Here is a 72,089-nt window from a genome sequence, read left to right as displayed (position 1 = left end):
ATGAAGGATTTTAAAACATCAACATTGAATCAAACATCAAATCATCCACAATCAGACATCAAATTATTAGTAATTAGGCATCATATCAACCTCAAGTCAGCAAAACACCATCAATCAGACATTCAGTCCTCAAAATTTGACCTAAAATCAGAAAATTAGATAGTCTTTGAACTAATATGTTTCACATTATTAGCTCAAAGAGGGGCATTTGTAGACACTTAAAAATTGGCAAAGACCTAAAACAACGCAAATTTCAATCAAATGATACAAATCAAGGATAAAATCAATGGAAAACAACAGACTTTCAAATCAATCATTACATCAAGTCATTAATCAATCAAATTGCCTATCAAATCAAAAATGACTTACATCAACTCTAAAAAGAGGAAAAACAATTCACAAAATCATAAAATGAAATTAAAAAAAGAAAAGGGAAAAGACAAAAGTTGAAAATAAATGGAACATTTATTAAATCAATAAAGCCATTTATCCTCACAAAAGTGAAAATCCTCATTTTTTACATTTAAAAAAAAATGAAAATCTTCTTTTATCCTTACAAACTAAGTCTGTTGGACTCTTCTATTAAAAATAGATTGATACAAGTACGAATATGTGTTTCAATCATTATTTTTTCACTAATGTCAAACCTGCTACTTGTTGGTAAGATAATTGCTTAGATGATTTGAGTATTATCATTTGTTTGATTGATGAAAAGGATTTGATCAAATGAGGTAACAATAGCACCTAGAGAAAAGGTTGAGTTATGATATAGAAAAGGAGTACAGGGAACAATTAAGACAATGATATTATAGTGCATTGATAATCTACTTAAGGTTGCAAAGGATGGATACACTAATTAAGTTTAGAAGAACAAGTTAAATGAAGTATGTCTTCCAAGCTTAACAATCTGCATAGCAAGTGTCCAGCAAAGTTAGTGTAAGCCAAGTAGAAAATCAATTAGAGCCGAGCAAAGTCAATTTCAGTGTAAGCTGGGTGAAAAAGTATAAGCCAAGTAAAGTTTAGTTGATGTCGAGCACCAATAAACTTTAGGTTCATGCCAAGTGTTTTGATAGTAGATGTCGAGCAACATGGTATGTGTCGAGCATTAGAAGCAAGTTAATTTCAAGTGTCATCATAATGAAAAAGATAATGAATTCAATGAATCTAAGCTAACAATTTTGATTTATTTGATTGTGTGAACTGTGTGGAAGATAAGCTTAGATAAGCTAGTGGCGCAAAATTCAAAATGAATTGTTTTGAGGCAAATTCAAAGAGGATTGAAGGAGAAGTTACTAGAAGAGAATGAAATGAAATGATGGGTAGATTCATTGAATCCTACCTAATCCAACCTAACCCTCAAATGGATGGAGGATGAAAGGAAAAAAATCTTAATTTTCTATTTATAGAGATGGTTGGTCAGAAGAAAAGATTTTCATATGAGAGAACAAAAGGAAGATAAAGAGTCTAGGGTATTGCTTCATTCAGTGACCTAAGAGAAGAAATTGCATTGGCAAGAAAAGCAAGAAGGCTTATGGGTATAGATGCTTGAAGGGTGAACAAGTTGTCAGAGCTGAAGTGTGTGATGCTAAGATGAATGGAGGACTAAAACATAGATTTTTAATTTGTGTGTTGTAAGTTGTCATCAGATCAAGCCTTACTATTAATTTATAATCATTGCACCATTCTAGGGTAAATCTTTTGGATTAAGGTTGACATAACAGTAATTTGTAAATATTTTAACTAGGTGACATTCCAAGTGAATGATCTATAGTTCTCTAACAAGGCCCACTCATAACAGAGTGATTGAAATCATTTAACCAAGTCACATTTAATAGTGTGCAATGTAATCTTTAACAAGGTTGGCCTTTCATAGGGCATAACTTTAGAAGAGTGAGAATGAGTAGCATGTTCCTGGTGGTTTTTTCCAAATTGGATTTCCACATTAAATCATGGTGTCAAATGTGTTATTGAATCTATTATGTTTTGTGTTTACATTTTTACAAAGTTGATTTGACAATAACCTACAAGTTTAACTGACCTATGATCTAATGGATGCATGCATGATGAAAATGATTTATGGATATGGGTTCACTAAGTTGCAAAAAAATTTAATTGTACATCTAGACCTTGGGTAACTGATTTACACTCCCCCCCCCCCCAGTTATTCTAATGAATTCCAACAATTGGTATCAGAGCCATATGCTTAAGAGGACTAGTTAGGAGGTACTAAAAGCAAGAAGATCAAGATGTCAAAAAGAGAGGTACCCAAGCTTAATAGAGATAACTTTCATGCATGAAAAAGTTTGATAAAGCTACACCTAGGAGGTTTTGGAGATCATGCACAATCTACCATCACCATAGAGCATATTGATCTTACTGGAGCCCTAATTATTGAAGATCTAAAAAAGAAGAAAGAACACAATCAGACAATGTTGGAGATTGCCTCTACCCTAGGTCATATCGAGTTTGATGATATCAAGGGTTATGATAGTGCAAAGAAAATATGGGATGCTCTTCACACTACCTATGGAGGAGACACAAATGTTCTAAGAGTCAAATCTGAAAAATCTTAGAGGTCAGTTCGATGATATGAGAATACAAAAAGTTGAGAATATTGCTCAATATTGCTCTAGGATAAAAGATGTTAATACAATAAGAGGAGCTAATGGTAAAATAAATGATGAGATTGGACTAAGAAAAGTTTTGAGAATGTTGTTGCCCATTTATGCTATTAGAATTTTTGCAATACAAGAACTAAGATGTGTATCAGGTTCTAATCCTACTCTTGAAGGTATGGTAGGTAAGTTCACTACTTTTGAGCTATCAAATTTTGATAATTCCAAACATGACAATGATGAATCTTCTTTCAAAGCCAAGCTGTCATTGAAGGAACCTAATAAGAAGAAGAAGAAAAAAAAGGTAAAATATGTGTCTAGTGACAGTGAAATAGATGAGGAGGATGTAGAACAACTTGAAGCACTACTAGCAAGGAGATTTCATAGAGTTAAAGGCAAATTCAAAGGTAAATTACCTATCATGTGTTTCAATTGCAATGAGGTTGATCATATTGCTACTAGATGTCCAAAAAAGAAGAATTACAGAGGTGGAGACAAGTACAAAAGTAGAAGAGATGGAGAAAGCAAAGACTACAAAGACAAAGGCAAGAAGTCTTGCTATAGATCTGATGATCATGATGATGAAGTGGTGTATGTTGCAATGAAGGATGAATCTGATGAGGATGAGGCAACTACACTAGTGTCTTGTGTGAACAAAAATGACAGATGGATCATTGACAGTGGGTGTTCATATCACATGACTAGAGATAAAAGTAAGTTTATTATCTTGAATTATTATGATGGAAATAGTGTAAGGTTTGGTAATGATGCACCATATTGATAAAAGGAAAAGGTTCTATCAAACTCACAGAAAAGATGTTATGTGACAATGATTATTATGTTGAAGGACTTAACTACAATTTGTTGAGTGTGTCACAATTGAATAATTCAGGTTGTAAGGTTGAGTTTGAGAACAAGATTGTTAAGATATATGATATTGATGGAAAAATAATTGAAAAATGTGATCAAACTAGAGGTCATCTATTCTACCTTGATATAGAGAATGCTACTTGTTTAGCTATAGAATTTGATGATGTGTGGCTATAGCACAAGAGGTTATGTCATGTTAATTTTATAACTTGGTTAGTATAAGTAACATGAGAAGAGTCAAAAGTTTGCCTAAGTTAAATAAACCTGAAAATATAATTTGCAAAAAATGTCAATTAGGAAAAATGACAAACTCAAGTTTTAAGAGTAAGACTCATACCCCTCAAGGAATATTAGAGATTGTTCATATTGACTTGTGTGGACCAATTGATGTGCAAACCTACAAAAGAGATAAATACATTATGGTATGTTCATGATTATTCTAGAATGATGACGGTTATGTTACTAAAATATAAATCTGATGCTTTCCAAATGTTCAATTGGTACTTAGCAAGAGTTGAGAAGGAAATAGGTAAAAGTCTAAAATGTTTGAGATCTGATAGAGGATGACAATGTACATCAAATGAGTTTGAGTTATTTTGTAATGACACAGGAATCAAAAGACAGACATCTGCTCCTAGAACCCCTCCACAAAATGGAATCACTAAAAGGAGCAATATGTCTGTAATGGACTGTGCTAGGACACTCATGATGGAGAAAAATGTTGCTTTGAAATACTAGAAAGAAGTTGTAAGTATAGTTGTCTATATCTTGAACTGTGTGCAAGTTAAGAAAGGTACACATTTAACAACTTTTGAACTATGGTATGGATACTCACCCAACATAAAATACTTTAAAGTATTTGGAAGTGAGTGTTATATTCTCAAGGATTTCAGGAATGGTAAATTAGATGCAAAAAGTGAAGAAGGTATATTCCTTGGCTATTCCACAAGAAGTAAAGCTTATAAGTGTTTAAATACTAACACTAATAAAGTTGTGGAAAGTGTCAAATGTGAAATTTGATGAATATACAGAAGTACATGAGGATGAACCTATGAAGGACCCACAAGAATGCAAATCATTTATATACTTTTATGAATGTATGCATGTGGATGAAGATGTTGTATATCAAGTTGCAAATAACAACAAGTTTTAGTGATTTTTGAGTCACATACTATGAATGTCAAGTTGCATTCAGGAACTAAGCTACATTTAGGTACTGATTTAAAAAATGAAGTTGAGGCACATTCTGATTCTGAGATTACTGTATATGAAAGAGATGTTGAACTACTTGACAAAGATGTACATAGTGATTCAGAAGTTAAGAGACCAAATGAGAAAAACATAGCAGAATCAAGATTGTCTAAGTATATAAAGAGACATCACCCTACTGCACAAATCATTGGAGACAAAGATGCTAAACCAATGACAAGGAACAAGTTGAGAAATGATACATGTTTGTTGAGCATGCAAAAACTTAAAATAGTGAAGTATGCATTAGAAGATATAGACTGGAGTAAAGCCATGAAAGAAGAGATTGAACAACTTGAGAAAAATAAGACATGGACTCTAGTTCCTAGACCAGAAGATAAAAATGTGATTGGCAACAAGTGGGTATATAGAAACAAGTTAGATGAAAATGGTGAAGTCACAAGTAACAAGGCAAGATTATTTTGTAAAGGATATGCATGAGACCAAGGGATAGACTATGGAGAAACATTCGCTCCTGTTGCAAGATTGGAAGGAGCAAGAACTCTGCTTTCTTACTCTGCATACAAAGGTTTCAAAGTTTATCAAATGGATGTTATGTCTACATTTTTGAATGGTATATTGGAGGAAAAGGTTTATATAGAATAGCTAGAATGATTTTTTGATGCTAACAACAACAATATGGTATGTAGACTACACAAAGCTTTATATAGTTTGAAGCAAGCATCAAGGGCATGGTATGAAAGGCTTCATAATTATCTTGTGAAGATGGGATTTGAGAAGACTAGTGATAAAAACAATCTATACTTGAAGACAGATAAAGTCAAAGGTATTTTATTATCTGAAATTTTTGTTGATGATATCATATTTTGAGGTCAAAATACTTTATGTAAGGCTTTTGCAAATGAAATGAAGAAAGAATTTAAGATGTCTTTGTTTGGAGAGACCAAATTCTTTGTGGGTTTTTAAGTACATCAGATGAAGTATGGTGTATACATCACTCAATCAAAATATGTAAAGAAAATATTGAAAACTTCTGAATTGGAGGATTCCAAGCTAGTAAGCACACCTATGGTGATAGGACACAAATTGTTAAAAAATAATGATTTAGCTGAGGTGAATTAAACATTGTACAGGTATATGATTGGAAAATTATAATATATAGTACAATGTAAACATAATATTGCATTATCTATTGGGATGGTTGCAAGATTCTCTGCTAATCCCAGGGAGAATCATTTGATAGTTGTTAAGAGAGTAATGAAATATCTGAAAGGAATAGAAGACTATGGTCTATACTATAAGAAAAATGAGAAATTTGAATTGAGAGCCAACACTGATGTAAATTGGGCTAGAAATATTGATGATAGAAAGAGCACTAATGGAAGAGCATTTTTCTTAAGCAAAAGGCTGCTTACATAGACTAGCAAAATACAAAACTGCATCTCTCAATCTATTGCTAAAGCTAAATATGTCATTGTTGCAATAAATTGTACAAACATTGTATGGATCAAACAGCTACTCAAAGGTATGAAGGAGGAAATCATTGAACTTGTGATACTTTATTGTGATAATATAAGTGTTATAATTATATTAATGAATCGTGTGATGCATACAAAGACTAAGCACATTGCAATCAAGTATCATTACTTGAGAGAGTTAATTCGAGATAAAGAGGTGAAGATGCAATATGTTGACACAAAAGATAAAATAGCTAATATCTTCACAAGATCATTGCCTAAGGATGCTCATGAGTATCTAAGAGGTAAACTAGGGGTGATACCCCTATCAAAGGCTATCTAAGAAGCATGAGAAGTGCTCTGTATCAAACAAGTTTATTAACATATGTTACACATTGATGTAGTGGATCCTACTTTAGGAGCTGCCTAAAGTAATCAAAGAGCTAGAGTTAAAAATTAGTCACAAGCTAGGTGACTGAAGGAGAAACTGAAAATGTTCATATCTTCGTATTAAGATAACAAGTCTTTGGCATTGTTGTCAAGAGGGAGAAACCCTGATCCTCCTAATCCTACTGAGCGAGAAATCTTGACTGCTAAGGGAGATATGAGATATTGTTGTCCAAGAGGGAGATGAAAGTAAACACATAAGAAACATGAATACCTAGTAAAAGGGAGTTAATGTCAAAGGAGATATAAGAAATGATCCAAAGGGAGTCATAAGGATGATTTGATTGATTGTCTATTGATCATAACAAAATTTTGTGACCTATTCAGAAGATGAAAAGTTGTTGATAGAGGGAGAGATTTCAATACAAAGAACTATTTTTTTTTTCGTATTTTGTTTGTTACACTGATTAAGTTTGGTCAGTTTGGTTTGCCATCAATGCCAAAGAGGGAGATTGTTGAAAACATATTGATACAAATATGAATATGTGTTTCAATCATTGTTTTGTCACTGATGTCAAACCTAGGACTTGTCGATAAGACAATTACTTAGATGATTTGAGTATTATCATTTGTTTGATTGATGAAGAGGATTTGATCAAATGAGGTAACAATAGCACCTAGAGGAACAAATGAGTTATGATATAAAAAAGGAGTATAAGGATCAGTTAAGATAGTGATATTATAGTGCATTGATAATCTACTTAAGGTTGTAAAAGATGGATACACTAATTAAGTTTAGAAGAACAAGTTAAATGAAGTATGTTTGTCAAGCATAACAATCTGCATAGTAGGTGCCGAGCAAAGTTAGTGTAAACCAAGTAGAAAATCAGTTGGAGCCGAGTAAAGTCAATTTCAGTGTAAGAAAAGTAAAATTTAGTTGATGCCGAGCACCAGTAAACTTTAGTTTGTGCCGAGTGTTTTTATAGTGGATGTCGAGCAACACAATATATGTTGAGCATCATAAGCAAGTTAATCCTAAGTGTCAGTATTATGAGAAAGATCATGAATTCAATGAATCTGAGCCAACAGGTTTGATTTCTTGGATTGTGTGAACCATGTGGAAGATAAGTTGGTGGCACAGAATTCAAGATGAACTATTTTGAAGAAAATTCAAAGAGGATTGAAGGAGAAGTTACTAGAAGGGAATGAAATGAAATGATGGGTAGTTTCATTAAATCCTACCTAATCCAACTTAACCCTAAAATGGATAAAGGAGGATAAACGGAAAAAGATCTTAATTTTCTATTTATAGAGATGGCTAGTTAGAAACAAAGGTTGTCATGTGCGAAAACCTAAGGAAGACAAGGAATCTAGGGTATTGCTTCATTCAGTGACCTAAGAGAAGAGACTACATTGGCAAGCAAAGCAAGAAGGCTTAAGGGTATGGATACTTAAAGTGTGAACAAGCTGTCAGAGTTGAAGTGTATGAAAGCCAAGTAGAATGGAGGATTGAAATAGAGATTTGTAATCTACAAGTGTGTTGTAAGTTATTATCTGATCAAGTCTTACTATTACTTTCTAATCAATGTACTAGTCTAGGATAAATCCTTTGGATTAAGATTGACCTAACAGTCATTTGTAAATCTTTTAACCGGGAAACATTCCAAGTGAATGATCTAAAATCCTCTAACAAGGCTCACTCCTAACAGGGTGATTGAAATCCTTCAACCAGGTCATATCTAATAGTGTGCATTGTAACTTCTAAGGAGGTTGGTTTTTCACAGGGCATCACTTTAGAAGAGTGAGAATGAGTAGCATGTTACTAGTGATTTTTCCCAAATTAGGTTTCCTCATTAAATCATGGTGTCAAATGTGTTATTAAATCTATTATATTTCATGTTTACATTGTTGTTAAGTTGATTTGACAGTAACCTACAAGTTTAAGTAATTGTATGATCAAATGGATGCATCCTTGATGAAAATGATTTATGGATATGTGTTCACTAAGTTGTGAAAAGTTTTAATTGTACATCTAGACCTTGGATAACTGATTCACCATCCTATTGGTGCCTTATGAAATATTTATAATTTCACCATTACCCTCCAATCAAAAGTGAAATCTTGATTTTTGCCCCAACCTCTTCTAATATCCTATCAATAGGAGGGAAATTCAAGAGCAAATGAACCCATGTTTTAGGCATTTTCATTATAGGCACATTTAAAGTTATCATCTTTTAGCATTGTTATTATAGCGACTTCATGTCATTTTGATAGCATTTTAGCATTCTTTTCATATTATTTAATATTATTTAGCACATGTTGAGTCTATTACATTCTCATATGATAACATTCTAAGGTTATTATACTCGTATAATCTGCATTCTCACATAGATTTTGCATACATCTTTGTAGATTTGTATTCATAGCATACTCGCGTTCTAGAACCCTCACTAAGATGCTAGTTTGAGAGCAATCTTAGGGTTGTAGTTAGGCAATTATGGGATGTTCGTAGAGTCTCTATTTGACAATGATTTCTTGGATCTAGATTAGTTTGTTGTCATTCTATTTGCACTCTTTTTCAAGGTCTCATGAATACGTGATCCACCATGTACAGTTACAATCTTGCAGGAATTATTGTCAAGATAATTTGAGGTAGAGGAAATGCATATAATGCTACAATGAATATGTTGAGGTACATTGCAACAAGACTTGAAGTTGTTGAGACAACCCAAAGAAGGGTTGTACTTGAGGACGTTAGTGACAATGAAGAAGTGGCTCCTAATCTGAATCTAGAGCCTAAAATGGAACGAGATGAGGAAAGGCTAAGGAATTCTACAAATTTGATATCAGATCTGGACATGTGGATGATGAAGTTGAGAAAGTGGCTAGATACCTAAATGGTTTAAGGACAACAATTCAAGATGAGATTAGTTATATTATTGGATAGTGTGGAAGAAGCATATTAGTATGCCTTAAGGGTGATGACAAGTTGACAAAGAAACATGATCAAAGACAGAGGAAGAGGTGGTATGTTTTAACAAGGTAGAGGTAGAACCTATGGAGAAAGTAGCAGATCTGACAATGCAATGTAAGATACGCTTAAAACAGAATGGAAAGTGGAACCTGCTAGTAAAAGAAGTAATTACAATAGAGGTAGCTATACTGGTTACTCAAGGAATAATAATAATAGTGATCAAAATGAAGAGATATGTTAGTATAAGGGCACTTGTTTTAAGTTTAGTGAAGAAGGACATGGAGCCTTTAAATGTATTGATTCTTTCAAAAAGATTGGAAGTAGAAGTAGAAACACTTTGGCTTGTGAAGAAATGGGTAAATCACCTAATGAACCTAAGCATGGTGAAAACCTGATGTTGAGAACAATCCTATGGAATGAGGAAACTAATGAAGAACCTATTCTAAGAAAGATCTTACTCAAGCCTAGATGTAAGGTTGTTGGAAAATGTTGCAAGGTGATCATTGATAGTAGAAGTTCAAATAATTTGGCATCAGAAGAGTTGGTTAACAAATTGCAGTTACATAGATTGAGACATCATAAGCCTTGTCATTTTTTTTGGATCTATAAGGAGCATGAGTTACTACTAAGTAAACAATGTCTTGTTGAATTCAAGATTGAAAATTAGTATGATGAAGTTTTATGTGATATTATGCCTATGAATTGTTGTCATATTATGTTGGGTAGACCTTGGCAGTATGATAGAAAATGTGTGCATGACAGTAGATTGAATCAATATATTATTTGGATTAATGGGAAGAAATGAGTATTGTTGCCTTTGGTAGAGAAATCTGATGAGAATCATTGTACCACAGTAAGAGTATATTTTTTGGAAGGAAATCAGTTTGCTAAGGATGTAAAGGAGCATGATGTTTGTTTTGGCTTGATTCCTAGAAAGACTTAACAACAAGATGAACTTGGGCATGCACCTAAGATTGGATTTTTGTTGGCTGAATTTCAAGATATTATTTTTGATAATGTACCTGATAGTTTACCTCTTATAAGAAGTATTAAACATTGTATGGATTTAATATCAGGAGCTAGTCAGCCTAATAAAGCACCACATAGACTAATACCTGCTAAAAATAAAGAATTGAATACGCTTTATATGATGAGAATCCTGATAATGATTAGCCCATTTTTCGTCAAGATGTTCAAAAGGGATCATTACATGGAATTGTCAACCCACTGTTTGAAGAACACATGGAAGTTTCAGATTTAGTTGAGAATGAGTTTAATGAGGATACCTTTTCTTACTGCTATAAGAGGTCAGATTGTTCTTCTTCCGAGTATGACAGTGATTATGATGATGATGTTGCAACTCATAATATGGATGACAGGGTGTTTGATGAAGGTGTTATTGAAAATCAGCATGCACCTTGTAATGAATTGTATGATGAATATTCTAATTTGATGACTAATCCACTTGTTGATTTCAGAGAATCATTTGAAGATCTCAGATTAGTTTCAGATTATGATATTGATGACGTGTGAGCACAAGTTAGAGTGTTCATTTGAGTACCATCCGGTTATGCATAAGGATACACAATTTGAAGGTATGTGTGACCTTTTTCCCCATTTTGAATATTAAGCCTTCATATTCAAGACTGATAGCATGCATGAGTCATTAAATGAAGAGGATTTTCAGTTTTAGTCTGATATTTGTAAGCATGTTGATCAGAACATTCATAATGAGCGAGTTGTGGAAAATGAAGCAAGCATTTATATGCATTATGGAAGTAAGAATGAAGATTCAGTTTTACTAAGTGTTGAGTTTCAAGATGCTGATCTAATTGGTGAAACTGATATGAGTGATATTTCGAGTTTACCTCATGCAAGTTTAGATGAGAATCAGGTTTTTGACAGAGGTAAACAATTTTGTTGAAATTTGGTGGCACGGGGCCATCATTTGTACATAATAGTAGAGGTAGTTGTTTTTGCTTTCAATAAAGTTGTTTGAGAGGGAAGTTATGCTATCAGGTGTGTGGTATGCTTCTTCCAAAGATCTGAATCCTTGCCATGCCCGCAAGGGACATGCATCCCCAGAAAGAGCCACTGTTGGGACTAAAATTGCATGGTCAATTTTGAGTACCATTGAGAAATTGAGTCCTATAAATGCTTTTTGATGCGTATGTACCCGGCTGTACCTCTGAGCCTCATGAGGTGTTTAATGTTTCTAACACCTTTCATTCAAAGCGTCTACATGTTCCATGAAGTTAAACTGTCATTCCGAGCCATTTTGTGAAGTCCCATTTTGAGTAATTGTTAAATCTGCATTTTCCCCCGAGTGTCCAACAACGACAGGAAGCTGTGTTTGCGATTGAATATTTTGTACACATAAATGTGCCATGACCCGCCACTTTGGGAATATCTAGTGTCCATATCCAAGAACCTATGTTTCAGATTTCGAGTTATTTCGAATCTGTTTGACTAGGTTTTGAATCCCTCAAAGTTGGTCAATTACTGTTTTCATGCATTTGCACTTTGCACCTAATTCTAGGAGGCCCTGTTTGACGCATTATAATTTTGACCCAGTTCACCGAAATGCTAAAATTCCTTTTGCATTGTATTGTAGACATCAGAGACTTGTTATGTTTCAAGTTTCAGCTTATGAAGAATCCATTTGTTCAATTTTTGAATGCGATTCCAAGTGCAATTTCTATCTTTTACTGGTGTCAGTATTTGCAGATTGATTAGTACCCCTGTTTGTGGTGTTATAACTTGAAATCCGTGATAGGTCAAGTCAATTGGATTGTACCCTTGCATTTTCCTCTGAAAATATTCCAAGTACGTCAGTTTGCAAGTGATGATGAATCCATATACACACTTTTCTAGATCAATTCTATTTGCAAAAATCAATTTTCTGTCATTGTTTTAAATCTGCAAAATCCAAGTAGCCTACTTTGACTGATTGCCATTTGCATCATGTTATTTTTCATGAGCTCAAATCACAGATCCATATTCTCCTCATGACAAAGAACCAACACCCCAAGTTGCGTCTTCCCAAGTGTTCATTTGCCCAGTTTTCCAAGCCAATTCCAAACCCAGTTTATTGCTTTCTAACATGTTTACTTGCAAGTAATTCTGAGGAGGCAACTTTGCCAGCAAATATCTTTTGACTCTGAATTCATCATGAGACGAGATTCGACAGGGTGCAAGAGTGCGGAGCAGAGAATCAATGTGTCAATTTTCAGAACCGCGTCAGGTGATTGGGTCAATTTTTAAGGCCAGCCAAAAGACCTCCTAACGCAAAATTGACAATTTGCAAAAGAGTGACAAAATGACTCGTAAATGATTGTTCAGTGGTCACATTTGATTTTAATCAGTTTGAGATGCTCTAAAGATCAGTTTTGCATATCAGTTGTTCGAAAACGAAAAAAAAAATTAGCTGAGCCCACTTTGGGGCCCGACTAATTGCATCAAACTGAATAAAAATGTGAGGGTATGAGCATTTTAAACAAAGTTTCATGCTTCTTTTTCATGGTTATAGTACTGGCAGGAATAAGATGAAGAGAATCCAAGTTTTCATAATAGTGAGGGAATGTCCAGTTTGCAAAATCTTTTGATGCAATATTTTTATGCGGAAACTCCAAGAATAGTGTTAGCTAAATGTTTCTTTTAAAACTGTCAATTATATCAAATACACTAACAGAGCATAACAATGCACCAATGAATTCTTACTCATCCAATGTAAGAATCTATATTTACCCAAACACTTTGTTATTAATCTTTGTGGGGAATTTCAATATAATAGAAACGAGCTTAGAATTGAAGAGATAACAGGGAAGAAGTGCCAAGCAAATACAAAGTGCAGGGTTAATTGTTAGAAGAGGAGAATCCGCAGTTGAAATGAATAGGCGTTTGCATAAAGGAAGCAGGGGCAAGACACGTGAGCAACTAGAGGCATTTCCAGAGGATGTCCACACATTAAAGAGAGGAGGCAGATTTGAGTCTCACGCAAGCATATCTGGAGACTAGAAGAACTCACGCAAGAAAAACAGGGGAGGTGCCAGGATCAAAGGATACCCCGCTATGGCAGGGGAGATCATGCGAATGAAGAAGCTGCCAAGGGAGCAGACCACGGTTTTGTATGTTAAAGCACATTTCCCCTCAAGAAATTGTACAAAGCTAGCTGACATCCATGCAATAGCTATAAGTAATGAACAAAAAGAGCCCATGTAGCCATCGCAAAGGAATGCCCTAGCTCAAGGAAGAAAAGTTTCTAACATAATGTGCAGGGAAAATGGGGACAGCTTCAGCATTTGAAGCCGCTGGATACAAAGCTCGCTTCAAGGGAGAAAACTAACACGCAGCAGCAAGAAGGTGTTGTTTATGAGGAGTTGTTGGCATGAATTCTACAGCCCAGGGCTTGGAGACAGCAACCCACGCCATGTAAAACATGAAAGGAGAGCCCAAGTCAGCATGATTGGAGGGAGCAGCTATGAAACAACCTGCGGCAGGACAAGGAACACGCAAGAAGGAGGATTTGTAACTAGAGGCGCCCACGCAAAGAAACAAAGTCGCAGGGCAGAAAAGGTTTAAACTAATAATCCCACATTCACAAAATAGAATAGCTTTATTGTGTTTAAATTCAAAGGCTCACACATTATATAACGTCCAAAGGACAGAAGGCTTTTGCGAGTCGCAGACCTATGTGATAGACCCCATGGATGATGTCAACAATGATGTCATAAAATTTGAACAAACCTCCGAACAAGAAAGTGAATGAAGATGCTAACGTAGAAACGGAGGAAGGAGATGTTGCCACGTAGTTGATCGTGCAGCCATCGCTATGTCGCTAACCGAAGTTGCTCACCGATTAAGCATAGCAACATAGCGACTGCTGAGGTGGCGACAACACGTGGAGTCGAGTGATGCTTAGGTGGTAGTGAATGGGCGTGTAGGTGGTGACGACACATGGCAGCCGAGATAAGATATGGGTCCCGCTTGAGATCTTCAACCTATAGAAGATTGACACGTGGCACTTGCCCTAATTGTTTGAGTAATACAAAAGGAGTTCTCAATCTAAAAATATATTTTTCTGCTGCACGTTCATCCTCAAAATGAAAAGTCTTGATTTCAAAATTTTTATCTCTATAGTTGAAAACCATAGAATATTTTAAAATTTTCATTTTATTTTTTTAATTGTCAAACCTGTGGATAGAGGTCCAATCTTCAGAAGGCCATAACAGGAGCTATTTTTATTGAAAATAGGCATTCCAATATACCACCAGAACCGAGAAGATCTGAACTTTTCGAATCTGAGGTCAATTTTTGTGTAGGTGCTCACCAGTTCAGTCTGTAAGCCAATTTGTGATTCTCGGGGCATTCTCAGTAGAATGACCAAAATTCATCACTGATCATAAAAAATGGACATGATGCAGATACAAAGGCTTGGTGAAATGTAAAAGTAAAGAAAATTAATTTTAATCAATTTTTTTATATTCTCGAGGCCATTTCAACTGTTTTTTACCTTTTACCTTAAGTTCACTTTTACATCAGAATCAATTACATTTTTTCATCATCAGGTTTCTGAGATATTTCTGCCTTGTAGAGGCCAAATGATGGGATTTGATAGGCAATTGAAGAGAGAAGGTAGAGAGATTCTTTTGAGCTTCTTTAAGGGGAATTCTAAAGGGACACATGTCAATAGCAGATTCAATCCAAGAATGGCCCTCTTGATATTTATTCTTTCTTCTTCTCTGAAAAAGGGGTTGGTTGGTTTTCATTTTTTCCAATTCTAGGAGCTCTGCTCAGGCTGTGAAAGCCACACACCCAGCATTCTCTCTTGTATTGAACAGTAGCTTGAGTTTTATGCAGATAGTTCTAATTTGTTAGGTGATTTGTGAATTGTTTTTATACGTCTTTTCATGTATTTGGTTTCAAGAAAAACAAATAAAGTGCAGCAAAGGGTTTCAAATTCAATCTGAATCTTGTCTCCTGTTCATGGAAATGTAATCTTTTCTAATTTGTGAACCAAGAGCATAAATTAGGTTGCATTCCATTTTGGAATGTATGTGGTTAAAATGTCTTGCTGATGGAACAAAGAGCCATGTAATTGCTTGGTGTTTATCACAAGGTTTGCAGATTTCATGATGGGATAATTTGAGTATGAGATTCAAATCTGAAACAAATGTCTATTCACAAGGTGAAAGATAGATCAGGGATCTTGATGTAGGAATTATATCAAGGATTTCCAAAAAATGTATGGTTATAATTCATGTGATTGCCCAATAGATAAGGCACTGATCAAAGATAGGATCATTAGGTTTTGTTGTTCATACCTGGGTTTTGTTGTTATCAACATATTAAATCAATTTTTCCTTTTATGTTGAAAGTTATTCAAAGTTTAACCCTCACTTAGCTTACTAGTTTCATGAGTCATGTCCTTAGCTATTGCATGCTTATGAATTACTGGTTAAGTGTAGAAGATTTAGGAGTTTCATCCGCTATTCTAGATCCTGATTATGCTTATTGCACTGGTCACATAATCAGATCTTAAGAGGTTTACTCGCCTAGGTTTTGCAGAGCCTGAAGTGAAGGAGTATAGCCTTATAGTCGGCTCGAGTTCTTGGTGAATTGAGTCCATTATTGGAGATAGTTGCCCATAGATGCATCCTTGCCTTGCATACTTGGTTGTTCAAATTCTATTAAATTAGGAGCCAACACCTTGTAAGAAAACATATGATGTAGTACATGTAGTTGAGCTATTCTTTAAGGAAGTGGTGAGATCGTGTGAACTCTCTAAAACTATTATTTTAGGTAGGGATACTAAGTTTAATGGTTATTTTTGGAGGACACTTTGGAAGAATTTAGATACTGAACTTAAGTTTAGTTCTACATTTCATATACAAATAGAAGGACAAACTAAAGTTGTGAACATTAGTTTGAGTAATTTGTTGAGATGTTTGGTTGGAGATAAACTTGTTAATTGGGATTTGATTTTAGCACAAGCAGAGTTTGCATACAATGATTTTGTGAATAGAAGTATTAAGAAGACAAATTTTGAGATAGTACATGAGGTGCATCCTAAAAGAACTACTAAGTTGAGAGAATTGAATATTGAGATGAAAAGAAGTGTTCAAGCGAAAGAATTTGTGGAATTCATGAAGACTTTGCATGATGAAGTGAAAAAGAATTTGGAGACTAGTAATCAAGAGTATAAACAGTGGGTAGATAAAGGAAGAAGACAAATCTTTTGAGGTTGGTGATGAGGTTATGGTTCACTTGAAGAATATATTCCCAATTGGTACCTATAGTAAGTTGAAAATGAAGAAGTTCAATCCTTGCAAGACTTTCAGAGGAAATGCTTTTAAAGTTGAATAACCAGAAGATATGTATATTTCCCCAATATTCAATATTGTAGACATCTTTCAATATTTTGAATTAGATGAGGAATTAAAAGATAACCTAGATTATCTCAAGAGGAAGACTGACAACATTGAGAAGATTTTGGATACCAGAGTAAATAAGAGCACTAGAAGAAAAAGAGTACATGGAGTACTATGTTTAGTGGAAAGATAAACCAGTTGAAGATAGTTCATGGATAACATAAGTTGAGTTGGATCTTTATGATTCAGGTCAGAGTGTTAATGTTTCTTGATATGGCCATCAGTTCTACCCTAGGTGTTTGTTGTAGGAGCATCTTGAGTCAGTGAGCAATCTTGCATCAACCAAAAATATTACTTGTTTTTTTTACCAATTTATTGATTGAAGGAGCAGTTGTTGCTACTTGTGGTTTCAAGTTGTGTGCAGTTAGCATCTTATAGTGGACCTATTGGTGATCGTTACCCTAAGTGCACAAAATCCAATGTTTTTTGTGCTTGGAGTTGCGTGTCTCTTTCTCCAGTCAATTGTCATTGTGTGTTGCATGTAGCGCATTGTGGAATTTATTTTAACACAATTTCCTATTAGAATGTGGTGCCTTGCGCGATTAAAGGACATCCCTTCGATCACGTGTGGACTTACCCATAAAAACGCAAATTTTATTTTAATCATTTGATAGTACCTTTGTTTCTCCTCCAAGGTAGGACCTGTTTGTAATTAAATGTCTATCAAGCTAACTTGTGGTCTTGTTGGTTATATAAGAACTTGTATTAGCTTTATAGAAGATCACAAGGGTAGGCAAGAGGAATAGAGAAATAATAGAAAGTAAATGGAAGATGAAGAAAGCGAGCTTTTAGCTATGTGATTGTAATCTTTGTACTGGTCACAACTCAAAAGGCCTCACAGCCTAGCGTGTTGATTGTATATTCTATCATGAGAATTATCTAATCAATCAGTAAATCTCTTAGTTCTTGTTGTTGAATATGTGTTTGCTTCCATGTGTGCTCTTGGCAAGGTGTTAGGACATTCGACTTGGCTTCTTTCCCCTACCTTCCTTGTGTCATCAAAGTACAATGGAAGTTACTTTAAGGGACTAACTACTCACCATTACACCATAAACTATAAATGATAGAAGGCTACCTAGGTCTAGGTTTCACAAAATCGATGGGTCTTCTCATACACCTAAGGGTATGTAGAAGCTTAAAGTCACTTGCAAATTTTGTCAAAGGAATAAATATTGTAATTTTAGCACCATACAGTACACTAGAACCTTTTAAGGAGAATCTATTTATAAGTAGGAGATTTTTCACGCAAATTGTTATATTGCAATCCAATGAGTGTTGAGTAGTCCATTTATTGTCATGAGAGATGAGTTCATGTGAATCACTACTCATGAAATATGGGTCAATAAGTTTGACTCTCAAAAACTACAAAGTTTAATCCTAATAGCAATATCACAAGAATCTATTTAACCAAATAAATAGTCATTAGAGAATATTTGACTACCCATTCCATAGTTTCTCTAGCCTAAAACCATATCAAAACTATTGGCAATGAAAAAAATAGATAAAAGATGATTAATATCATCACCATAGTAGTTGCCACTTAATAATCAAAATTCAAAGAGGGCAAGGTGAAAGCATGCAACCGGAAATCGTGAAAAGCCCTAAACTTGTTACCATTGCTAAAAGACATTTTCTTGGAAATAAAGAACTCTAGTATTAGATGCTATGATTTGTCCTACAATAAATTAATCCAACAAGAAATAGAAGAGATGCACCACAAATGAAATTTTTTTTTTAAAAAAGCAGTAATGTATTGAAATCACATCACAAGATATCATGGGACTCTTCAAAATGGCTACCTCTGATAAAATAAATATAGAGGATATGGACAATAAATGAAATAAAGAGAACAAAAATGTATTGAAATCACATGATCACATCAAAGATATCATGGACTCTTCAAATCCAAAAAAATTAGAGGAGATGCACTACAAATGAAATTGAAAAAGGGCAATAATGTATGAAATCACATAATCACATCACAAGATATCATGGGACTCTTCAAAAGGGCAGCCTCCTTTGATAAAATAAATATAGAGGATATGCACCATAAATGAAATAAAGAGAGCAATAATCTATTAAAATGATAAAATCACATGATCACATCAAAGATATCATTGGACTCTTCAAGTGGGAAACCTCCTTTGACCATTAGCAATGCTCAATACCATGGGAATCTTCAAGAGGGCAACCTCCTTGAAGCAATGCTTAATACAAAACATTTAATGGGATGATCTTTCCTCTGGCCTAAGCCCTATTTAAACCAACTCTACTGAATAGAATCACCGTTTCCAACATGGGATATAATTACAATTAGCCAAACGGACTACTTTCAAAGCATATTTGTCCATGCTTTTATTAACGCCCAATACAGAAGTTAGAATAAAGGGGTCCTAACAGGCAAAATGGCTACGAAATCAAGTCAGAACATTTTGTCAAGGCTAACCATACAGTCAAATGAGAAATGAACAATCTAACGAAAGATATGTGATGCAAGCTGATAAAGCCATTCAAACCGAAACCGAAAAGTAAAGTAAAATTATACATTGAAAGAAAGGCTATACAGAAAATCTCTACTCATTTTTCATATCCTTGCTAGCTGATGAATTCGATTTATCTAGAATTTGAGGTTTGTCAAAACTAATATGCCCTAGAGATTTTGGTGCATTCTCCAAAACATGTTTTCTTAAGCTACTTAACTGATTGTTAATTATATTCTCTGCATTTTTGGCATGCTTATTCCAGTGCAATAAATACTGGAACCTAAGCTTTGAGAATTCCGCAGAAGTCTTCCTTCCAAATTTGGAAATATGTGGAATTGCGTAGTCCCGACCCAGCCCTGCAACATGTGTAATAGCAGGAACTGCATTGTATTTTGTAAAGTCAATCACTCCATAGCCAGCTGCTGAAACAGCTGAAAAACACAAATAATGAAAAACTATCAAAACTCAAGGCACACTGCCTGGGCTTTCTCAATCTCCAACTTATAAGTGTTCGAAATCAGATCACTTTCATTTAAAACCCAACATAAGCCGGATCTTACTTTGTGTAAAAATAACTAACAGCAGACTCACATATTAATTTGATTCACAAAGTTTTATTTCAGCACTGAAATTACTATCCATTTTTATTAGAAATAAAAATAAGCTCAGCCTTCAGAAATACACTCTCATAAGAAACATATATAGAATGGACACTGCAGCACTAGTCAAGAAACAATATTAAATATCATATTTTAAAACTTCTTTTTAAAACCAGGCATATTGACTTACATTAAACAAAAAAAAAAGACTGCATGAGATGACATATCAAGTAACTGAGTAAGTTCCATTTAATTCATCTGTTTCTATAAGACGAGTTTGGTAGTGGGTTAGCTGCAATATGAACGACTGTTCTTACTGCAGTGTTTCTGTTCTGATAATTGTTGGGAATTGGTTTTCACAGAGGTGTTTAGGTTAGCTATAAACTTGTTGACAAGCTACATAATATTATTGCAGAATGTAATATTGTCAGTGCGGTTTGTTAGAATATAATAGGATAATATATATTATTGAGTTGCTAAGACCTGGAACAACTCATACTAGTGCAATATCCAACTTGTGCTATATTATTCTAACTTGTGCTTCTATTTGATTGTCCAATCTTTTTATATGATATGAGAGGCCAAATGTGATGTTCTAAAGAACTTTGTGTGAAGTTCAGCATTAGGGAATGTGAGGCCACATTGTTGGCAGCCATGTAATTCTCAACCATGTGGAGTTGCACCTAGTCTGGGAGACTGTCACCCATGATCATTGCAAATATCTTAGAGATGTCTTATCCAGCCAACTGCATGCTCACAAATGCAAACTAGACAGCTGCAAGGTCGCGGTTACTAATCATGAGCTTTTCCCGTGCTAGGCAACATATCTTCTCTGCTGTGTGTGATGGTTTCTGAAACCATAGTTCAGGTTTAATACATATGCTGGATGTCTATACTGTTAGAATAAGTGAATTAATCATATGTCAAATACTGTCGGCACAGACCAAGTACCACATACAAAGTGAGCCGTCTACAGCCATCTCTAGCCCTCCATTTGATTCTTGCCAAAACTATATAACCTGTCCACCATTAAAGCTGCAACTAACTCCTATCTACAGTCTTTGTAACATTTATGATGTAATCTTCTATAAATTAAATATAAGGGTCTGTGTTCAGCAGAGCTCAAATTTGGGTTTCTCATCTGTAACAATGTTTTTAGCTTGGTATCAGAGCCTAGGAGAAGATTGTGCACCAGGTTGCAAGTAGAGTGCCGTATTTTTATTTCAATTTGTTTGTTAAAGTCAGTTATGCAAGAGTCTAAAGAGCCTGGAGAGAAATGTTCTTGCAGTCTGAGGATCCTGGGGAGAACAAAAGAATCTGAGGGAATGTTCTTGTAGTCTTGCAGTAAAAAAGATTACAATGTTTGAATGATGGCTGCATCTTTTTGTGGATAATTTGAGTTGCTTCCTCCAAAGGAGATGATCGTAGAAAAATAGAAATAGTTCAAAGGTTGCAGCTGCCAAAGTTCAGATCTGCTGAAGAGGACCTGTCAAAAATGAGCTGCTAATAATAAGCTGTCAGCTTGAAAAGTTAGAAGCAGCCAGAACATGAAAGAATCATGCTTGAGAAGTTGGCATGAAAGAAGGTGAATGAAAGTATTGTCAAGCACGTAAGAAACAGATGATGAAAGACTAGTCTTACATCATTTCTTTGGTAGGTGAGTATTATTTAAAACTGTTTTAAATAAAGCAGCCTCAGAACTGTTGTGAAGGAGATTATAATTTTAAAATGGAGATTTCTGTGATAGTAGGAGTTCGAAGAAAAGAGGAAATTGCTCTTTGAAAGTAAATGCAATTTCAATTTGTGTAGCCCATCAACAAAGTGATCTATAGACCCAACCAACAACGAATCAGTATAGGAGTTAGCTTTGTTGCAGGAGTTAGTTTCCATTTGGTTCAAGTGCAAAATGTTTGGGTTGGCAGTGAGAATTACTTTTGACTAAAGGAGTTGCTGTCAAAATTGGTTATTAAAAGAATTTTTGGAACAATATCCCTCAAAAGATTGATGTTTTAACCTTGTTTACCGCTGAAAATATTTGGAAGGCTGTTGAAAAAAGGCCAATCCCAAACAATGTGCAATCATGAATTTGAGAAAGTTATTTGTTTTTATGGGCTATGCATTTTGGGCAAATGTTTGAGTGCGAGTCACCTTTGTTAAAAGGCAAAACAAAAGTATGTATTGTATCTTATTTGTTGTAAGGGGTGTGTTACCGGTTGTGCCAGACACCCCAGAGTTTTTGGTTTAACATATTGATAAACCATGTAGCTGAAAAGGATTCCTATACAACTAGTGAGTACAGTGGTTGGGTACCCATGTATCTCGGTAGATGGATATCTTCTTATATGGACTCAATAATCAATTTTGATGCAGATAAAGAAGAAGAAAAGCCCATGGTGATGATGTTCTCCCCCGTATGATGGTTTGTGGTCATTGGCACTAGTGTACGCTAAGTTTGTGATAATCTGAAACCACTTGTGCGTGTTCCCTTATAAATTAATCATCTAATTGTTTCAGATATCCCCTCATAATCTAGAAAAGATGGGTCCTAGCTTATAGCCTTGTTAGGTACCCATTTACAATCACCTATCAAATTCTATATTTCATATTGTTTCCCCTCATCCCAATCACTTTGGGTTTTCACAGCTTACCATGAATACTTTATGTTACTCCTTGCCGAATCATGGGTTCCCTTCAAGCACTTCAGGGAGCATATTTCTGAGTCATGATCTATATAGTTCTGTGCGGACACTTATTGAACAAAACGTGGCTATTCTAATACTTGTATAAGATGCTGGGCACTGTCATGATGTTCTAGAAGTTTAGAACTGATATATCAGACTTACCTCTGCATTTTTCCTTCCTGGAAGTGACCTTGCAATTAGACCATGACGTGGGTACATTTGGCGGATGTATTTGAGGCTTGGCTTCTGCTGTGACTCTGGCATATGTGCAACGGCCGTAATGGTGCAATTAAAGTGATGTTCTAAAGAATTGATTTATGTTTTCCCAAAAAACATCTGGTTTATTTCTGACCACACTCATTTATTCCTGTCACCTTGTATGGGGCTTTGAATCAATATGCTGTTGGTGTGCTAAGCATGGGATCTGCAGAGGAACATAAGTCACACAACAATAATGTCTAAAAATGTGGTTATGCAGCTAGCATGTTTTCTGTGATAACCAAGAGAGATATGTAGCAGCAGAGCTAACACCAATGCATGATATCAGAACTGTGTTCCTTTATCTTCAACACATAGGTATCAAAGCTTCTTTTAATCAATTTAATTTCTAACAAAACTTGAAATTAATATTAAGCTGATTAATATTGTGTCCAGTCATTTAACTAGCCATTTTGTTGTATATATTTCCTACAGTCCATGTCTCTAGATTTAGTCTTTAATGATACTTTTAATATAGTGTATTGTCAAACTCAAGGTGTATCATTTTGTTTATGAATAGAATCTATTTTTGTGTCCTTAATTGTTCTATCAAAATGCAAGTATAAAAATTAAAAATTAAAAATTAAAAAATTAAACTATTTGTAAATGGATACATTATCGCTTATATGGGACACCATCTTGGGGTGAGGTATATAAAATGGAACATCAAGGTCAAATTTGTTAAGTAGCAAGCTTACTAGAGGATGGAGGCAGAGGAAGCTAGAGGACATTCAGCAAAATCTTGTCAGTCACTAGCAACAAGGTCGTGAAATTGTATTAGTGACAAAAATCTGTGCAAAATGACCAAAGCCAAGATTGGTTTCCAGGTGGTAGTGGCAACTGTCGCATATCATTTGTGATAGAGTGGCTATAATCTGTACTGGTTGGATGTGTTGTCCCCAATCACAATTGTTGGTTGTTTTGAATGGGGATGTGTTTGTCCCCATCCGCAATTTGATCTAAGCGATGGATGCGTGTGTCCCCAGTCACAAAATGTTGAGTTGTTATGATTGGATGTTTATGTTGCCAAACATAATTGTTTTGAGTGGATGTGTGTATCCCTACTCATAACCTTGATGTAGATAGATGTGTTTATCCCTATCCAAACTTGATGTAAAGACCTTTGGATAGATGTGCTAATCACTCTCCTCGGTTCCAAAAGTAGACATGTCTGCCCCTACCCTTGGATGGAAGTACACTAAGTGTAGTGAGGCTAGTTCCATTGTCATGTCCCCTTTGAAACAATTGTGTAACCCCCAAAAACTTTCCACATCAGATCAGCCCAATAACTAAATTTTGTGAAGTCTCTGAAGAGACTAAAATGAAAAAGTATTCATATAGATTAAGTTTACGATAATCAACCTCATGAAGGCAAGGCATGAGTGTTTGAATGACCAACCACAAAAGCGCCATGAAAAAGATGGTAAGTGCAAGACCAAGATTAAACATGAAATGTTATTCTTATGAGGAGATGAATAGTCAAATTTAATTAGTAATAGATGAAGACCAAACTGTAAAGACAATTAAAGAGGGAATAATTATGGTTCAAACCATAAGAAGAGAATGCAATTTACCAATAACCCACAGTACTTTTGAAGGATTTAAAAGTCAAACAGCTATCAGGAGGGAAGCTGCAATAAAGGATCATAATAGAGACAACATTAGATAGTTAATGCTCATTAACAAATATATACATTCTGAGCATCGATCAATGAAACAAGCATGACTTGGCCAACATTGATATTCGATACAAAGGACTAAACACAATATAATTACCAAGAAGATAGCATTAAGGAAACAATATGCCATGGTCCTATCAGGGACAAGTGTTGCAAAGGGAAAAGCCCTGTCAAACTCACACATACAAAAATTGTCCTAACAAAAAACTTTATAATTTTCTTTGGCCACTATTGAATTAGCGAGCTGCCTCGTGATATCTTAGTATGAACCACGGTGATGGATCTAAGAGTAGTGATTCAACCGTAATTATCCTCGAGAGGCATCAACTAAATAATCATGATTATTAAGAGGCAGCGATTAAGAATAGTCAACAGACCCATGATTAAGAGGTGCACAACATGATGAGACATACCCCGTGGCACACAATCATTGCAACCCTTCAATTTTAGAAGGCATTAAATAAGCCTAAGTCTCTCCTCTCAGGCATCATGGGTAGGGCGAAAGAAAGATAAAAGGAAGAAGACAAGAAATCTTCAGACTATCAAAATCGGGTGAGTATCAATTAATCAATGGTTTTCAATAATTATTTTTTCTCAGAATTGTGTATACTCTAGAAATATAGACTATGCTAATTGATATTTCCTACAAAAGCACCTAAATATCATTATCTAGTATGCATTTGATAATTTTATTATTAACTGAGTATATTGCTGATATAATGACTTAGTATAATAATTATATCTAAGATGTTACATACGATTCCTTATTGATGTAATCAACGATGCTGAGGAAAGCAAGGTGGTCACAAATGGGAAAATGGTGATGAGTTCACCTTTTAAGCACACCAGCACATGCCATGTGACTAAGGAGTCACATGTGGCCAAAGGGGGGCAGAGTGGACTGCCTTTGGGCTTGGAAGGATGGACTTTCTGGGCACCCTGCTGTGAAGACCCTCACAATCTCTACCATAGTGAACCAATGCTTATGGATGTGTTGTAACCTTTCAACACATCACCCCATTGCAAATGGGGACCACATGCAGTTTTGCCCACTTGGATCTTTTTGGCTTTGTGTTCTTGGTAGTTTTGGCTCAGTTTTCTGAAGTTCCTTGTGTTTCAAATGAGTGTTGATCAATTCGTGCTAAGTGTAGAAGTGAAATGTCTCCTGCCTTTGGTTCTTTAAGTGGATTTTTTGTAGAAATGGTAAATTTGGTCAAGTATGAAGAGGAAATAATCATTCACAAAGAATGCCATTGAAATTTTGAGTGTTTTGATGAACTTTCTATGTTTGGAAATTTCTATTTTTAGTAACTTTCATTGCCTCCGAAATGGCCTTATTTGAGTTTGGAAAAACTTACTATTTTTAACAATGTCTGGCTTTTACGATTTTCATTGTGTTCCAATTGTGAGTAGTGTCTATTTTTAATTTTTTAGTTAGTTTCACTATGTCCCAGATTGGTCTCATCTTGTGTTTAAACAATCTTACTATTTATAGTAAGTCTATGTTTGGCAGGTTTATTTATAGCAACTTATGAGCACAGACAAAGGAAGAAACAAAAAGGTATCTAGATCTAAATATAGAAGAATGGGCAAATGAGGCAGTTGGTCTAAAATGCTCTAAGTCTGGAAACATCTCTGAAAAATCACCCAAAAAATGTAGAAATTTCACCAAGTGTTGTGTTGGTTCCCAAATCAACAAATTGGAAAGTTCTAAGAATATGCCAACTTCTATTTCAAACCTTCTGATTCACATGGCCAATGAATAGGAGTAACCAAATTATGGCTAACCTTCCCCTACACTTTAGATTGTGCAAAGGACTAGGCGGGTGCACCTATTAACCAACCGTATCCTCAGTTTGATTCTTTATATAGAAAATTGAAATTCCTATTTGTCTTGTACTTCTAGTCTCTAGCTTATCTATCTCAGAATGGAATTAGTTTTTCAAATACACTAATCTGATAATTGAATACTTGATCCTAACTCCTAATTATCCTGCTGTACTTTATCTTCCTTCTACCACTTCTTCTGTTTTGATTCTTATATACAATAACCTTGATATCTAACTGATTTTTCTTCTTGCTTCCATTGTTCAAAACATCTCAGATATATCTGCATTAAGTCTACTTATTGTAATATTTTTTGGCTCCCAAGAAGTAACATCAACTTATCTCAGGTAAGTCATGACAGCGAAGTTTCAAAATATCGCAGAGAACCTGGTAAAATATCGACGATGTTTCCCTGTTTTATCACAATAAATAGAAAACTTATTGCTTGATGGCCTAGAAAAGGGAAAAACACATTTTTTTATTGGAAAAACAGATTTGGAGAGGAGAGAAATGGCAAAGAGAGAGAAAGCTCCATCAGGATTAGAAAAACAGAATTTTGACTGAAAAAACAAATTTCAAGTTCCCAAAAAGTTTCCAACTTATCTCCAATATTTTCTGATATCTTTATTTTTGCCCTTGGCGATTAGTTGCTGATAACAATATTTTGAGCTATGCTTGCTTCTATCTCCACTTTTGATTCTCCTATTATAATCTACTTATGTTTTAATAATGCTTTGAATGGAAGAGTAGTGCCTTCTCTTAATAGGGCAATAGAATCACCTTCCTTCTAGACCTTCACATATAACTCTATGAGACAATTTTTAAATTCACCACTTGGATGATTTTGTCGACTATCTAACCCTCTATATTAGATCATCATATATTTGTCACCACAATTAGTCCAATTAGACAACTCCAACTTGAATAGAGCAATTAGACAAGAAACATAAGGACAACTTCTTTTCAAATGATCTTTGATATTCAAATTGCTATGACAGTAACCATTTCTTGAAAAGAAAATTTAAGACAGCAATTAATTACTAGAAATGAAAATCACAGAGAACTGATTTAGAACAAAAATTGTCCACAACACAATTGAAGAGAAAACACTAAAAGTCTTCTATTAACTAATATTTGATATTTACATCTTGTCCTCCGAATTCTGATTCTTCTTCCCCTATGTCCCAATCTGTAGTCCCCTTCCATAAACACAAGGGAACATAACATAATGGTTACAACGTTTGGTAACTAATTAGTTACCCAGTAAACTAACTAAAAGGCTACTTAAAGAGACCAATCAGACAAGAAGCATAAGGACAACTTCTGTTCTAGTGATCTTTGATATTCAAATTGCTATGACAGTAAACAATTTCTTCAAAAGAGAATTTAGGACAGCCTTCAACTACTGGAACTGAAAATCATAGAGAACTGATTTCGAAAGAAAATTGTCCACAACACAATTGAAGAGAAAATACAGAAAGTTTTCTATTAACTATTATTTGATATTTACATCTTGTCCTCCGAAATCTGATTCTCCTTCCCCTATGTCCCAATCTGTAGTCCCCTTTCATAAACACAAGGGAACATAACGTAAGGGTTACAACCTTTGGCAACTGTTACACAGACTAACTAAAAGGCATCAATAATCATATTACATTTACTCTTGATTTATTTATAAAAGCACTTGCTTTAGCTCTCTACTTTGGTTTCCACTTCCTTATAGTCCCTCGAATAGCCCTTCATATGATGATAATGACTCCTTGTCTTGACAGAGTCTCTGTTAGAAGTTCCTTAACATTATCCATCTTTTGTGCTTTCTTTTAATTAATCTGGACTATTCTACAATCATTCCACTTCATCCCTTCAAAGTATTTTGTCAAAACATGTGTGTGATTTGTCTCAAACTCAGTTGGCGTCATCATAGATACTCTGTCATAACTGGATTCCTCTATTTAGGACACAATGGCAAAATTTTCATGTGTGCTAAATATATTTCCTCATTCCTTCAAGGCATCGTGTCAAAGCAGCTCTCAGGCATTGTATTTTTTTACACTTGTATACATCAAGTATGATGCTTAATCTGCATTGCATGAAATCCAATTCCACATGCATATCTCAGAAGGATATGTTGATTATATTTAATCACATTTCATACAATGATATTTTGTGGGACATTACTCTCTCTCTCTCTCAGTTCAATTGATGGCTATTTCCAAGAAAGCATATTCAAGATTTCTGAACTGACTAAATAGAAACTCCTTTGCCAATACAGTTCCTTTGAAGCTCACAATACATCCTCAACATCATTCTCTTCTCTGATCAAAAGATATTTGCATTCAGATTTGCACAATGATCTCACTGATCAAAACCACACTCTACCACCATACATATGACCACATATGATGATTTACCATAAGGAAATGATCTTTCCTTTATACCAAGTCCTAAAACAAGTATTCAGTCGACATTGAGGCTTTCTCAATGTAGACTTCCTCTTCTAAGATTTCATTCAAGATTGTTGATTTCACATCCATCTGATATACTTTGAATCCTTTGTGTGTTGCATATGCAAGCAGTGTTCTAAAACCTTCTAGTCTTACAACAAGAGAAAAAGTCTCTCCATAATCAATAAATTCTTCTTGAGCATAACCCTTGCATCCTAACCTTGCTTTGTTTCTTAAAACTTCTCTATTTTCATTCAATTTATTTCTGAATACCCATTTTGTGCCAATTACATTTTTGTCCTTGGGTCTAGGAACAAGAGTCCAAGTTTTGTTCCTTTCAATTTGCTCAATCTCTTCATTCATTGCCTCAATCCAACTTTCATTTTCTAATGCATCTTTAACAGTTCTAGGTTCAAATTCAGTAAGCAAACATGTACCTTTCAATTTGTTCTTTGTCATTGTGCCTTCTAACTGATCTCCAATGATTTGCTCAGGTGCATGATGCCTTCTGACATATCTAGCAAGTCTAGGCTCCCTTTTGGATTTTGGACTTGTTTCACTCGATCCATCTTGCTCAAAATGATCTTCTGAATCATGCTTGGGTCCCATTGTATGTGACTTGGGTCCATTAGATGACTCGATTTGCATTGGCTGAAACTCGGGTCGAACTAGGGATTTTGGGGACTCGGGTGGTGAAGACTGCTGACTGTCATTTTCTTGAACTTCAAGTAAAGTATCAGGTTCATAATAAACAAAAATTTTGTAATTTTCAAGTTCTTTTCTACTTTTCTTTTCAGTCTTTTTAGCAAACTCATCAATCTTTACATGTGCACTTTCTATAACTTTGTGAGTAGATAGATTCAGACATTTGTATGCTTTGCTCTTATTGGAGTACCCTAGGAATATGCCTTCATCAAATTTTCACATAGATTCAGACATTTGTATGCTTTGCTCTTATTGGAGTACCCTAGGAATATGCCTTCATCAAATTTTTATATCAAATTTTCTTTTTCTTGACTCCTTCAAGATATAACATTTGCTTCCAAATGCTTTGAAATAACATGCATTAGGTTTATAGCCATACCATAATTCATAAGGTGTTTGATCTGAGTCCGTCAGCTGAACTCGGTTCAAGGTATGAACTGTTGTGATGATTCCTTCCTTCCCGTATTTGATAGAAACATTCTTCTCTATCATCAAGGTCCTTGCACAATTCATGATGGATCTATTTCTTCTCTCTACTATGCCATTCTGTTGAGGTGTACCAGGTGCAGATACCTGTCTTTTGATTCCTCTTTCTTTGCAGAATTCATTGAATTCATTTGAAATGAATTCACCTCCTCTATCTGACCTTAAGCATTTTAGTTTCTTTCTTGTTTCTTTCTCAACTCTAGCCAGATACCACTTGAACTTTTGAAAAGCTTCAGATTCATCTTTTAGATACATCAGTGTCATCATCCTAAAACAATCATCAGCAAACAAAATAAAGTACTTATCTCCACAATAGCTTTGTACGTCAACAGGTCCACAAAGGTCTATATGAACCAACTCTAGAACAAGGATAACTTTAAGAAACCCCCCTTTAGAAAAAAATATAAAATTTTCGCGAATCAAACATTAGTTCAGCGGGAAAAAATTAATTCTATTAGCAAATTTTTATTTTTAAGTTGGAAATTTTTTAATTTTATTAACGATTATTTTTCAATCATATGGAAGTTCTATAAAATCTTGGCCAATATTTCATTATTGATGAAAATCATGAAAAAAGTACACATACCTAGAAACAATGCTTTATTATTATAATATGGAGCCTAATTAATTATCAAACTTTAAGGTTAAATTTAACCCACTTTTACATTACAATTTCCCTCCAAATTATTGAATGGTGGTGGGAAGCAACCCTATTATTTTTAACAGTTGGATGATCCTAGATCAATCGCCTAAATCCTATTTCAAGCCAAACTTTTAAAAGGATATTAAGTTTTAAAGAAAGTTCCCAAAGTAAAGACACATGTCCCCAGTCAAATCTATTTTGCGACAAAGTGAAAAAAGATAAAAAGTTTCATGAAAAGTCCTCAGAATAGAGACACATGTCAAATATACATACTTAATCTATAATGTAACTTAAATTTTTACCAAATATAAATATTGGCGAATATGACCATCAATTAAGACGAGCCTTGAAAATTGTAGGCAAATATATTTAAATTACTATGTATACAAATTAGATTCCATTGGCTAAGTCATCACTAACATATAAATACTTTTGTATTATTATTGGCGATTAGCCTAAGCATGGGACCCAATTTTGGTAAAGTGCAGGCGATATGGACACCCCAAAAGTGCAAAAAAAAATTCCAAATATGGGGTCCCTAATAAGTGAGATTAGCCAATTGGCAAATATTAGCCACTAAAGTTCTCCTTGCTCCAGAACTTCTTTAGAATGATAATTCTTGCTTTTGAAACTTGTTTTTCCCATTTTTCCATTTGGACATTTTTGCACAAGCCCATATTAGGTTTCTTTAGGCTTGGAATGCCTCTAACCCTTTTGATTGCCAGTCCCAACTAGATTTCCTTTTCTATCCAGCAGCTTGGTTTTCCTATTCATGAATTCTACCTTGAATCCAATATTGTTCAACTATGCCACACTAAGTAGATTATGTTTCAGTCCTTCAACCCAATAAGCATTGTCACATCTGAGTTCATTAGGTACTACAATACAACCTTTTCCTTTCACATAACAAGGTTCATCAGTCCCACCATCATAGTGTTCCAAGTGCTCAAATTTAGATTTATCACCAGTTATGTGGTGAGAACAACCACTATCAATAATCCATGTATCATTCTTGCTAACATGAGAAATGAGGACCATCTTATAATTTTCATCATCTGATTCATCCTTGACAGCAATGTAAACCATTTCATCTTCATCACTACTGTCAGAATCTTTAGCCATGTAACAAAATTTCTTACCTTTTATGCTTGTAGTATTTGTAGTTTTTGAAATCTTTCTTGCCTTTGTACTTGTCATGCTTCTTTTCTTCTTTGCCTACTTTGTTTGGACACCTTGCAGCAATGTGGCCAACTTCTTCATAAGAAAAACAGATCAAAGATATTTTACCTTTGTACTTTCCTTTTCTTTTGGGAAATCTCCTTGCAAGCAATGCTTCAATGACTTCAAGATCATCATCAAAACCATTTTCATCTTCACTGTCAGACTTTTTGCTTTTAAATTTTGCAGATTTCTTCTTGAGTGATAGTTTAGCTTGATATATAGACTCAATGTTACCAAAGTTAGGAACATAGTTATCAAAGTTATCTAACTCAAAGTCTGTCAACCTTCCCACTAGTGCATCCAAAGTTATATCATTTTTAGGATCACATCTCATTTCTTGAATAGTTGAAACTTTAATTGCATAAATAGGAAGAAGAGTTATGAGTACCTTGCTAAACATTGTCACATCATCAATTTTCCCACCTGAGGCTCTGATCGCACTCACACTAGCTTTGATTCTTTCATTGTATTGTTCAATGTTCTCATCTTCTTTCATCTTCATTTGATCAAAACTAACCTCTAAGACTTTCTGCCTTAGCTCTCCTCACATTCTCATCACCTCCATAGATATCTTTCAACTTGTTCCACATTTCATGAGCAGTAACACAATCATTGACTTCATCAAATTCAGCATAATTAAGAGTAGAAGCAATTTCAATCATCATTATGTTATGATTTTTCTTTTCCATAATATGATCCATAGACAAAGGTCCAACAGCTACCACATATTTGTTCTCCAGATATTTCAGGCCTGTGTCACCAATGGTTGCCAAATGGAGCTTCATGAGTTCGTGTCATGCTTGGAAGTTATCTCTGTTCAGCTTAGGAGTCTCCCTTCTATAAGACATCCTGATCTTTAGCTTAAGTCCTTGAAACCTTCTCTGCAAGCACCAAAAGCTCTGATACCAATTGTTGAAAATGTAAGAGGAGTAACTGAGAGGGGAGGGGTGAATTAGTTACCACAAAAAAAAATCCAAGATCCCTTAAGATGTCAATACAATGCAAAACCAAAACTCTATTGAAACTGAAATATTGTTGTAACTCGGTTAACATGGGAAGACTTGGTTTACACTAAGAATTACTGTCACTCGGTAAACATTGAAATAATCACTTCTTAAGATGTTTAGTGTGTTTAACCTTAATTAACTTAGTTGCAAAAACATAAAGCAAATAACATGAACACAAGAGACACCAAGATTTAATGTGAAAACTCAATTTGGGAAAACCACCAATTGCAACTAGTTACTGTGTTTCACTCTTCTGAAGTGAGCCCTGTTACGAACAAACCCTGTTAAAGGTTACAAAACACACTATTAGGTGTGACCCTATTAAAGGATTTAGATCACCCTAATAGGAGTGGCCTTGTTAGAAATCTTTAGACACTTCAATCTTGAAATGCCACCTTGTTAGAGGATTTACAAAATAGCTGTTAGGCTAGCTCTATTAAGAGATTTGATTCATTGCTACAATTATTAGAGAGTAACAATGACTTGACCTGATTGTTAATGCAACTGTCTTTGCTGATTTCAGATCTTAGTTTTGGCTTGAATATTTCATCCTCCTTGATCAGATTAATCTTTGCAGCTCTGTGACTCTAGATACTCTATTATCCTTCAAATTCACTTCCTTCATTCATCTTCTTTTCTTCCACATATTTCTCACATTCAACCCTCAACTTGACCTTACATTTATGCGATTTACCTTGTCAAGTTGGCTTGAATACACTTACAAATAATCAAATATTATCCTCTAAGTCGGCTAGAACTAACCAACAAAATTGTCGGTTCTAATATGTTGATACAGGAAAATCCTTCGTTAGCTGACCCAACTCGATCAACACTGACTCAGAAAAGACTTTCCTTTAGGCTTCCTTTGGTAACTGAGTGAGCTTTTTTTAACACTGATTCCATGCCAACTTTCCTTAGGTAACCAAGAGAACTTGGTTGACACTATCTTCCTACAAACTTCTTTTGGTAACTGAGTGAACTCGGTTAACACTAATTATATGTTGTCTTTCCTGGAATGCTCGACAAACGCAAGAAACTTCCTTCAACACCCAAGTGAGCTCAGCTTACACTAATTGCTCTATAAAGGCTTGACATTTGTGTAACATCAAAGACAACATACAATTAAATGATTGTATTCAACAATGCTTATCCAGAAGATTGTCTAGTAAAGACCGTTTCTAAGGCTATTTGGACAATGGGTTCAATTGTCCTCCTTTCAACTCCTAACAGGGTTGGCACAACTCCTAACAAGGTTAGAATCTCCTAATAGGGATTCAAAGTCTCTTAACAGAGACTCATATGTACTAGTTGTATTCCATTGACTCCTAACAAGGTGTATCCTTTCACAAGGAACTTTTATATTAGTACATCATCTTGTGGGCATCATTTCCACCGGGGTTTTCCCTCTGATCAAGTGTTTCCCTAGTTAACATATCTGGTGTTATTGCGCATGATCATCTTTTTATGGTTGTTGCATCTACTGTTCACATATTTCAAAATTAATAAAGATATTGAGAGTTGTTTTAAGCACATAACTGATTCATTCCCCCCCCACCCGCTCTCAATTATCTTGGTGTACTTTACTTTCTAACAATATCTATACAAACAACTCATAGACCGTCAAGTGAATGACATCTAACACTTAGTTGTTGATTTACAAGGTATAACTGTCATGATCTATTTCAACATTTACATAAAATGTATATCATGATTTAAGTTATTGTAAGATCATCACCTTCCAATAACTTCTACAAATACAAGTGATAATCATTTGAAAGTCCACACTCCACATGATGTACAGAAGGGGTAGGCCCATTAAAAACATACAATCACACATATGGACTTTCGAACTCCCTTTGAATATTAATTATCTAAGCTCCTCATCCAATGATGCTTCCCCTCTGAATCTGATATCAATCCTCATTTTCCTACAAAAGAATCCTTGGAAAAGATCAAGGCAAATAGCTCTTATAGTACATATTGAAATAAAAGAATAAGAGAGAGAGACTAACATAATACTCAAGGATAATTCTACATAATGATATATGATCATTCCAATGTAATATTGTTAAAGATCTAATTTAAATATATACTTTGAAAATATATGTGTGTGTGTATTCAATCTTCAAGCATATATCTCTAATCTATGTTTTCACATATTATTACTTAATATACATATATAATCACCATATATGTACATTTATATCTATCCATATAAATGAATTAATAAATAATTATAAATATTGTAAAGTAAAGTGACGATCACTCCTAGTACAATATTAATATATTATTGAAATAACATATTATACCTCCATTTACCTTGTTACGTTGTGTCCCGTGATTGTCCCACTTTCTTTTATATTTAGTTTGCACCATTTCATAATGTACTCAAGTTGGGATGGGTCCACCTTGTCCACATGGTCACCAATTTTCAATAGGATTTTAATGCGTTCAACTCTTCTTTGTTCCCCTTACGTTTAATCTACATGATCCTTTCATAGTTTTTTATAATTGATGCAACTCTTAATAGTATGGAGGAATAATCATATATGTGATTAGATTACTTCGACCACTATTTTCTAAGGAAACCCGTAATGATATGTATCCCCTCTGCTAGTAAATGGGTGTTTTATAATCATTGATATCTTATTTGCTGATTGGTTATTAATTTTTTCGATTGGACTTAGATTTGATGATTTCTTTGCTGCAAACCCTAGAGACTTCCAACTCAAGACTTCTACTCCCCGTCATTTCCAACATCACATTCACAAAGTTTTCTTCTTTAAGCTTTTTTAACCTCTCTGCTCAACGTTCTCATCGAACAGCATCTTAGCAAATTCAACGAATACTTTACGTGCATCCTTCATGCAGCGGCATTATCCTCACCAATCGAGAAAGGAAAGAGAGGGAATGAAATCTCCCAAAGCAACAACTCCCATGAGATGCATAACCTCAATCACCATCTCTAAGAACCCCTTCCCTCCGCTCAATTTATGCTCGATAACTTCTCCCTACAAATATTTTGCACACCACGTTGAGTGTGAGAGAGTAGACACGCTTCCTCAGATTGACGAAGTGCATTCTGATAGCCCTTATTTTCACTATGCCAAAATTTTGAAAATTCATTGTGAAAATATTTTAAACTGAGTTGTATTGTTAGGGTTTTGTGTTTCATTTATTTTCAGTTTCTAGAAAAAACCCTAACCTGGTCATTTTTTGCCCTAGCCTAGTGTTGAAAATCTTGCCCAAGTGAAATAACGTGATATCCTAAAGTTGTGTCTTCACCCTTGTCATGAAAATTTCATTAAAGTCTACAATCATTTTATCCTTACCCTAGGTTTTATTCTAAGCGAGAGATTGTATGCCTTTCAAATCATGTGATACAATCTTACAATCAAGGGTTAGGCGTCTAATCGTGAACTTACAATCTCCCTCTCCCGATGTTATGGTATAAGGGGTAGCGGAGGATCGTAAGGGTAAAGTCTGAGTCTCCCAATCTTAAGATATGTTATGTGTTCGTAGCATCGCAAGTGTTCAAAATAAGGTCTTCAATCTTAATATTCCTCTTGTGTCGTGTCATCTTTAGTATTTGATGGAAGGGTTTAAAACCAAGGTGTATGATGTTATGACAAACAAGTGATCATGGGATAGTAAAAGCAGAAATGGAGGCTCATGACCATGCGATAAAGTGGTGATCATAAGATCGTCTAGACATAAAAGTGAAAAAGGTTAAGTAAGTCCCTATCTTACGACAAAGGGAAGATTGATGCATTGTAAAGATTTTCAAGAAGACTTCCGAAGATACGAAAGGGTCACAATCGTAGGATCGTGGAAGCAAATTTTGGGATGTTCGATGGCACAATAAAGAGACGATCAATAGATCATAAGGATCAGATGATAAAGCAAGGTGGGGCTAGGTGCATTTGCATGAGTTTTTAAAGACACGTGGCAAGTCATATCTTCCGATGCCACAACAAGCAGTAGATCGTAAGATCTCGAGGGCAAGATCAAAGCTTTACGAAGCTACAATGCGGTGTTAGATCGTGAGATCTTGGAGATGAGAAGTGATGCTTCCGAGGCTACGATAAAGAAAGGATAACTGTTGTCATGTGATCATAGGTCAAGCCTACGAAGTCAATTTACTGATTGTGGTCAAGCGGTCATAAGGAACAAAAAATGAAGACACGATGTTACGCCAAAGTTGTGCTTGTAACATCGTAAGGGTTTAAAGGATAACTGCCTAAGTTACAAAATGGTCCACTAAGCCGCAATCGTAAGATCGTAGGGCAAGTGAAGGTGAGATAAGATGCTACGCCAATGTGTATAAAAACCGTGTCTCGTGAGATAGTAAGAATCTTAAAGGTAAGCTTTGATGTCACGGTAACTGATGTATCATGAGATCATCAAGGCCATTTTCAATGTTTACGATAACACGATAAAGGTTTTGATTTCAAATGATCGTAAGATCATAGAGCCAAAGTTCCTTGCCTAAGATAATACAAAGGACTCTTTCACTGTATCATAAGATCGTAAACCCTAGTTTGACATGAAAAAGTGAAATTTGCTCTCCTGAGTTGGAAAAATGACAAAATGCCCGCAGCCAATGAGATTTGAGTAAAGTACAAAAGTTCCTAAGTTGGAATAGTTATGTGGACGCTCCATTTGAGATGACAAACTGCACTGAATTTAAAGCTCAAGCATGCAGAATATCAATGCGTAGAGAATAGTGATGAATGCACGCTCAGTATAAAACATTCCATAATCCAGTATTCAGTTACCATTTGCAAAGATTAGAGATTTCAAAGCAATCACAGAGCTTCCAATGTCAGCAGATTATTATTTTTAGAGCCATTTGCAAAAATTTCTAATTTATTTACCAAATGTCTGACAAGGAAGTAGAAGAAATTCAAGCTTCAGAGACTGAAATTGCAGAAACTTCAACTTTAAAGGGACAAAAAACCAGGCAGAAGAAACCTAATAGGTTTGTGAAAGAATGGATTAAGTTATTCCCAAAATCCTCAAATTGCATTTCTGCAGATGACCATGAGTTCAAGGACCTTTATATATTTTGTAGAGATGCTACATGTCCAAGAGTCATTGGTTATGAACTTTTCAGATATTTTTATTGCAACAGAGAAAAGAAGATCCCTATTTGCAATCCATGGAAGAAGAACCTGGCAAAGTTAATCTTTCCAGAGGTCTTTGTGGACATTGATTTGGTAAAGGCTCTAATCAAATCATATAATCTAGCCACCAAATCATTCCACAAAAGGGATGGAACTATTCTATGCACACTGGACCATGCCTCTTTTATTGAAGCATTTGGATTGAACGGTGCCATGAGCAAACTAGTAGACTTGGTTGACCTACAAGGAAAATTTTGAGAGAAACACCAACGCCTACACAGGGAAGTCAATGCTACAACATATTCCCATGGACCTAAAACAGGTGGGTGATTACCATAAGAAGGTGGACAAGATGATGCCTTTGGACAAGTTTAAGAATTATTCTGTGAAAATTGTATATGGTGTACACAAGGTAGTTGGTAAAGATGGAACTGATATGGTATATGGAGCAGAATTCATCATCGCCAGAGATGTGCAAGACTCCTACCATGGTGGAGAATATGACTATGTTAAGTATATCCTAGGGAGGATGAAGGAGAATACTGGACTGGCCCAGAATGGAGAAATGGAAAAATTCAAGTTCCATTATTACTCATTGTTGATGCACCTGATCCTGTACAAAAATGTGGGGTATATAAGCCCAGACTTTATTGATCACACATCTGATGCCAATGGAGAGTTGCCAGTTCAATTGTGGACACGGGTATGGGATACTTCCTATCATTACTCTAATTCTATCTCATTTTTCAATAATTTCAGTGCTATCATAATGAAAATGTTAGACCTAGGTTACTTTAGGGCACTTGAGGTTTTGAAGAGTCTTTTAAGACCAACCCTACTCCCTAAGAACAAAAGATTAGATCATAATTGGGGAGATATTTTCCTATTTTCAACTTTTTCCTTGATGAGGGTTTATGGTTGTCCCCAACCCCCACATATATTGCCAAAATTCATTCCCCCTAGACTGGCCATCATTGAATTCATGTGGCAGTTATTCATGGTAAACAGGGAGTACCTAGAACCTAAGGCACATAGAGGTACATTCCTATGTAGGTGTTTTAAGGTGGGGGACTTTTCAATTGGAAAAGAATCCCTTGATCAAATTCATTCTTTCCTCCACCATTAAAATCTATCAATTGGTCCTTATAGGATGTATGATCCTGATAACTGGATGAGGAACACCCTCAAGGAAATAAGACACTATGTGTTGCCTAGTACCAAAGAGTTGCCCCATGAAGACCTCATTCCCAATATTGTTGCTGAGGGGCAGGCAGCTGACAAATTGTCAAAGTTTGATCATAATAACCATGGGTACATTACTTGAGCCTACATGTGCTGGTAAGAAGAGAAAATGGTTTAAAAGTTGTGATGAGGCTATTGGGACATTATGCATGTCCCTGTCTTTAGATCTACTCTTTCCTAATGACTCTAGCACCACACCCAATCAGATTTGGACTACATTGGTATCCTCGTTTGGGAAGGAAGATTCACTAAGGGGGTTTTAGCTAGAGAATGGGCTTATTGGCTTGAATATGAATTTTGACAACATCCAAGACTTCTTCACCAAACTCAGGTCTCTCAGATTATAGTTGCAGTATTGTGGTATTCAAAAGAAGAACTCGTTGATTTTCTCTATCCTTGGTAAGCTTAGTCCTGATTATTCAGTTTTTGTTTCTACATTTTACACCACCAGAGATGCACTTGGAACTCATCTCAACATACCTTCACTTAATGCATTTTCTTCTCAACTTACTCAAGAGCAACCGAAGTTGACTCAGATGGGTCAATTGTAATCTTCCAAACCACAAGCTTCTGTTGCTTCCTAAAGCACCATAAATGAGAACGCTTCACGTGGAAAAGGCAAGAAACTGAAACACAAGGATTTCAAGTTATATTAGCATCCCAAGAACACACAATCGCATGATTCTTCAAATCCTTCTTCCTCTTTTAAGGGGTCATCATTGAAGAAGGATAAGCCCAAACGTGCATATTGCACTAAGACAAGACATGATGACCATCAGTGTTATTCAAAGAAGATTGATGAGTTGACAAATTTTCTCCAAAAGCACAATATTTAGTCGCATTCATCTAGTACATTTTCTACGGCTTGAGGACTAAGACATTATGGGCCATCTTCCATGGCACGTGGTAAAGACAAGATGAAAGGCCATGCTCTCTTTGCATCAACACACACTCACTCCAGTAGGTGGCTTCTTGATTCAAAAGTTTCACATCAAATGGCATCATTTGAGGGTATTGTCTCTTCTTTTGAATATCATACTTTTCTACAGATTTTGATGAGTATTAACACTTAAATGAGTGTAACTAGGAGTGGTTCCATTGAGGTTGATGATGGCACATTCAATGATGTTATTTGTGTCACTTCATTATCTTCCAACCTTCTTTTCATCTACTAGATTATTCATAGTGGGAAGGGTAAGATAGTTGAGTTCACTCCTAATCCATGCTCATCAAAGATGATCATGCATCACAAGTCTATGAGTTCTCTTGATTTTCTCTAATTGAGCATGCAATTCCTTTGACTTATACTAGCTCTCATGCATCTCCAATTGATCAGATACCTAAGGAGGGGTTTGTTCAGTTAGAAAGACGTGTACTTCAATCATCCACCATGGTTCTTGAGACTCATGATGTACCTCCTCAAGCTCCTACTTCTTCAAAGATTGCCTCAACTCAAGAAGTTGATTGTTCCTTTCCAATTTCAGCAATGAGGTATGAGTAGTTGTTAGATGTTGCAGCACAATTTGATATTTCACACACTCTAGACATTGTAAGGTTTTCGCATCTCCCAGGTTTCACTTAAGCAAGGGTGTTAGAGCTTGTATGTAACAACCTGTTTTCTTGGGTCTTAATTAACAACCAACATATCCAAGAAATATAGTTATTACTTCATTTTCATAGGAAGACAGTTAAATCAGTTTCGTTCATATGAAAGAGATTGACGGTTATAATCAGTTAAACAAAATTTCTTAGCTAAGAATTTAAAACACCATCAAGGAATTTACTATAGAAATTAAAATCCACATAACATGAAATTTGAACCGATAAATCATTGTAACAATGCTTCTGCAATCACCCAGATTAGTCCACAAATACCACTATAACAAAATCATATAACGACTATCATTCAATACCGCTATATTAAAATCAAATGACAATTACTATTAAATACCACTATATAAAATTAGGGCATTACAAACCACTGTATCAATTAAGGCATTGATTACCATTAGATCATTTAGGGCTTCAAATTCCACTGTATCACTTAGGGCTTCAATAACCACTAGATCATTTAGGGCATCAGATACCACTATATCAATTAGGGCTTCAAATACCACTGAATCAATTAGGGTTTCAGATACCACTATATCATTTAGGGCTCTAGATATCACTATATCATTCCTTTCCTTCCGATTGCTTATTGTGGCAATATCTCAAGAGTAGAAGCTATGCTCATATTCGATATTCATACAAATGAAAAACAATCCATAAATCTATCTCTTGCATCTAGGTGTAAAATAACTATAACGATGAAATAACTCAATTAATCTTACCTTCTTGCATATATAGCATAAAAGTAAAAATACCTGTTTTTGACAAACAATTGAATATATAGCTTATTTTTGTCTGTTGTACGTCCGACAACTTGGGAAAAGGTGAAACATTGTCAGGGGCTTAACCACCCAACCTCAAACCTTAACTTATTCCCCACACAATCTCCAACGAGAAAAACCCTCCTTACTCGAAATTGGACTTGGAAAATCTGTCATCTACTGAGCATCTTGGTATCTAACCACACCACTAGACTTGATAGCAGGAGATAATAACAAGATCATGCATGAGCTATTAAATTTATCATATTTGACTTTTATTTTTAAAGTCATTGCATTCTCCATCTCACCTCTTTACCCTTTCCATGGCTATACAACCAGTGAATCCTAGGTGTTTGGATCTCAGAGCAATTGGCTCTATCTATTGATTCCCAACAATTTCATGAATATCGGCTCTATTTGTTGATTGCCAACAATTTCATGAATAACATATATGTTCTAACTTATCACAATTCGTGATTTGAAAAAGATATTCTTAAAGATTGCAGAATTTATTGTTTAATTAATTAATTTAATCATATCTAATTTCTCTTCTGCGTTCTTGTAGATTCATTCCACCTCTTCACCATTTCATGGCTTCACAGTCAGTGATGCCCAGGTGTATTAAAAGATTATGAGCATTCTGCCCCTTCACACCTCTTCACTATTTCAGGGCTTCATTGCCAATGAATCCTGGGTGTTAGAGAATTAAGAGCACTCTGTTCTTTATGTCATGGATCAAGACTGCATGGTTAATGCCATTGATATTCGGATTACTAGTGATGGTTTATACAATTATTACAATGCTCTACAGTTATCATTTCGACTTCTTAATGATGGTTGCAGTATTCAGTAATTAAATGATCAGCAGAACTACATGGAAATAACGAGAGCCATCAGCAAGTAATCATAATATGATCTCAGTTCTATTGTTTATCTTTCTTATACCTAGTCGGCTATAATCGGACTTACAAATCAGAAAAGATATAAGTATAATTCATGACGGAAAGACATTAGTAACCTGTTATGAATGCGATTGAGAATTGATTGGAACTTGGCTTCCTGCCGTCCTCTAACCAGAACTCTTGTTCGGCTTAGTAAACCACCCGATCTCGATTATAGTATGGTTAGAATATTTGCAAGGTCCAATGAAAGTGAGAGATAATGATGAAGACTCGGTGTAAGCAGGCTGATTATGTGGTAAACGTAACAAAAGAATGGTGAGTCGGCTTGAAACAATCCGACTCCTAACACGGCGTGGAAAGTAAGATACGTAGCAGGAAAAAAAAAAAAGATGATATCTAAGGTCTTCGTACGACTTCTCTTTAAGAACTAGTCGTGGCTTCTCGGCTTCTATCAGTTTCAAGAAGTCCATTCGAATTCCAATCATTGATTTGATTAAAAACAAAAAGAGGAAAAGATAAATAAAAGGTTGGAAGAAAGAGTTGGAAAGATTATAATTTAATTATTGTCAATTTATCATACCAAGAGTTAACCAATTAAAAGCAAAGAATATTAAAATGGAAAGAATAGAGTTGGAAGATTATAGTTCGAATATTATTATAATCTCATATTTATATATGTACATGTAAATATTAATGGGGTGACATCACTTTATTAAATTATTAGAATATAATGGCACCATCTCGTTTTTATATCTATATGTACGTATATAAATATTTATTATAATAATAAGGTGAAAGATCATTAAAAATCCTTAAAGTACATTTTATATTTAACTCAATTATTTTATGCTTCTCAAATTATTTATTTAAATAGCTCATGCGGGTCCCACAGATGTATCCTATTTCAAGTCGCTAGGTCCTCAACCCATCTGCCCAATGATGGTGATGCTCTTGTGCCTAACTCTTTTCTGACAATGCTTCCACCCCTTCGACGTGTTTCCCGCAAGGAAATTCTTCGTAATTAAATCATATTATCATAACAAGTTATAAATAATCATAATGGCTATCTACTTTTTCAATTCATGATAAATAATCAACTAGCATGTTATCTTCACATGAAATTATAACGACTAACCATCTTATTATTTCACAGGATTTTAACCAATTTAACCGTCAACTGACTTCATGTGAACCTCAACGGTTATATTTCAAATTAGGTCAAAAATAACATTGCATATATGTTTTCATACATATAGTTGTTGCATCATGCGCATTTGCTTATCGCATTTCATAATTGACAATTGTGCATATGCTCAAAGAATACTTTCATGAATAATTGAGCACATGTCTCAACATGCATACCTAGCTTAAGTTCACTTAGTCGAGTCTAATTTAGTTCAGTTCAATCTAGTTGACCTCTAAATTGCATATCATGTACCTCTAGCTTGCATATCATGCACCTTAGTTTACATCTCTAGCTCTAGTTTTCTTTTTTAGTTTTAGGTTTTTCATTAACATTAGAGTTATTGCTTTCTATAAAATCAATTTACCTATGCATTATAATTCACCTCATTCTAATCTCCAAGGTTCTTTTGTACAATTGACACAGAATTCTCAGGTTGTTACTAAGCATATTATCTTTTCTTCATCTCTTTTGTGTGATAGATGGTTTGCTTGCAAATAATTCTTGGCTCCTCTAATTGTATCATCAAATTCTACACAAAATTCACCTTCGTTATATGTTTTGCAATTTTGGTAGAGCAGGAAATTAATTAATATTTAAGTTGCCAAAAGGCGAATAAAAAGAAAATTTATATTAGTCATGTATAAAGTTGGATTTTGGGTTGGGCACCTGGCCTGACTAGGGAGAGCTTCCCATGGTGAAGCATGTGGTCACAAGGACACTTCCTCAACTCATATGGTATTGGAGGACATGTTGCACAAACATCACGGACCACATTAAAAAGTTTTATAGGTGGACTGTAGTTTATAAGGGGTGCAATAATCGATCCTGCAATCTAAAAATAAAAGGTGAATTTCAAGTGTCTAAAGTGCTCAAAAAGTAAATAATAAAATAAAGGTCACTTTTTCCAAGCCAAAAGGATTATTATTTTGTTACATCCCAAATTTTGCCCTAATTTTAAATTTGTTCATAACTATTGGATTTAACGAATTATTCTTTCATGATCATGTGAAATAGTTAGTTATTTATATACATTGTATTAATTGTTGATGAAATGGTCGGTAACCCATAACTATTATTAGATGATTAGCTGTTGTTTGCTTTAAAATAACAATTAATATGTTTTTTATGAATTACTATGGAATTATTATTCTAGCGAAAGTGTTTTTCATGGGTGATTGTAGGAGAAGATGAAGAGGGGGGAAGCATTGCTAAATGGAATCATCGGAATGGGATGTTCGCTTAGTTCAATCACCAGCATCGGCAGGTATGACCTTAAACTTCCTTGGAAGGGATGCGAAGACTTAACCACAGGATACATTTATGGGACCCGCATGAGCTATTAAGAAAATAATCTAGGAAAAACATAAAATAATCTAATTTAAAATATAAAATATACCTCAAGAGATTTTTTTATTTAAAATGATCTATGTCATATTATTATAATAAATACTTATATACGTACATATAAATATACAAATGAAGTGGCACCAATAAATTATAATAACATAACCTAATGATGTCACCCCATTTATATACTTACATAAACGTGCATAAGTATATATTATAATAATAAATATTTGAACTATAGTTTTTTCCAACTTTCTCTTCAACCTTTTATTCTTCCCTCTCTTTCTCTTATTCGATTTAATACTTGGAATTCGAATGGTTTTAAATCTTTTAAAAACCGGCAGAAGCCAAGAAGGCATGGCCTTCCTTAAACTTAAGCCACAAATGAGGACCGGCACTTATTTTATGCTCGACTGCCTTTGCATTCAGACTCAACCTTGAATGTATCTCTACACATCTCAACCATCTTCATACTACTACGTTCCTTTGTTATCATTTTACCATTAGCCTTCCAATACCTACTGCGTTCCTTGTCCCTCTAATATCTTTAACATTCAAGCCCACATAATCCCGTGAGTTGAAGTTCACTATATCGACTTCCAGTTTATGCTCCCAACTATTATAGAAATTTTGCCGTGAGGACTCAGACCTTGGAGAAGTTTGCATTGAAACGTCCACAACAAAAGAGCAATAGCTTCCAATTTGGATTTGCAGGGGATTTGAGCATATTCCAAGTTTATATCAGGTCTTGTGATGACTTTCCAAGCAGCCAGTTAGGCGTCTTAGATAATTATCATATTAGATTTATTATCAAGATTCAATACGAGTTGTTACTTAATTCAATGTCCTCTTTGACAGTCCTTTTTCCTTAAACTTTCACAATTCAATTAGATACAACCCATATAAAAGTGTCTTAAAGTATATTAACATCTGAACTGGAAATACTATCCAATGAGTAATGCTGATCTTAAGAATATGCTTCATGTTGTCACAACTATATTAAAAGATAATAAGGGCAGAATGCTCATCATTTCCAAAACACTTGGGATTCCCCAGCGATGTAGCCTGAAGGGTAAAGACGTGTAAATAGGGCAGAGTGCCTATAAATCATTTAAGCACCTAGGAATCACCCGATTATGTAGCCATGAACGGTGAAGAGGTGAACTGAATCTGCAAGAATAGAAAATAGAAAAGAAATCAGACAGGAATCACTTAAAAGAAATATACTCAATAGCTCATGCTTATCCTTGTAATGGAACCTGTTGTCAAGTCGAGCAGTGGTGATCGGGTTGATGAACCCATTGGAAATCCTTGGCCAAGGTAGTTTATAGGCATATGTGTCATCTAATGATCACTTGATTGTCCGTAGCGTCAGTTATATAGGTATAACTAAGTGGGCACTTAAACACCAGGATGCTCGGGTGGCTAGGCTAAAGAACATCCCAAGCCCAATCTCGAGGTAGGGAGGGCCATTCTAATATAATAGAATGTGTGGGGATAAGTATGGTCCAAGATTGGGAGGTTAAACCTATGTCAATGCTTCTCCTCTCACTAATGCCAAGGCTTGCACAACCAGATAAAAGATCATCTGATAATGCTTGTATGTTCCTTCTTTCTTGTTAAACATTTTCTTTACTTGTTAATCATTGACCATGAATACAATTATGATAGTTAGACGTTAATCTTTTTATTTCAGCTAAACATGACTACAATTAGGAATAGTTAATTGTTATAACTTATTTCAATTGAATATGATTACTTTACTTTCAATTGATCATGATTATAGTTATGATAGTTGGTCAATCTATTTATTTCATCTGGTCATGAAGTTACAGTTATGAACAGTTAATAGTCAATCTTGAATATGATTACAGTTATTTTCTGTTAATTAAAAGTAGTCATTGTCATGTGAAAAGGATTCAGTTATCTATATAAGTATTGAGAGGTTTTAGTATAAAAACGTCTTTGATTTAGATATGAAAATTCATTTGTTACATATTTTTTAAGTGATTTTAAAATATAAATTCCAAAAATTTCCAGAAGGGGTTATACCACCTTTTATAACTTCATCTGAGAAGGTTATGCCACATGTTTTGGCATCTAGCAAGTAGGTAAAGCCTCCATACTTTTTATGGGAAGTGGAAGCTAATGCACCTCTTGGATGTATATGCCTTTAATATATATCCTGTACCCTACTCCCACCTTCACTAAAGTCATAGCTCAGTGAGAGTATTGAGAATATTTTATAATTTCTCTTGCATTGGCTCTATTTTCTCTCATTTTAGATTTTCACTTTATTTTGTTATTTTGATCTTCAATCATCTATCAAGTGCAGTTGCATTAGATCTATGACCAACATCAGATCTTGGCTTAGTTCTCACTTCTTGTAAAATCTTATACACTCAAGTGGCCCCTTTTATGACATTATGATCCTCTCAAGTTATTATTATACTCCCATTAATCTAGTGCAAAATTCCTAAGACCTTCCAGAAATGAATTATGGGGCATTTGCATTTCAAATCAACTAGGTTTGGATCAGATTCGCAATTGATTACTGTGATTGGCAGCAATCCACACAATTTAAATATGAATGTGTGGAAAATTGGATAAAAAATGGCAATGAATATATTATTAGATAAATTGCAGCAATCACATCTTCATGAATAACACAGACACAACAGCCTACCCAATACACTATCTTCATTTTTTCATTGGATAAATGCTACCCCTATCAGATGCTTCCAGGCCGAAGTTGATTGCTTCGATGACAATCTTTATTATCATGTCATAGGCAATACACAAGCTGCTCAAACATATTACTGGAGAAGTTACTATTCTCAATATAAACATGATCCAATAGATGGTGCTAAGTAGGAGCCGGCACCACCAATGTATTCTCATTAATGGTGCTGAAAGGAGCCACCAAGCAGATATATATTTGAATTTGTGCATCCAGTCTACAACTTTGATGCTATGCCTGTGTAAATGGCCAAAGTAGCTTGCAAAGTATCAATATTTAGCCCTCTACAAGAAGCCTATTATAATCAGCATTCAATTCACTGCAATATTTTACATACACAGATACGAGTAAGCACAGGCCCCTTCCCTTGAGTTCCCAACAAATGAATAGAAATATGATGATCCGATGCACAGTCCCTTGGAATGGAGATAATGTAATTTGCATCATAAATCAAATAAAAATAATAGCATATCTTCTGCAAACAAGAATCGAATCAGCTGTTTACATCCACAAATCCATTGATGGAAACCAAGAGGTTTTTGTCCTCCCAACTCCAAACTTAGAGGGTTTTGGACCTTGGGTTAGTCTAACCAAAGTCCAATGCTCCAACAAGGAAAGAAATTGAAAATAGAATAGTAGATCAATATATTCTCCCTCTTTCTTGGCTTCTCTTTAATAGATTTTTCTTCCAAAAGATAGAACTCTTCAAATTTAGTCCAACCCTTGATTGAGACTCGAGGAATTATTTTTAAAAACTTTAATTATAGGAAACATTCACATTTAATAGTCACAATTTAGTTGAGGCCCTCTTTGTTATGATTACATTTTAGAATAACACATAAGTGCCCTGAATAATTGTTTCTGTATCTATGTCTGGTTTGTCTCCCACCTATAGGAGTTAACGCATTCTAGACTATTTTAAAATTGCATCTATATATTTGATCCGTCACATCTTGATTACTAAATTGTTTAAGGTGCATAGAACAATATAAAGTTGTATGTCATAACTTATAATATTGACTTTGTTTGCCCTTTTCAATTCTGGCACTAGTCTTTATATTATTCATGATTCATAATCCATACGTTGGCAATTATTTCATATCTTTCCTTTGAAGAATTAATATATTCATTTGTTGCAATAATCTATAATAATTATTCTATATTTAAAACATTCTCACATTTACATAATCATTTAATTTTGTTATTAATTCGTAATTTGCAAGTTTAAAGTTTTCTATAGTCCTTGCCATTTGGGAAACTTTCATTGCATTCATATTCATATTGATTTGTTATAATTATCTTGGACTTTAGTGATTTGTTTAGGATAGGAATACCTGACTCGGATCGAATTGATCGGTCTTCTCAAGTTGGCCTGAACTGATTGGGTATTCCGGCATCAAGTTGGCAAGACTCGTAGAATTCTAATCTGCAGTTTTGGGAACCAACAAAGGGCTTGGAAAGCTATATTTTTCAAGGTTGCATGGGTACGTGGGTACGGGAACGGGAACGGGTACGGGAGCGGGTACGGGTACGCATAATTTTCAAAATAGGGGACGGGGGTACGTGTGCATGCCTAATTTTTTCTATATAATTAATATTTTATAGAAAATATAAAAATCAAAATATCTGTCATGAGTCATGACATTAAGCATTCAAAACAAGAAATTTGAAAATATGAGCCATAAGTCAAATATATATATATATGCTATTGCTGAATGTTTAAAGTATTTTTCGTAATAGGGGACGGAGGTACTTGGGTATTTCAAACTTATTTAAAAATTACACTTTTATATTTATAAAAAATCTGATTTTATGAGTCATGACAATGGTTTTTCAAAACAAGAACAGTGATAAAGTTTGCAAATGTAATGTACTGTTTTCAGTTTCAGATTTGCTATATGTTTGAAATAATAATACATGATAAATGCTTAGATGCATAACAAAGAAGGCAGACTTTAAACATGAACAAGAAGATCCTAAACCATATGACAATCACATATTGCAAATGATAAACTTTTGACTTGAACAGTGATAAAGTTTATTGTTAATGAGTATCAAAGTTTCAAACTGATTTGGTATTGAATTAAGTTTGATAAACAAGCAGCTAATACAAAAACAAAAAACCAAAAAAAAAAATCAGAATCTTAATCAAGGTCCTTAGCTATGATGCTCTCCACCAAGTACCCGGTACGTGGGATACGTGTACCCGGTACTTGGGTACGTGGGTACGAGTACCAGGGGTGTGGGTACGAGTACCCATGCAACCTTGATATTTTTACAATGATGCAACGAAAAATGCTTGGAATTTTATTAAAAAAATAAACCATAAAAAGAATTGTTACTAATAGTAGTTATTTTAATTATAATGACCTTTTTCTGAAAAAATGGGACATGTTCCGACTCAACATTAATATGCCCTATTAATACAGGCCAAAATCAAAAATGTGAAACAGCAATGATGCTTTTGCAACTCAAAAGAGTTTTTATGACAATGCCATATAGAAGATTTGCATATATGCTACTAACATTTGTGCAAAAAAATTAGATGATTGGATTACACCTGTCTCAGTGTTGGCAACTAAGAAAATATAATTAGTGCAACTCTTCGTGAAAAAGTAACATGATTTATTAGTAACTAGAAACCAAGACATTAAGTACCACCAAATGAACTGCATATTCATGAAAGAGGCATGAAAAAAATATAAATGCATTCACATTCAATAACACCCACAACAACCAATCAACAACAGAGGGAAAATTGCAGTAATAGGACATGACCAATGCATTGCCCCAAACATCTCTAGAACACACAGGCCTATGTATTTTGAAGGTCAGAAAAGAGAAAGCAAAATGATGTGAAGCGAGAATCAAATTAGAGCTCTTAGAAAAAAGATGTACCATTATAAGGAACACAGGTCAGGCCACTGGCAGGAAGGCCAACACCAAAACCAACAAATGTGACACCAACACTAAATCCCATGCCACATCCAGCTCCAACATACCCGATGACTTCAGGACCAAATCCAGGACCCCATCCAACCCCACATCCAACACCTATTCCTAAGCCCCAAAAGGCACCATAGGTTGGATGGACAGGATTCCATCTCTCGTATCTCTTAAACAAATTTGCAATAGTCATAAGAAACTGCAAAAAAAAGATCATGAATAAATAGCTGAGATTAGGCTTCTTGTGTTGCATAAAATTAAAAAGCTGAATTCATGTAATAGATATAGGATGCTGATTTGATGGGCTAGTTCTTAGCTAAGGTAGCGATGATCACAACTGATTCGTAATCAGAAATTACATTAAAATTACTTATTCAAAAGAAATTTCAAAGGTAAAAGAAATCGTAGAAGCACCATTCAATTCTACTCATACACAGAAGTATCGATGAAGTATAATCACTCAATCTCAAAACAGTCATTCATTTAATATAGTGCAGGTATATGCAGTGTTACTTTTTCCTCTTCTAAACCATGCTTCTTATATCACATGTACAAATGTCAAATACCAAAGGTCACAAAAGGGTGGAAACATTTATAGAGGTGCATATCCCATAAGCATAGGAAAGGCGACATCTAAGCTTTATAATCAACTTGATATGCAATGTTCCTTTCTTAAGTCTGATTCTCTCATGTTCTATACTGAGTGTTCATAAGGATTCTCAAAACATTTAATACATGGTCTCCACAAAAGCCATCATTTGTTAGAATATCATCTTCAGCAGTAACACAGATCATAGATCCTCACAAGAATAACCAATAAGGTTGCTTGAGTTGGAAAAAAAAACTGCAAACCTTCATGATAGACATTCAGTAGTTATTCAAGAAATCCATCTCGAGAATTTTTCCCAGACATAGATGTTATGTTCAGTTTGAGTATGGTGAGGAGGCAGCTAAAAACTCATAGGACCAAAAATGATCACACCCTGTAGCTCTTTGTGTTAAAATTTGCAACTATAAAGAAGCAACCAAGACTTGCTTACACACTAAGTTGTACATAAGTGTTATTTCAATTTACTGACATAAAAGATTGGTCAGACCAGTAAACAATGGAGATCGAGATATTGCTTAATTTACCAAAAAATGCATCGTTTTGTAAAACTATGTAGTTGAAACTTGATCAGTAACCATACTGCCTTCAATATATATTTTATATTTATGTCAGTGGAAGATAGTACAATAGCTAAATAACATGCACTCTAACTGAAGCATTGTCCTAGGGAAAAGCTCTTCTCTTGAAGATATATTATGTTGCAAAGACATACCACAGATTTTTTATTAAAGATGCGCTCATAAATAGCAATCAGCTATTCCTGGAGAAAACTACATAATGAACATTGAGCAAGGAATTTCACATCAATTACGGGTTACCAAGCAATACATAACTACTCACATTGTATTGTGGATGCTTTTACTCTAGGAAGTTCAGATAAGAATAAAGGAAGAATATAGAGTAGAAAATAGGAGAAGTTTAAATCATAAAACTGCTTTACGAAATGACCTGAAGATAAATCCATGAAAATACTATGATTGCGGTGGGAGAATAAAACAAATACAGATTCAATTCTTAATGAATTCTATATTTAGGTGAGGGCTTCCTTGTCTACAGCATGCCAAGACTGTTATGGTAAATTGATGTTGTAGTAATTGTATTAAACAAAGGAGATGAAAATCCTTATATAGATTTACAAAGACAATGTTTCTAAAAGAAACAATCATGAACTAAAGATGAAAATAAAAACTACTTAATAAACTGACGAATAACTAAGATGACCATTAAAGGAATATTATAATATTCTACTACCCTCCCTTAATGGTCATTGTCTCATTGTCTAACTAATGTCTTTTGGTCACAAATTCTTCAAAACATTTTGCTTCTGCTAGGACCCTCCTTGGATCTGCAAAATGTAAATGACCAAGAAGCAAAAATCTGCTTTAAAATGAAAAAAAAAGGATGTCCCCTTCTTTAGAATGCTTTGCAAAAAGAGACAAGAGTTTGCCACCGACTCTACAATTGAGATGAGTGTTGTCGGCAAAAATGTGTTATGCCATCGGGAATAGTCAAACACGTGTTAAGGGTGTTTGTTAGTAATTGAAGGGGTTCTGTTGTGATGCAACGGTTGGGTCGCACCCCTTTGGTATCGTTATGTACACTCTTAATTGAGAGAGAGGATTCATTCAGTGTTAGTCATTGCTATATATCTTGTGTATTGGTGTATGATGTACTTGATGCATTGATAAATTATATATATATGGTTCCTGAAGCATTACATGTATTTGCATGTATGTTTTATATCTTGTAACTATAGTATGCATGAATCCAGTTTACTATTGGCGGCAAACATTTGGAGTTTCTCTACCACTAACCCTCCCAGATTTAGGAAAATGTCTGACCAGAAATCAACACAAGATATCCAACCTAATGTTGGATAACGAAGCCACTCTTCCCTGGGGACGAAGACAAACACTGAGAACAACTAGCACGATTTTGAGTAAAATCGGCAAACACTCCAAATTTTGCAGATGAGCATGATGCTCCAAAACAAACTATAAAAAGACACAATTTTCAAGAAGAAAAATCAAAGAAAACTCAACACAATGTTTGAGGTGAAAATTGATCAAAACCCACAAGATTTTTGAGGTGATAATTATCAAAACTAGAAAATACAAAGCTTCATTTTTTAAGGAAAATGATAAAACCCAAGAAATAATTTTTGAGGAAAATATTATAAACCCACAAAGGAATCGAATCGGAAATTTTTTGAGGGAACAATTATGAAAACCCATCACAAAAATTTATGAAAACCCATTAAAAAAAAAAAAAGGGAAAAATTTATGAAAACCTATCAGAAATTTTTAATGGTGGAAAAACACAAGACTTCGCATGGTAAAACAGCACATGCAAGTACAAGCAACAAATATACAAGTACATGCAACCCTCAAAAATCAAAGACTCTTGCTGCAACTAGGAAATTGTGGGATCAAAACCCTTAACTAGGCTTGTGATTTTCGGCAAAAATCCTCAAAAACAAATCACAAAAGTTTCATAAAATACCTCTTACGATTTTTATTTCTAAAAATCGAAAAGCAAGTTTATCGAAAAAAAATTTAGAACAAAAGAGGCTTGAATTTGCCTTAAAAAAATCCTCAAATTTTATGAAATCTCATCAACCTGCTCTGATACCATGTTATGGTAAATTGATGGTGTTGTAGTTGTATTAAACAAAGGAGATGAAAAGTCCTTATATAGATTTACAAAGACAGTGTTTCTTGTAAGAAATGATAATGTTGAGCGAGGAACGAGAAACAATCCAAGTAAGTTAAGTGTGAAACAATGTTAGCATAAGATAAGCAAACTCCAAGAGCATACACCAAGATGGTTCAACAATGGAGACAAGGATTTATAAGGGGAAAGCAAAGAAAACCCCTTGTGAGTATTATGAATGAAGGCAAATGCCTAGAGAAGAAAGAGAGAGAGTGTTGGAGCAAAAGTAGCTCAATACAATAACATCAAGTGCTAAGAGTGAAGAAGAAAGAAGGAGGAGCATCTCTTATATAGAGATGAGAGAGGAGTTGCATTTGTAACTCCCATTTCTATGAATGCCACATTCATAATAGGTGTGTGCAAAGTGTCACAATCCTCTTAAGAAGGATAAACTAAATAAAGAAATAAACAAGAGTTGTCCTTACATGTGGAATAAAGGACAAACAATGACATGTCCTCCACATGTGTACAAGAGGACAAACTATATTTAGGGACCCTTGGAATATCCTAATTAATATATCCAAGGAAAGATTAACCTTTCTAACATTTCTAAATGAAACAATCGTGAACTAAAAATAAAAATAGAAACTACTTAATAAACTAAAAAATAACTAAGATTGCCATTAAAGAAACATTATAATATTCTAATAAAGACTTACTATAATAAAGAAGTTTACAATGAGCTGGACCACCAGCTTATTCATAAAAACATGAGCCAAGAGTTTTTTGGCCATTGTATTTATTGACTATATGATTGAAGGCTAAAGGTTATTTGAAATTTCATAAGATTTTCATTTTAAATTGTTTTCCAATAATTCAATTTATTCAGTGGTATCAAGTGTCATTCCACCAACCTGTGAAACTGTAACAGAACTAGAATGGACATAAAGCAAGAAAATGATGGCAGAGAACAGAAATAAACTACAAAACTTTGATTCAACTGTCCCAATCTAATGTTCCCTTTCTGAAATGGGATTTGCTAATAAATAAAGTATAAAATAAAAATAGAATATGATATAATTAAAATTTTATCAAGTTTAATGAAAGGTTAAATGGCATGGAATGCAAAGTTGAGGCTCCCTCAAGAATGAGATATTAAAGAAATAAACAATTGAGCACATGAGCAAAGTAAGGATTAATACAAAGGAATAGGAAGACTTTAAGGAAGTGACTATTCCAAAGGGCAGAAATTATGAAAGGTACTCTTTCAAAGAGCAGTAACTGCAAAAAGTTGTAACGCTTGCAAGAGGCAGACTTGATGATGAGGTGTGACTTCTCCCCCATATTGGAAGATATAAAGGGAGGAAAGGTTTCATTTGAGGACATGAAAGAAAGGTCAATTTGGAAACTAATTTATTATTCTCAAAAAGCAGCAATGGGGGTGGTGGCTCAATTCTTATGAAAGGTGATGACCCTTTCAACAATAAAGTATACAGGAAAAATCATTTGAAGCATTCAAGGTCTACTTATCAATCATCACTCACCATTACGGAAAATCAGCACTCATTCAAGCATCACTCGTTGATCCATCAAAAGTAATCATCAATTGTCATCTACAAGCAATATAAAATAATTGGATCATCTATTCAGAGCAGAAATACAAAAATATATCCCACAGGGCCACAACACATAAAAAGTTCAGATATTCATTCAAGGAGCATTAATAATGCCATTCAAATATTATCTAAGGAATAATTGTCAATCTATCAAGAAATATCAATCAAAATTAATCAAGCAAATTCATCAAACAAGCAGTTTGAATGCGAGAAATTGACTTGTAAGAGTTGGAAGGACATAAACCTTTCATACTCTAGGGCTAGCCGGCTAGGAGTCAGAAGGATGGAAACGCTTTCGTGCTTTAGGGCTGCAAGATGGAAGATATGGTGACCCTTTTATCCTTAGGGCAAGTCAATTCCCAAAAATTCCTGAAATGATTGATTTTGTGAATGGTGCTACAATTGATTAATCTGATTGTTATCTTGAATTTATAATGTTTAATAAAATTATTATCAGTTTAAAGTAAAAATTATTTCTTGTGGTAAAGAAATCAGGAATATCCCAGGCAGGGAGATTACACCCATTGTGAAAATTCATGTGCTTCACTACCTAGAGCATACAAGGCAATTCCTTCAAAACTAAGCAGAAATCAGCCTTTTGGAATACTTCCACATTGCTAAAGAACTACAATTCATATATAGCTAACATAATATGAATCCTAGGAGTGCAGTTCAAACATTCCTTCAAGGAGCTTTACACCTTGAATTTCAATATTTGGGGATATATTCTGCAAAAATGTTCTGTAGATTAGCTCTGATTTGACATACCAATAATTTGCAATAGGTTATGTATTGTATCCAGCACCTGGTGTGCATTTCAGACCATAGTCTTCAAACATGTTCAGTAGGTTACCTCTTATTAATCAAACTAAGTAGCAAGCCTTGCAAAGTCTCTGAAAAACTCCAAAGTCTAAGTCCTGAGCGACTTTGAACAAATCCAGACTGTCCACCTTTCCAGAGCTCCCAAAAAGCCCCATCAACATCAAACACTAATAAAGGAAAAAGTACAGCTAAATCAGATGCGGTTGCCAAAAACTGTTTTTGGGCAAAGTACAAATGCTTTGCCTTAATAACAGGTATGCAGATATGAGACAGTTAAGCTTTTAAGATTTCAAGGCTGAGTTGTTTCTCCTGCCATAAGATGTAATCCCCTGTCCACCTAGATCACCTGCTGACAACAATCAGTTTGCATCTACTGCTGGAAACCAATCTGACAGTTTAACTCCAACCCAGGCAGCTAGTATGTACATGATTAGCATCGGATCTCTGAGCCTCACAAGCTCAAAATGGATTAAAGATCAAAAACATGATTCTTTGGCATTATCAACAATGTGCAAATGGAAACTGTGTATAAGGTAGAGTATGGTACAAGAATTACATTTTGAAATATATATTGTGTGCATATGGCAGCTTGAATCTGTCTGCAAATGAATGTCTTGGAGGTTAAATTCTCATGAAATTAAAAGAAAAGGATAAAATCGCATATGTTTTGATTTTTTGTATTGCTGATGAGTCTTAGAGTCAGAGTCAGATCCATATTCAACTAGATTTAGAACATCAATCTTGCCAGAACTGGATCTGGCTATTAATGGCACAAACCCAAATTTTTGCATTAGGGCATGTGCCATATATCTATACTCCACCAAGCTTCAGGGATGGGGACAGTAAGGGACGGCAGGATGTGATTTTGGTTTGGAGGTACTTTTGGGTCATTCTTTAAGGGACTATGGAAGACAGCTATCAAAAAATATAGAAATTATTAAAAATATGCAGAAATTTCAAATATTCATATCATAACATATTGTTAAAACATCCATCAGAGACATTTTAGAAGCTTAATACAAAACATATAACATTATACCAATTGCAATATCACATGAGGATTTACAAACAAATTAACAAAATTTAAATGCTTTCACTGTCGTTGTGCATAAATATTACCAGTGAATTATAACAAAATAAGCAAAGGCTCCAAGTTTCAACTATAAAATACTAAGGACACAGAAAATATATAGCTGTCGCTTATCAGCACATGCATTTGGTACGTCTCTATTGAAATCCGAGCTCGAGTTTGAGTAACTACTAGTATAAACAGCTATCTTAGACAATGAAACCCTGAGTGTCCTGGAAATGTTTCAGGGATGGGGATGGGGGTACCAAGGCAGGAGACAGCATCCCTGTGGAGAACAGCTATATATCCAATCACTAACAAGGCCAAGAAACCATTACAATTGATTGACAAATGTGTTAAGCCAATCCTTAATCCAAACTTAAAATACTCTCCTTTACTTAAGCTATGGCTCTTGATCTTTTAATATGTGTGTGTGTATAACTGGAGATAGTAAGACCCAAAGTTTTGGGTTAGGGCATGCTCTATTTAATCAATGACTGACAAGGACTCGAAACCATTACTGTTGGTTGCCAAATGCGATACATACATACATACATACATATAGATGTATAACTGGAGATAGTAAGACCCAATGTTCTGGGTTAGGACATGCTCTATTTAATCAATGACTGTCAAGGACTCAAAACCATTACTATAGGTTGCCAAATGCGATTGGCTAAAAGCATTAATACCAACCCACTTCTATGGACCACCAATAGTTATGGGTTTTGCTTCTAGTTCATGTTAGTCATTGATCACGTAGGGCATACCCTATTGCAATTACTCTTCTATCACCTAAATTATGGCTCAACCATGATCTTTCAACGTTATCGATACATATTGGCATATTGGTATTGTCACGTCTAGATCCTACTATTAAGGAGAGCTGGACCTAGAGTTTTGCATAAGAACATAAACTATATATTCAACGATTAAAAGGGACAAGAAATCATTACTACTGTTTGTCAAATGCAAGAAGCCAGACCTTCATCCAAACCCACTTCTTAAATACTCTGCTATTGACATTGTAAGTTTTAACATGATATTTTGACATTTTCATATATGTACAGGCACTTTAAAAAATACCTAGGTTGAACCGGATGAGCTTAATTGCTAAAAGATTCAGAAATCTATAACAGAGTTGTAGATTCAAATTGCAGGAGGCATGGTAAAGTTGGAAGTGTATAAAATGAGATATTCAACTTTATTGATAATGGCAACTAAATTTACCATATATAATATAAAGATTTTGTCGTGTAGGGTTAAAGGAATTTTTATATAGCCCTGAATCCTTGATAGTTCTATTTAAGATTATAAAAAATAAACAATGATAGTCATTGAAGTTAATGAAGAATTATCAGAGGCTATACCTCTTGGCAGATCTATCAGGCAGGGATGCCCCCCGGCACCCACCCTTTTTGTTATAGTTGTTGATGCTTTATCATACATTCTTAAGAGCTCATAGATTGGGCCCCTTGCTAAAGCTATCACTCTGTCCAATACAGAAAAACTTTTGATTGAACAATTTGCTGATGATACTACACTATGTGTTGGAATGAAGACAGTTTTAACAGTATGCTCAGCAGACTACAATTGTTTTACTTAGCCTCAAGTTCAAAAATAGCCCAAAATAAGTCTACCATAGGATGGTCTGAGTCTCCCCTGATTCACTTAGAAATAAAGGGTGGCAATGGTCTGGTCCTGACACTATTGTAAGATATCTAGGGATTCCATTTGCTATCAACCCTTCAATTAAGAAGATGTGGACTTGGATATTCAAAAAAATAGAAAAAAGGCATCTCAAATGGCAAACTCGTATGTTGTCCAATGCTGGTAGGGCACAAGTTGTGCAAAAAGTGCTCTCCCCTCATGCTGTCTACTATGCTTCTGCTTGGGGCTTTTAACCAATTACCAAACCAATAAGCAGTAAAAAACTTTAAGAGACCCAATTATCCTACAATCCCTTCAAAAACTTCAGTGCCAAACAAACTTCATAAACATCAAAAGCAATGACTCGGTGATCTCATTCTACTTCTTGATTTACTCACACAATCAATTTACTCCAAACTGTTCATTCACTTGCTTATTCAAATCTCCTTTCTGCTAAGTCTATTTCTGATCTCTATCCTCTTATCTCTTTATTGGTTGATTCACATCTTCACTCTTTCGCTCTTTAACTCAACTCTGCTTTGATCTCCTTCTCTGCTCAATTCACTTGGCTCTTCTTTCCTTTTAAGAACTTCCCACTTTGATCTCCTTTCTCCAACAATTTCATAAATGATCAGCAACCAAAAACTTGCTCAACTACTCCTTAAATAGTAATCTTTGTGCTTCCAGATTCTTCCGATTATTGCCACTAAATCACAATCGTCGATCTCAGATTCATTGCATGTAAACACTTAGAAAATAAAACTTTCATAGAACCTTGTGCTCATCCTTATCCTTCTTCAATCTCCATCATCAGATCTTCATTTTATCTTTCCAGTTGTTGATCTTGTAACACACTTTGACTCATGCCTTTGAACTTCTCGAACATGCTTTATTTTCATCAAAAGTCGACTTCAGATTCCATTTTTGCAAACTTGTTCTTGTTGTTACTCGGTGATCATAACATTTCACTTGAGTAAAACATCACTCAATCAATACTAAACTTGCTCAGGTAACACTGAATTTTCTCTTGCTTTGCCAACTGCTCAACGAACACTATATTCACTCGGTATAGCTTGTATAGCTCATTACATTACAATATTACATGATTGTAAAACAATCAAACCAACATTTCATTATCACCGTCCAATTCATTCAAGTGCCCATTGAATACCACACTTATCAATTCTGTCTTCAACATACTTTCTTCAAATCCTCTTCATCAACCAAATTGATATGTCACTCAACTGAAATAGCATAATGTCTAATCCACTAAGACTTGACATCAATGACAATATAACAAATGATATAACGCTTTTACATACATTCGTAGCATTCTCAAATACATTATGAGTTGGGGCTAACATTCATGTGATCTGGTGGTATGGGAAGTAGAAAGAGACACTGTGTAAAATGGGAATAGTGCTTCTCTCCCAAAATTTTTGGGGGGTTGGGTCTTAAAGATCTTCAAATGCAAGGAATTGCCCTCACCTCTAAATGGATAATCAAAGCTTTAAATGGAAATGAACCCTAGAAGGTGTTGCTAAGAAATAATCTAACCATGTCATCTTTAAAAAAAGGCAAACTATGGAAGAGCACTCAATTAATTGACATTGTGTTTGGGGATTTTCAAATCAATGTTTTTGGTTCCAAGGTATTTTCTACTGTTTGGAAGGCTTGGTTTCAAGTTAGACCATTGATTTGCTCTAGATGTGTTGTTGGGAAAAATCCTTCCTATGTTGTGGTAGATAGATCTATTTGGTGGGGCATTTATCTTAAGGATAAACAACTTGCATTAACGTTATGATGTTCAGCTAAAAGATGGCATAATATGGGTATTTCCCTCATTCAAGATATGGTTATTGACAAGCTACTTGGACCTTGGGATGAACTCAGCACAAAGTATAATATTCCTAATTCTTAGAAAAAAAACATAGTCTTATATCCAAAGTAGTGGGCTTGTTCTTTCGTGGTAAGACCATGAATTCTCAACAGTTGCTTGATCATTTAAAGTGGGCAATGAATTGAGTAACTGTTCCAGTAAGCAAATATATAATATGCTCAAGCAAGATAGAGATATTATCACTAGAATCAATCATGCATGGGGCTTTAACTACTCGAACACTAGATGGCACCTTGTCTTTGATTTATTTTGGCACTCTCTTGTTCTTTGTGCTACTGTCATGAAATTTTTTAACATCTCTTTTTATAATGCATATTTGCTAGAAGGATATGGTCAATGTTTTTTGAACAACCCATTACTTTGAATAGAAAAAGTGGTCTTTCTTGGCATGAAATCCTTGTTGGCTTTGTGATTGAAGTTAACTTAAAACTGAATAATTTTTGTTTTTGCTAACTTGATGATAGGTGCTCCCCTTAATACCATAAACACATAACAGAAACAAAGAAATAACAACAATTTGTGAGAACAAAATATGGGATACTTATTATCGTCACAAATGTGAAATTACAACATTTTGAAATACAAAATGCAAACCCACAAGGGCGCCTTCCTTACAATAATTTGCTAGACAGAGCTACGAACTAACACCTAGAGTTGTCCTAGACAATCTACGAGTCTTCCTTATATAGGCAATTTTACACAACCTAGGAAGTTTCTAGACATCAAACCCTAACCCTTTGAGGCTGACCAACCCTAAAATTACATATAAAGTTGGCCCAAAACAATTATGACATTTATTTTAGAATTTTCAAGTGGCCCAACTTCGGGAGACCCTAACTTGCGAACCGTTGACCCGATTGGCTATTATAACTGCATTCCAAAATCCTTAGCTTCTAATCTACAAAGTCTAAATCGTACAAGTTACAATCGGCCTTGTTTCGAAGCCCATCCGGAGCCTCTAAGGCTTTCAAAACTGAGCCTAAATTTTTTATACCAAATTTTCACACAAAAAATTGGCAATAACTTTACGAATACTCATGATATGACAGTGAACCTCAACTGACAAGCTGATATATCCAAGATGAACCTCCACATCTGAAATTAGAACAAGTATGATTGGCTTACTAAGTAGCAAGCCTCCACAGACAACAACTTTGCATTGAGACAACCCTTATTCAAGAAACAGCAAGAAGTTATTTTTGGTTGATGCAAGATTGCTCTTACACCTAGGATGCTCCTACATCATAACCTCTAAAATTTTGTGGGTCATTTGGAAGCAAAGGAATGAGGAGATTTTTTAAAACAAAAAACGGGACCTTCCTGAGCTTAACTTTATTCACTTTTTTACATTGTGTCACAGGTTACAACCACTATTGAAGTCTCTATGGACAAATTCCTCTCTCTTATGAGGGATGGAGCTATGATGATCTTAAAAAAGACATCCAGGAATATACTCCTCTGGAGGGCAACCAGAGTAAGAAAATGAACACCACTGGCCTTACAGCACACAATGACAGAGAGAAGATAAACACCATTGATCAAACAGCACAAGCTATTAATAGAACCAGACAAGAGGAAAACAGGAACGAGATTGCCACAACAGAGAGAAGCTACTCTGATGGATGGGACAATGCTGAAGGTTGGGACTATGATGATGGATGGCACAATGATGATGGATGGAACAATGCTGAAAACAGAATCCACAATGATGATGGATGGGATTAAATGCAATCAAGTCTTCTAGTTTCTCCTTTTTGAAATTTTTTGTCAGAAATATGTACTATTATAAGGACTTTCTGATAGATGTCAGCATATTACAGTTTGTTTGATGGCTCTTCTCTGTTCCAGATGTACTGCTACTCCAGTTGATGAAAAAAGAAATAATAATAAAATAAACAATAACAGTAAACAAAATTTACGCTTAAGCTATTAAAGTCTGAGCTCTATGATACCCACTTGCAATTACTGTACTATGGTGTAGAAAATGTCTCGAAATTTTGTATGGCCGAAAAATTGCAATGAAGTCATGCATTCAATGATTTATACATACCATATTCAGTGCCCGGGAGCCAAATTGTTTTGCAGAGAACATGAAGCGAAATATGGAGAGCCCATTAACAGAGCAAATCAAATACACAAGGCGAAATGGATCAGACGCACTGGATGAAATGGATTGGGCATGGCTCATACAGAGGGCGGATTGTTTTTAAAACTGCGCAACTCTAGAGCTGAGGAGTCCATTATAAAATGGATAGGATCTAACTATGACAAGGGCAAGCCAACTACCTACCTGAGGTCTACCTGTTTCTAGAGCTAAGGACGTGGACCCATGCAAGCGGCTTAAAGACATGAAATTATAGATAGAAATGGCCAATGACACGAATGAAAAATGTTACATGATAAATTAGGGGATATATTTATCAAGGGACACATTTGCTAAGGACGTGGACCCATGCAAGCGGGTTAAAGACATGAAATTATAGATAGAAACGGCCAATGATACGAAAGAAAAATGTTACATGATAAATTAGGGGATATATTTAGCAAGGGACACATTCCATCAAAGCTTCTTTATATTGAAAGTCGATCCCTAGGTATTTATTATTATTAGTTTTATTATTATTATTATTAGTTATTTTTATTATTAGTTATTTTTATTTATTTTTATTATAACTCGAGGGATCAAAAAAGGTACATCAAAAAGGAGGGAGGCAGAGCCTCAACCAACTAATCGAAGAACAACAAAAGAGAAAGCCCACCAAGAGGGGCCACTATCCGAACAAGTACATCAAAACCATACAAGGAGAAAGGTGAGCCAGATACATAGCAAAAGGAAAGCTACGAGAGATCATCTTCGAACTTATTGATCCATGAGGTCCAGCCAAGGGTTCCCTTCATCCATATGGCTTTTTTCTGATTCAACAGTTGGTGAAAGACATGATGATTATCCGCAGAAGGATTCTTGTTGTTTTTTATCTCTTTCAAGAGTTTGGCAAGAGCTTCATCGAATGTCACCTGATTGTTTATTATACTGGCCAGCTCGTAACCATTCTACATTTTGTAAATAAACATGGTAGCCCGACCATCCCACAAGAATCTAAGCAGCTTCCTTTTTTCCAAATTTAGCACGCAGCAAACCTGTGAAGCAATTTTAAAATGTATGAGATTTCTATGAAATCCAGTAAGAGGATCTGGTAAAACCTTGGAACTTAGAATCATTTCTAAATTTTCATATATGCCAAAGGATGAGCGATGAGAGAATCTGCCAGAACAAATTAGCATCTTTTCTAAGGCCCTCAATAAAACCAGAAACAATATCCAAGGTGTAAACATATTGAGTAATGCATATACCAAACATGAGCCAGATTTCTCTAGCAAAAGAGCAATCAAAAAATATATGTCTCATAGGCTCAGGAACTCTACAGATAGAACAAACATCAAGATTAGCATGTTGGTTTCTTATGGGGAGTCTGTCCAGCAGGAGCAGCCACTTAAAGCATTGAATTTTAGGCTAAATAGGAGCTTTCCAAAGTTTATCAAAAATTTTATGCCAATTTGAGGGGGTAAAGGTACAGTACCAAATGTCATTAAGATGGTGGGAAATAGAGGTGTCATGATTAAGAAATCTATAAATATCTTTGGCTTTGACAGAGGTGAGGAGAGTACCATCTTGCCATCTAAAGGAGAGAAATCGGTAAGAATCCACATTAGTGTTTTGGGGGAGATTAAGCTAAGAACAAGCAACTTTGATAAGATTATAAGTACGCTTATGAGAAACAGGAAGATCATACTGATCAAGGCAAGGTCATCCTAGTTGATGAGTTGATTGTGCTCAAGGATGTCCATGATATAATTGACACCTTTGTTGGCCCAAAATCTAGCCGAACATCCTTTAGTCAAGGCAAGGGGTTTGCCCTAATGGAGAAGATTCCACCATAGTGATATCTCACCTTGAAGAGCATAATGATATTCAAAGGTTGAGTTATCAATATGGTGGCAAATGTTCTCCCACACTTTCCAAATGGAGCGGAAAATCCAGGTTCCTTGCATAGAAACGCAAAATTTGCCAAAAATCAGATCACTAAAGGGGAGATGTTTCCAAGCTTTAGTAGATTTAGGCACACCATTTTGAATGTTATTTCTGACAAGCACTTTCCAGGGCTCATTACCAACAAGGGATTGAAGGATACATTTAGAGGCAAGAGCCATTCCTTGAAGTCTGAGATCTTTCAAACCAATCCCACCAAGACCTTTCTCTAGATGGCACCAAGCCCACTTAATAGAATGGGCTTGCTTATTACCTTTGCCATTTGACCAAAGAAAATGTCTAATGGCCTTCTGAAATTCCAAAATCTGATAGTTACTAAACATCCAAACAGAAGAGTAATAGATACTATAGGAGGAGAGGATCTTCTAGCAAACCTGAACTCTCCCAGCAAGGGAGAGGAGCCTATGATTCCATTTATTAAGTTTTCTGAAGATTTTGTCTTTTACCCATAACCACATATCCTTGAGGGAAGGGCTCACAAAAAAGGGGATGCCAAGATACCTAATAATCTTGTTAGGTCCTCCCCAAGAATACCCAAATTGAGAAAGCCAACCTGGAGGAAGATCATTCAATCCTAACAAAATGGATTTAGAGCTCGAGATACGAGCGCCAGAAGCTTTACCAAAAGTATCAAGTTTGTTGCAAAGGCATATGAAGTTGTAAGGCTAAGCTCTAAGAACAGTGATGTGTCATCTGCAAATTGAATATTAAGAAGCTCAAAGTCATTAGGAAGAGTCATACTGCGCACCTTAGGGGAAATGGTGTCATCTTTGAGGAAATAATAAAGAGCATCAGAAGCAATAACAAAAAGAGCAGGGGCAAGCGGGCACCCCTACCGAATGGATCGAGACAGAGCAATTAGTTATTATTATTATTATTAGTTTTAGTTACTTATGCATTCATGTGAGTGTTAATATGACATTAACACTGACCAATCAAATCAAAGAATTTAAAAGATTATATGACACTTCAAATGTTTATATCTTTTTCTATTTTGTTTAAAATTTTATAAATCACATTTTTCATTCATTCTATTAGTCCATATTATTTTTGGTGGGGGAGAAAATTAATTTTCTTCAACAAAAATACAAATATTTTCTAACAACTTCATCTTCCATTAATAAATGCATCAATTACAACTTTATCTTTCACATTTGTAACAAGTTGATAAGATTTTTGTTTACAATCATTCTATCTTCCACCTCACACATGTTTAATCAATATTAATTCTCAACAGCAATATAATTTCAATATGTTATATCTTTGTATTTGAATTTCTAATTTTTTTAAAACTTTGATTTTAACTTAGATGCACCCATTCTCAACTCTATTAATTTATAGACTAATTTGTCATTAACAAACAATATTTGCATGGTATGCTATTTTTATGACAAGAGTAGTTTATCATCAAATAAAAAGCTATGCTTAGATTACTTAGGTCACCTACCCCTAATGACATAAGTGGAAAATATCAGTATATTGAAGCTTATAAGTGAAGCAAGTAAGATGTGTTTGAATCTTGTGATGAACCTCCTTATAGCAATATCGTGAGAATGCTCGAAATAACAAAATACAAAGTGATAGCAGAACTCAGAATGAATCTACTGATCGCAGGCCACTTCGAGGGGGTAACCTCCTTTGAGCAAGCTCAATACAATAAATTCGTCCGTGCCCATCAAGGGCCTCAACCTATTCTTATATACTGAGTACGATCTAGAAAAGTAATACTACCTATGCATGTGGGATAATAAAATATACTCACGGGACGACTTACAAAGCATATGCGTCCAACAACACTACTCTAACAAAATAAACAGAAGGAACACACAGGTTCCTAACATCCCCTCTCCCTTAGAAAAAAGCTTTGTCCTCAAAGCTTAAGGTGTGGAAATTGTTGTTGAATCTGAAGAAGGGGTTCCCAGGTAGCATCCTCTGGTTGCATGCCATGCCACTGAATCAAGACCTCAGAGATGGAGCGAGAGCGAAGCTGGCGAGTGCGCTGGTCAATGATTGCCACCGGCTCCAGGATAATGGATCCTTCCGTATCCATTTCAGGGAGAGTAGTTTGTGCTCTGGCAGTGGTACCCAGAACTTTCTTTAGACAAGAAACATGAAAGACTGGATGAATGCGGGAAGAAGGAGGAAGTTCCAGTTTATAAGCAACTGAACCAATCTTCTGCAGAACCTTATAAGGCCCATAAAATTTTGGGGCCAGCTTATGACGCCCTTTCAGCTTTAGGGAGGATTGTTTGTATGGCTGTAGACGAAGAAAAACCATATCCCCAACTTGAAATGAGCGCTCAGAACGGTGTTGATCTGCTTGCTGTTTCATCCGATTACGGGCCATGTGAAGATTATCTTGTAAGGTACGAAGAATCTGATCCCTGCTGCAGAGAACTATGTCAACTGCCTGGACTGGTGAGCTGTTGGGAGTGTAGGGAAGGAGCACTGGAGGTGCCTGACCATAGACTGCTTCATATGGAGTCATTTTAGAGGCAGTGTGGTAAGAGGTATTGTACCACCATTCAGCTAAAGGGAGCCACTTGGCCCACTGATGTTGCTGTTCGGAAGTGAAGCAACGAAGATAAGTTTCCAAGCATTTATTGACAATTTCAGTTTGACCATCAGTTTGTGGGTGATAGCCCGAACTCATCTTCAGTTTGGTGCCAATTTTCTGAAACAGTTCAGTCCAAAATGACTGGTAAAAGTTGCATCACGATCAGAGACAATGGAAGAAGGGAGTCCATGAAGACGAAATATCTGGTCCATGAAGATTTGTGCAACAGAGGAGGCAGTATAGGGGTGGCTGAGGGCACAAAAATGACTATATTTCGAGAGACGATCAACCACAACCAAGATCACTGTCTTGCCACCGGATTTAGGAAGCCCTTCAATGAAATCCATAGAAATATCAGTCCAAATCCGTGTAGGGATGGGCAATGGTTCGAGCAAGCCAGGAAGGAGGGTCGTTTCACCTTTGTGGCATTGGCAAGTATCACATTCAACCACCATCTGTTGAATTGTCTGTTTCATCCCTTTCCAAAAGAAGTTTCTCCTTGCTCGCTCATAAGTTTTGAGGAAGCCTGAGTGCCCTGCTGAAGGAGAAGCATGGATTTCATAAAAAATAGCCTGATGTAGAGCTGGGTTCTGAGGAAGCACTAGCCAACCCTTGTATCGAAGAGAAGCACCATCCCAAGAGTAATGTGGTATAGCAGAAGGATTATTGGCTAGCTGGTGAATGATTTGAGATAAAGAAGAGTCACTGTCATAGCCCTGCTGAACAGACGCTAACCAATTGGGAATGGGCATAGAAATAGCGGAAAGGGAAGCTTGATTATCAAATGTGCGAGAAAGAGCATCTGCGACAATATTCTCCTTACCCTTCTTGTAGGTGATCTCATAATCATACCCCATGAGTTTGCTGACCCATTTCTGTTGTGTAGGAGAGGATACCCGTTGTTCCAGGAAGTATTTCAGACTTTGGTGATCGGTTCTGATGCAAAAATGACTCCCTAAGAGGTATGGCCGCCACTTCTGTACAGCATGCAAAATAGCCATCATTTCTTTTTCATAAGTAGAGAGGGTTAGATTCTTACCAGAGAGGGCTTTGCTAGTGAACGCAATAGGATGGTCATCTTGCAGGAGAACAGCACCCAATCCATTGCCGCAAGCATCACTCTCAATAGTGAAGGGTTTGGAAAAATCTGGCATCGCGAGAACAGGTGTACTGCACATAGCCTGTTTCAGTTGTTCAAATGCAGTCTCAGCAATAGGGGTCCAGGAGAAGGCATCCTTTTTTAACAGAGCTGTCAATGGTGCTGCAATTTTCCCGTAATCTTTGACAAACTTGCGGTAGTAGCCAGTCAACCCCAAAAAACCCCGAAGGCTCTTGAGAGTTTTAGGATGCGGCCAAGTTTTCATGGCATCTATTTTTGTAGGATCCACCCGCACTCCATGGTGTGCAAAAATATGCCCGAGATACTCCACTTCCTCCTGGCCAAACACACATTTAGATAGTTTTGCACAGAGTTGATGATCAGAGAGAAGTTGCAAGACAAGCTCCAGATGATGGAGATGCTCAGCCCAAGTTTTGCTATATATGAGGATATCATCAAAGAAGACCAGAATGAATTTCCGGAGGTATGGTCGAAATATGTTATTCATCACGGCCTGAAATGTTGAAGGAGCATTCGTGAGGCCAAAGGGCATGACTAAAAATTCATAGTGACCATCATGTGTGCGGAAGGCAGTTTTAGGTATATCCTCCTCATTAACCCTAATTTGATGATACCCAGAACGAAGATCTAACTTGGAGAAAAAATGAGCCCCATGAAGTTCATCAAGAAGTTCATCAACAACTGGAATGGGAAACTTGTCCTTTAGAGTGAGATGATTAAGTGCTCGGAAATCAATGCAGAGTCGCCATGACCCATCTTTTTTGCAAACAAGCAGAACTGGGGAAGAAAAGGAACTGGTACTAGGGCGAATAATACCTTGCTTCAGTAAGTCACGGACAAGTATCTCGATTTCGGTCTTCTGATGAAATGGGTAGCGGTAGGGCCTGATGTTGGGCGGAACACTGCCAGGAAGGAGCTGAATACGGTGGTCCTCTGGACGAGAAGGAGGTAATCCCACAGGTTCAGCAAATACACCAGAATACTTGTCCAAAATGTGTTGGAGATCGGCAGGAGTGCTAGAGACTGCTGATGGCTGCATCGGAATGGAATGGAGCTGAGCGATGACACCATGTGAATTCTTCTTAAGAAGTTTTTCCATACGGTGTGAACTGATGATGCTGAGAGACCCTGGTTGTAAGCCTTTCAAAGTGTGTTGGTGCCCCTCGGCTGAAAACTGCATCCAAAGTTCAGCAAAATCCCAGAGAATGGGGCCAAGAGTGCGTAACCATTGGGCACCCAAAACCACATCACAGCCACCTAAGGGTAAGACAAACATGTCAGAGCGCATGTTATAATCGCCAATAGAGAGACGCACATTGCGACATTTCCCTTTACAAGGTAAAGTGCCCCCATTGGCAATCATGACTTCAAAGCTAGAGCAGGGATGGATAAAGCAATCAGCCTGTTTGGCTATTCGTGGATCAATGAAGTTATGAGTGCTACCAGAATCAATGAGTATAGTAAGAGGGATCTTCTTGAAGAAACCCTGGACCCGCATGGTTTGTGGAGTAGTGACTCCTGCCAAAGCATGGACAGATATCTCTGGTGGAGCTTCTGGTGAAGCAGGTTCAGGCTGGTGAGGCTCAACCTCATCATCCACTGTTTCCTGAGCATCTACATATTCTTCCAGTTCCGGTGGAGAATCCACATCCAAGAGATAGAGCTTTTGCTGAACACATCTATGGCCCCGAGACCATTTCTCATCACAATTATAACAAAGCCCTTTGTCTCGCCTGACTCGCATCTCTGTTGCAGACAAGTGCTTGATCGGAGTAGTTCTAGGAGCTGGTATGACTGGAGGGTTGTGAGAACCTGTATTTCTGAATGGAACAAAATTAGATCTGGAGCGTTGTAGAGCACTAATCTTGTCTTCCGCTAACTTAGCCAACCCAAGGGCTTCCATCATTGTAGTAGGTCGAAACATTTTGACTTCTGAGCGAAGTGCATCCTTCAGACCACTGACAAAACAACTACGGAAGAATTCATCAGACAAGCCCTCTGTGTGATTAGCTAATTTTTCAAACTCTGTCTGGTATTCTCTTACAGTGCCTGTTTGACGCAGTTTAGTGAGTGCTCCTGTGAAATCATCAAAGGAACTAGGGCCAAAGCGCTCCAAAATGAGGGTGCACAATTCTCTCCATGTTGGGCCTACATTAGCCTTGATGTACCAACGGAACCATTGAAGAGCTTCATGTTCCAAATGAAAAGATGCAAGGGGGACTTTGTGGTTATCCAAAGTATTATGCAAGCTGAAATACTGCTCTGCCCTATAGATCCATCCAGTCGGATCAGAACCATCGAAGCGTGGAAAATCAAGCTTTGGTCCACGGAAATTGCCAGAAGAGGACCCAGTATCTCCTGAATGGTTTCGGCTCATGGCTGACTGCTGAAAGTTAAGACCCAGAATTTTGTCATCCAGATCTTGAAGTTTGGTTTTGAGGGATGCCATTTCTTCTTCCATGATTTTTGCTCCTGTACGCGTAACAACCATAAAGCAAGGTTTTTTTTTTTTTTTTTTTTTTTTTTTTTTTTTGAACAGTCGACTTAGAAAAATTCACTCACAGACAGAACAACTGAAAAGAGTTATTGCAATAACAAGAGATATTAGAAGTGAGAGGAACCTGAAGGCCATGACAGAAAAAAAAAAATTGATGTAATTTCCACCCAGCGAGCCCAAGAGAGTGCTCTGATACCAGATGTGATGAACCTCCTTATAGCAATATCGTGAGAATGCTCGAAATAACAAAATACAAAGTGATAGCAGAACTCAGAATGAATCTACTGATCGCAGGCCACTTCGAGGGGGTAACCTCCTTTGAGCAAGCTCAATACAATAAATTCGTCCGTGCCCATCAAGGGCCTCAACCTATTCTTATATACTGAGTACGATCTAGAAAAGTAATACTACCTATGCATGTGGGATAATAAAATATACTCACGGGACGACTTACAAAGCATATGCGTCCAACAACACTACTCTAACAAAATAAACAGAAGGAACACACAGGTTCCTAACAAATCTCTCTTAACCTATAATTGTATCTATTTGTTTTGATATATAGATATATTAAAAAAATGTATATGAACAAGGGGTGCATGCGCCAAAGTTCCTGCCTTCATGTTTTTATGGTTGACTGAAGTAGCTTTTGCAATGATCTCTATCTTGTCAATGCCTTTGTGTTTTACTGATGGAAACTTATGGCTCAAAA

At 35.5% G+C, this 72,089-nt stretch overlaps 1 protein-coding gene across 2 annotated transcripts; it reads right to left on the bottom strand.

Annotated features, from left to right (window-relative positions):
• Positions 1 to 19,471: 19,471 nt before the first annotated feature.
• LOC149528550 (Putative membrane lipoprotein) lies at positions 19,472 to 63,505 on the bottom strand. Of its 2 annotated transcripts, XM_089810346.1 has the most exons (4): positions 63,206 to 63,326; positions 55,643 to 55,711; positions 50,789 to 51,035; positions 19,472 to 19,856 (listed from the first exon to the last, which is right to left on the bottom strand). In XM_089810346.1, exons 2-4 carry the CDS (start codon positions 55,643 to 55,645, stop codon positions 19,516 to 19,518), a joined length of 591 nt encoding a protein of 196 aa, XP_089666472.1. In that variant the 5' UTR covers positions 55,646 to 55,711; positions 63,206 to 63,326; the 3' UTR covers positions 19,472 to 19,515. The 2 variants fall into 2 exon arrangements, with proteins under 2 accessions (XP_089666472.1, XP_089666471.1); XM_089810345.1 differs by lacking the exon at positions 55,643 to 55,711 and having other exon boundaries at positions 63,206 to 63,505.
• Positions 63,506 to 72,089: the final 8,584 nt, after the last annotated feature.

The sequence above is a fragment of the Cupressus sempervirens genome, chromosome 11 (assembly GCF_028749045.1).
Source record: "Cupressus sempervirens isolate cs-2001-9-10 chromosome 11, ASM2874904v1, whole genome shotgun sequence".
In the NCBI taxonomy this organism is placed as follows: Eukaryota; Viridiplantae; Streptophyta; class Pinopsida; order Cupressales; family Cupressaceae; genus Cupressus; species Cupressus sempervirens.
The sequence above is the reverse complement of the archived record's forward strand: the minus strand, read 5'-3'. Positions and strand labels throughout refer to the sequence as shown.

Coding starts and splice junctions, on each gene's coding strand:
- LOC149528550 (XM_089810345.1), bottom strand. CDS start 63,343: ATGAGCCATGCCCAATCCATTTCATCCAGTGCGTCTGATCCATTTCGC. Junction 51,036..63,205: donor GCTCCCGGGCACTGAATATG/GTATGTATAAAT, acceptor TTTTTTTTGCAG/TTTCTTATGACTATTGCAAA. Junction 19,857..50,788: donor GACCTGTGTTCCTTATAATG/GTACATCTTTTT, acceptor TGTGTTTTTCAG/CTGTTTCAGCAGCTGGCTAT.